Raw genomic sequence first — 72,089 nt, forward strand, 5'->3', positions numbered from 1 at the left:
AAAACGTAGATAAATGCTTTTCCCTTTCTTTAAGCATTAAACATGAGTTTTTTTATTGTTATTGAGTCCAAAAACATTGTACAAGAGGAAAGCAAGACAGCCAATTCAGGAAGAAAGAAAATATTGGATGGTGGCCCGTCCCCAATACGTTGATGAAAGAAGGTTGTATTCCATATGGGTTGTCTGAAGCTATAATGCAAATCTTCTGCCTTGCCCACTCTTGGTTATTAATTAAATTCTGCTAAGCAATATACATAACAAGTTTGGTAGACAGAGCTAATAAAAAGATTAGAGAAAAGGTCGGAACATACTAAGTAGGATCTCTCTTGTCCATTGCAAGTTATATATATATATTATATAACAAGATTGTATCGATGCTATACGTTTTATTTAGGATTTAAATTTAAAAATTAAGAGTTAGAATTTATAATTTCAGATTTTGAGTTATTCAACTATATTATATCACATTGTAATATATTATATATAATTTTTTTAATTAATACAAGTGTCACCTTTAATATTGTGTAACACCTAAAAAATTTATAAGAATTTTTTTTTGTAACTCTTGAATTTTTGTCCGGGTCTGCCCTTATTCCAAATACGTCAAACTTATAAATTTTTTCAAACAAACTGCAAATATATAAAGAGTTTAAGTTAAAGATAGGTTTCCAAACAGGATAGGCATCATTAAACAGAGCAAGTGTAACACGCAATAACACTACAAACAACAATAGTACGAATGGTAGAAGAAGATAAGCAGATTGAAGCTGCCAGCACTTCCATCGTGTCACAAAAGATGAGTCGGTCCACCCTCCCAATTATAATAAATAATATTGTTCATCTCAAAAGTAGTTCAATTAACAACGATGAATGACCAAAGCTTTGTCGGCACCAAACTGATAGACATGACGAATCATCCCACAGTCGCCAAACACTTGAATAACAAATAACTATGCCACGTAATTGATAATTTTGGGTAAATAATCCAAGTCATTGAGTTGGGGAACAATGCTTCAAATCATGCTTTTGGAGAATTCCCACTATGGATAAAATGCCAAAGAGCGTTGCTATAGATGGGTCTAATCCCTTCAACCACGTATGTACACCCTATTTAGGGAATCCACGTAAACACCAGAAATCAATCCAATCCAGATGTCACTTTCCATTAAAGAATTGATCATAGCTACTATACTTGATTTCCCCATCACAAATACCTTTTCTTTGTTTTCAAACCAACCCTTTCCACTAAATTGAATAACACTTTTACACGCTTCGAAAATCTATTATGACATGTGTAAACTTTTTTAATCATTTGAGATGTGGATTTTAGTGGGTGTCGGCTAATATTTAATATTATTATATATATATTTTTTATTCCAACTTTAGGTCTTGTTTAAATTAAAATCATTTAAATCGAGTAATTCGAAAGCTTTAGGGTATTAATTACTTTATAGTAGTATTCTTCACATTTATTTTTTGTTATGAACCTTTTTCATTATTGATTATTGAACAACTAGAGACAGAGAAAAGAGAGGTGAATTCCTGGCCAATAGACCTCTGCTAAGAATTCAGATCTGTATAAATTTTTATCCCTTAAAAAATCAGCCTGTTACTCTATTTAGGAGGTGTTTATGTGTTGAGACTACTATATTTAGGTCGGACCTATCTAATATTAACGTAATTCAATTGTATTTATGTTTGATCCATCTTAAAATATAAGTTTTAAGTTATAAATTTTTTTTATGAATATTTAACTCAGATCATGTTGTTTTAAGGGTAGAATAACCCAAATTATGTTTAAGTCTTCCCATTATTATTATTATTATTTAAAAATATTCTTTTTAGTTTAATATTTAATGATTTTGTATATTTTATTTAAAATTTTAAATATATACAGTTTAATATATATAATGTCATAAATTTATTTTTTAAATTATATAAATCATTTAATATATCCAAATAAAATACATAATACATTGTAATATTTAAACACAAGTTGTGTCTAACTTATATTCCACATATGATTTAATTAAGTTTAAAATTTTATTGAGGTATATATATTTTTTTAAAATTTAACATTGTTATTCAAACTTTTCTAAGTATTATATATTAATGTTTAAACTTAAATATTATATACTCATTCTCAATATGATATAAACCATATATAATTGAAAAATAATTCAATTGAACTAAGATCAAATGTTAAATATTAAAATCAAGACCCAAACCTATTTTAAAATAAATGCAACTATTTATCTACACCCAATTTCAAACCTAAGATTTAATATTAGTGCTTAAACTAAGAGCTTCACTCGCAAATAATCACACACTACACCTTTTAGCACAATTTTGTTTTTTTATTTTATGAAATGACCATCAGTTCAGTTGATAGAGCACAAAGTTATTAATTTTAAGATCGTGGGATCGAGTCTTACATAAATCATTTCATAATTCGAAGGTCTCTTACCGAAGTTACTCTCAACTTACGTTGGGACATCTTACCTCCCCCATTACATATGAGCATATGAGAATAATGGTAAGCTAACATTGTTGGGAAGTTCCATACCAACCTTCAACTTTAACAACTTGATAATTATTTCCTTTGTCTTGGGATCTCTTTCGTTCCGGATAATTCTCTTAGCAAATCGTTACCCCCTTAGCTGTTATACTCTGAACCTTCTTAATAAACCCAACTGGGTTTTAGGCTTTCCTTCTTCAAAGACGATCGTGTTAAAAAAAAACATGATTCAGGGGAGTTCTCGCATACGCAACCTGGTTCGGGCTGCTTCTTTTTCTCAATCCAAGGTATGTTATAATTTTATTCCCTTTTTATAATATATCTATGACGTTGTTTGTTGTTCTATTCATCAGCTTCTACTGTTTTTATTTGCATGAAAACGTCGCTCCTTTCATTTCCAGTTTTCTTCCAGAGTATCTGGTACTATGGTTCTTCTTTGTCCATCGCTGGATTTTTATGATTCAATATATTTTTCATGTTTAAGTCGTCGTTTTACGAAAAAAATTGTATTTGTTACTTGTCCATTTGCTATTAGTCACTTGGTCTATATTTTCCTGAAATTTAACATCTGAAAGACAAGGTTGAGTTAGCTTCAACTTATGTTTTGTATTCCTGGCTTTTGTGCAAGGTAACTAATATGTTGTTTTCCCCCCAAAGAAATCAGAGGATGTAAACGTTGAATTTAGGCTCAAAAGGTACAACTAATATGTTGTTTTATACATGTTTATAGCTTGCAAATTACCGCGGGTACACATCTCAGGCTGCTGCTTCTCTGCAAATGGCTAGTCAACCATATGCTTAGAGGTAATCCCAGAAAACAGGGGATCCGCCATTTTCCCTACAAAATTGAGCTAAAATGTGGTTTTAGCCCGATAAAGTTTTTTCAAATTTTCACGGCTGTCAATTTGGTGTGGGCGTGAGGCAGTGTTCGTTTTTAGCTACAAAATGCATGTGTGTGCCTGAAAGGATTAATCTTCGTTAATGGATATTAAGAAAATCTTTAGTCCATAAAAAAATAAAAGACCCGAAGGCATGGGAGTCATCTTCATGAATGTTTTGGATAAGGAATAAATTATTAAACTATTCAATACTATCATGGTGATTATTAATTTATTGTCGACCATGCTGAATATTTTATTCCATTTCCTAACTTCATTTTTTTTCTCTAAAAAACTAATTTGAAAATAGTGACGATGAGTACGCTGATGTGGATTGGGATAAACTTGGATTTGGTCTGACGCCTACTGAATACATGTACGTAATGAAATGTTCGAAAGACGAAAACTTTAAAGAAGGGCGACAATATTGAAATAAGCCCTTCCTCTGGCGTCTTAAATTATGGCCAGGCAGGCAAGCACCCCTTTTCCCTTTTCGCCTAATCAACAAATGTGAACAAAAAAGTGCAGCTGACGACCGAACTGAAGAAACTTATGTAGTATTTCTCTACTAGCTGCTGCAAGATTGAACTTTGAGTCAAGATTTGGATAAAGAAGTTGGATATGAACTGCAAAATTATACCGTCACTGACTGAAAATATAAACAGTAATTAAAAGAAATAAATTCGTAAATCGTGTCGTGATAAAAATCACTGTCTTAAAAATAAATTATATCTCTCGGTTTATTGCATCATTGTTCAGCTGTTATAATTTTCAAAATTATATTAATTGAAATTTTTCATATTTTTCCATTTATTTCTTTTAAAGAGAAATTTTTCTAAAAAGATAGTATCAGCAAGGACGTGTCAAAGACACGTACGACCACGAGCCAAGACGGACGACGGCGGTGCGCGAGAGTCCTCTTGTTCTCTATCACTCAACAAGAAAGTGAGAAAGTCAATCCTTAAATATCATTCCCAATAATATTTCCAATATTATATGGGATTAGCATTACCTACAGAAGTTTTTCTTAAAGTTACTATTATATTTTCCCATTAGATCAGAGTGATCTAATTGATAATTCAGCTTGGAAAACTCTATCCAGGGCATATATGAAGGCACGAAAGCTTACAGGGCAGAGGATGGACGAATTCTTCTGTCCCGTCCAGCACAAAACGCAACTCGAATGAAGCATGGGGCTGAAAGAATGTTGATGCCATCACCTTCCATTCAACAATTTGTCGATGCAGTGAAAAAAACTGTATTTGCTAACAAGCGTTGGGTAAATTTAACTAAACTGTGCTTCTTTGTATTCTTGTTTCCCCCCCCCCCCCACAAATATTACTCAATTTTCCTTACAAATTTATGAATTGATTCCGTGATTACGTGCAGATTCCTCCACCAGGAAAAGGGTCACTGTATGTTAAGCCTCTGCTTTTGGGGACTGGTCCTATTTTAGGTTTGGCACCTGCTCCGGAATATACATTTGTTGTTTATGCTTCCCCTGTCCGCAACTATTTCAAGGTGGGTTTCTTTATAATTCAACCTTTTTTCCCCCCCTCTTTTTCAACCCTTGGATTTCAAGAAGAAAGGCTTATTTATGTTGTGAATATCTGTAGTCAGGAGGGTACTTCACCTTTGAACTTATATATTGATGAAGAATTTGTTCGTGCTTCTCCTGGAGGAGCTGGAGGCGTCAAGTCAATCACAAATTATGCTCCAGTATGCAACATACTTGCATTTCAATGTTGGAATCTTGATTTTATTTTTTACTCTATTTTCTTCTAGTGTAAACTTATTATGCTATTGTTACAGGTTCTCAAAGCAATAGCCAGAGCAAAAGAAAGAGGATTTTCTGATGTCCTGTACCTTGATGCCATGAATAGGAAGTATCTGGAGGAAGTCTCATCCTGTAATATTTTCATTGTGAAGGTATTGATGGATTTTGAATGAAGACTAATTATTGGTTTCTCAGCGCTTCAACTAACAAACCTTAATGACCACCTTTATAGGGAAATCATATTTCGACTCCTTCTACAAATGGAACTATTCTTGCAGGGGTAACTCGAAAAAGCATCCTCGAATTTGCTAGGGATCAAGGCTACCAGGTGACTATTTGATATTTTTACAACTTCAAAGTTAAAAAAAAAACAAGGAGAGGATTTAATAAAAGACTAATGTGTTTAGGTTGAAGAACGGGCGATTCCAGTCGATGACGTGGTTGATGCTGATGAAGTTTTTTGCACGGGAACCGCAGTTGGAGTTGCTCCAGTAGGTAGCATCACACATCAGGACAGAAGGTAACCAATAGAATTTAGATAAGGAATTGAAAAGGATGTTAATAATCCATAGAAAACTGGAAGTGAGTGTACTTGTATTAATTCCCTGATTTATGTGAACTTATAATAAACCATGTGAATTTATGGATATTTGCAGAATTGAATTCAAAACAGAGGGAAACTTGGTTTGCAAAGAACTGTACTCGACTCTGGTGGGACTGCAAACTGGTCGCATTGAGGATAAAAAAGGATGGACGGTTGAGATCCATTAGCATCTGGAAGTCTTATATAACTTGTTTCATATATCAACAGTTTATCAATCCGTTTGCTATCCCAATTCCATTTACGGTGTACTTGAGTTGGAATTCGGTCTTCTTTTCTACTGGCAGTAGTTGCATACTGGTTTGGTTTCAATTCTATGTACTAAATTATCATAGTTGGAGTAAATTTAATTTCTAATTTTTTTCCCATTTATATAAATATGGTATCTATTTTTTCTCATAACTAATTTCAGAATTTCATACATAAATGTGATACTTTTTGTAAGCCCAATGCATTTCACAATTTTAACATGCCACAAAATATCACAATACCACATATTAAAATTATTAAATTAAGGCACGTATTAATATAATGCGATAATACCAGATAAACGTAGCGTTCCACTAATCAATGGCAATATGTACCCATAAAATATGAATATAATTACTGTTTGGAAATTGCAAAATAATAATAATAATAATAAATACCGAGAATACAAACTAGTTGAAAATTATTAATACTTGCCAAACTTTTAAATAGAGGAGATGGGAGGTTTTGGGATTAGATAAAGGGAGCATTAGCCCTCCTTTTATAATGAACATTAGGCATTTTTATATCACATAAATAAGTGATGTGTGATTAGAAATACATGCATCTTCTATTCAAAAAATATATATACATACATCTTATAAATATTCATTTATCTTCTCATAGGATTAAATATTGAGAACAATATTATTAAAAAGATAATTATAAAGTATAATGTTAATTGAATCTTAACTCGAATGATATAATTGTTATTGTAACATTTAAGAAAATATAAGTTTAAATATATCTAGATGTGTGCTATTTTTCGATTTATAATTGGTTTACTATAACCATATACAATACATATTATCTTTTATGTTTTTTCATATGTCAAATACATATAATATACAGAGTAGAAAAACTCGACTCAAACTTGAAAATTAATCCATTAATTATTAAAAAAATTGAATTATTTAAGTTACTATTCGAGTTACATTTTATAACTCAACTTAAATTTAAATTTTTTAATTGAGCTTATGAAATTATAACTTAAAGTCGTTTATTTTCAAGTCGAGTAATTTCGAGTCAAAAAGATCAATTTTTTAGTTTCATTTGATGAGACAAATCAATTATTCTTGTTATGGGTGTTAGTCCAAAAAGTAAACAACTGTATGATGAAATCAATTCTCTTTTTCAAAATTCACACTATTTACTTTTTCCGTTGAAACTGCAGAACGTGTATTATACGTATCAAACTGTACAATGTATGGAAAGGCCTTTGGTGTGGTCATATCTGTGTGGATCATAATGGGGAGGGAAATCATTTCTACAGCTATAATTGTAACCTACGTCACACCCCCACTATCTAATTTTGCACTGCCACCTATACATACGTTTCTAAAGTACCAGTTTCACTTCATCCAGCTATCACTGTAATTCAATATGATGAATCCCTGAAAAATTGAAAACCAATGAGATGACTAATGGATTCTGGAAAGAAGCAGCAAGAAGCGAGAGCATGCATACCTGATTTGGGTGAACTGTCATCTTTATCTTGGCAACTTTCATCATCTTTGCGCTGCCTGTTGGTTCCAACTCTGGAAAAATCCTCAGAAATGGTCAAATCCTTTGTAATGTACGCTAACTGACAATATGCCGATCGCAACTGATTGTAAAACCCTTCTTCCCTCCCCATTTGTTCATCTCGTCGATCCATCTCTATGAGAACCTGTTACAAAGAAACGGTTGGGGGAGTTGTCTTGAGAAAGAGAGTGGTAAGGTATTCCGATGCTTACCTGTGCGGGGCTCCTCTTGAAAACCTGGGAAAACCTCTTCCTGCAGTACTCATTGAAGAGGAGGGAGAAAACTATGAGAGGAATGGTGAAACCAGAAGCAATTGGTGCTTCTTTCAGGGCGAACACCGCAACTGCGATGACCTGTGTCAACACTAAAGAGAAGATTGTTGTGTTGTGGACAACAGGCCAGAACAGTCCCGCACTTTCATATTTTGTTACATATACATGGAGAATCTGAAAACAGAAAATGCATATATAAACAAAATATTCCTGTAACATCTTCATGCACATGAGAATGAATGGGGCAAAAACAAACCTGGTTTCGATAGACGAGGAACGCGAGAGCAAAGTAAATGAGCAAGAAGGGCAAGATTAAGGGTGCATGGATAGCAAAAGTGAAGCCCAGGAGTCCAAACAGAAGCATTCGTGGAATTTCAGTATGGTGCGGGAAGTTTAGAGCAATATTAGTTGGCTCTTCCTTACTTCTTAGAATGAATTTTCTGAAGAAATTCCAAGTAAGACTAAAAAGTTGTATTAATTCACTGGCCAAGCTTGCCCAACCTGATGACAGAACATAAGTCGTAAAGAAGGCAGCCTGCAGATAGAACAATAGGTACAGTTACAAGTTGAAGATCCATACAAAAGGCATCTTTTTTCCTACGTGAATGTGGTGATGAAAGAAAGGGTGTTAAGGCAACTATGAGGGAGTGATGGGAATTTACCTGGTCAGGCATTTGTTTGGCAAGTTGAAAAGGCAACTCTTGAAGTTTCGAGAAAACACTCATTTGCTGGATAAAGGATCCGGACAAAACGTTAACGAAGAAAACATTCCAGATTGTAAAGTTCAAAACTTTAATGCATGCACTCCTTTTCCTCTCGCTACGCGAAACATTTCCCTCCATTTTGGATAACATCATCATGATTGGTGGAACAGTATACATAAGCACTATCAGAATCACACTCGGCAGGTAACCTGTTACCACCCGGTTTACGAACTCGCTGCTCAACACCACAAACATGATAGGTTTACAAACAAATCAAAATATTGCAGGTCATCTACAATAATTGCATCAGGCATCAGCCTTGCACAAAGAAGTAGAGACTAACAAGCTAACACTGATTTTGCAATAGAGATATACAGACCCATACTCACTTTTCTAGAAGTCTTCTAAATTGTGGAAACCAACTTTTTAGTACATCTTCTTGTGTCAAGCCTTGCACAAAGGCAACTGGAAAACAAAACACGAACACAAGGGCCAAAGCACATAGAAGACTTGCTATTTTACGAACCCAGACTTGTTTGTATGGTATGCCGAGGTTTGACCAATAAACATCATGTGGCTCTGGAGCTAGTTGTGTCACCCATAACATGGGATTCCATGATTGAAGAACTTGTGCAGCAATAACAGCAGCATAACGATTCTTAAAGAAAACAAAAGCAGCTGGACATTCCTGCATCAAATGCCAAAATAACAGAGTATATCACAATGACATTGAAGATATCGTAAAGCTCACTGCTGAATCTCCATATCCTTTCAATAGTGAGAATCATCGGTTACAGTAAACTCTGGCCTTTATGTAAACAACAGAAAACCAGTTGCTCAAATGTAGAATCAAACGACATAAATTCCTGGGGCCTGGGGGTGGAAAAGAGCAGATCTATATCCCACTAAAGAGTTATTTGTTATCAGAGGCAAGCATAATTATGTCCTTTTTAGGCATACCAACTAGAAATGTGAAATCAACATTATTAGACTAAAAAATTCCAGGATTGTTAACCTTTTCTATTTGAGTTGGGTGCAAGTCATCAATTCTGGTTTGACTTCTATTGTTGTCTTTGTGAATCACCTTAAAGGTATGTGCAGATCCTCCACAAAGATAACATGGCTTATCATCCCGTACATACTCTGTCTCTGTGGGTCTTAGCATTAAGTACATCTTCTTGGCATCCTTCTGCAAAGACAACATTGTCATAGAATATGCATAGAACTTGTTACAGATTATGAACATTGTGTGGTAAGCAGTGAATGTTTAGAGAAGAATAAGCATATAAAACTTGAAATACCTTTAGTTTATGAAATGTACTAGGCCGATATACCATCTGGTGAGCCACATAGGTATCGGGATAATAAGTCGAAAAGAAACTTTCCACCGATTTACTATATGAATCATCCTGGGACCACGGAACGCCACGGACTAGAATTGTGAAATGACTTGGATTGAGATGAGATCCAGTAATATGTGCTAGCCTCATTTTAGTGATACTTTTATACTCCTACATAGAAGCAATAATCTTCAAATGAATGCAAGAAGGAACTTAAGAACGCATCAACAGAGGGAAAAACTATACGAGATTATTCGGAAATAATGCATTTTGGTTTGAGCATCCTTACTAAGTAAAGCAGAACAAATGCTGAGAAGGATATGACGTACATTGCAAAACAATGTGCCCAAAGCCTGAAAAAGAAAACATTAAATATATGGTGGGTTTCCCTTAATCAATAACAGAACAACCGTAATGGATCCAAAATAACATACATTTTTGAACCTTCTTCTACATTTCCAATAGTAAACACATCATATGGTTCTACACGGAAACTCTTGTGCTCCATGTCTCTTCCATAATAATTCACCGGAAGGACTAGACAAATGCAAACAACAGTAGCAATGATGAATATCCTAAGACTGTAAAGAACGGAGTCAGTGAACCGGCAAAAGCAAAATCAGACACAAACCAATGATAATTGAAATACCAAAGAAGTTTTAATGACCTGAAAACTACTATTCTCATGAAAACTACAGCATCAACACCACCAGCTTCTAATAATTCTTCATCGGTTGCTTGCCAGGCACGCATGAGCCATCCTGCCGAGGGCACGAATCTATGAAGGCCGAAAGGATCATCATGCTGGATCGGTTCTGAAATAAATCTTCGTGTGAAATACACACTTGCATTGCTTGGTTGTTTTCTTAGCACGGAATATAATGAAGAAAGCACAACACATATAGATATATTGATTCCGGCAGACGTTACAAGACCACCTATGTCCATCTCAATCCCCTAAATCCTTTTTCTCAAGCTTCAGAGAGTCAATTACTCAAGCACGGGGGCATGGAATTACACCATATCCCTTTCGTTTTGCTCCAAACACAGGAATGCCTTATTATGACAATGGTAATGCAGAAACAAGTAGCCTAAGCTAATATCTTGGCCAAAAAGAAACGCCAAAGAACTTTGAAAAGGTTCCCAAATGCAGAAGCGAAAATTATTCGCTTAAGAAGTTGGAAACCATCGGAAAAGGAACAACTTCAGAGCCTCTTTGTGAATTGAACGCCAAACGCTACGTTTGTGCTTCAAAAAACATTAAACAAAAAGGGAAAAAAGAAATTGAGAAGAAAAACAAAATTGACCAATTTTCAGAGAAATAAATCTTTTAAGGAATCTATCATCACGTCACCTTTTTGTTGTTGTTGTTGTTGTTGTTATTGAACGAGTGATTTAACAATAAACACGGAAAATAGGGAGAACGCTATAAAATTTCCTACCGCGCGACAACTAAGGGGGACAGTACAAAAGAAAAATATGAGATCCTGTCTGTCCTTATTCTCAACTAGACTAGTGCAACCGCAACTGTCTATCTTTGGTCAGTCTTTTCTTTACTCTTCCCCTACAGTTTTTATAGTTGCTGTATCGCCACATATTTTGTCAATGTCTTAAACACCGGATCACACTTCCCAATATTTGTAAACCAAAGTTCCTTTTTGCTTTGTTGCTTCAAGTTTTTCTTTTTCTTTTTCAGGGTCCTAAGCTCAAACAACAAAAACAAAACGACCAACATTAATCCAAGCAACTAACAAAACATAACTGGGCAATTGAAAACCCTAATTACAACAGAAACAACTGTCAGTCAAACGGTACAAGAGCTCGTCGCGATGCCAAGTGACAGGATCCTGATCACCGGCAGTTCGCCTTTGAAGACAAAGACACAAAAACTGGTTGAAGTTAGCCGTGGACCAGAGGTGGGGTTAGGACCTGCAACGTGCGTGACGGAACAGGGGTACGAAATAGTAAGGGCCCAAAAAATTAAATTTATTACTATTGTTATAATAAAAAAAACAAAATATTATAAATTAATGGTAAAATTTTTAATCCCAAAATCATAAAGTTTACGGTCGAATCTTGTAAAGATTTTCTAATTAATAAAGTTATCTTTAAAAAAAAAATTAAAGACCTCCTTTTAAAAATTTACACCTCTAACATCCTAACCCCTGTTTGTCGGGGACGAGGTCACAATGATCAAGCAACAGAACAATCCGCTTACAAACGTAAGAAACGAGGCTCCATGTGATTTCCCATACAACTGAAAACGGATGGAGGCAACACAACCAACGTTCATCCCTCCTTTAATCCTTTCACTATCCGAGCCCCGGTGAGAGGTGACCAAACCAGTAGCCGTGTTCCCATAGATGTCAGAGAAAAGAAACTCCAAACAAGCAAATCCATAAAGAGCGGCTTAAACACAACTAAGAGGCAAGTTCCAGTAATCAAAAAGCTTGGACGAGAGGAGAAGAAGCATAGGAAGGATAGCGGACTGGCGGTAGAAGAACCGAGCAAGGAAGAAAAGCAAGAAAGAGGAGAAAAAGAGGAAGGTCAGACATAATACATCATTTTAATATTTTTAATAAAAAAATCAATTAACCTTACGTTATACATTTGATGCATCCAAAAATCAACATTCACAACAATTTACATGATTTATTTATTTCTTAAACAGCTTTTCAGAGTGTAATCGGTTATTATTTAATCAAAACACATTTCTTTATCTTCCAATATTGTCATACCCTTATATTATACATCAGATTGTATTTCAATCCTTTATTTTAAAAATAAACAAAACATTTTTGTATATCAGAAAAATGAACAGGGTTATCCTTATCGTTAATTATTCATGCTAAGTTACTGATTTACATTTTAACAAATTAGGTAAATTTTAAACATGAGTTGGATTGAAGATGGTTTTGGGAGTTTTGTGTTGATTAAAATCTATCATTGTTAGTATATATATATATAAAACATTATCATAAAGTATGATATAAAATTAAGTGGTCAGTTATATTATATGTGTTATAGGTATTAAAGTATCATGGAATTAATTTATAATTTGATGAGGAGTAAAATTATAAATATTTTAAAGACATATATAACATTCAATCTATATAAAGAGGTAGTGATCCTCAATAAATAAGTTAACTTGTATTAATTTTATTTCTCTCATAGAGTTTTTACGGCAAGAGAATTAAAATTTATCATCTTGGAATATCATAAAAAAGACTCAAGATTTTAATCTATCAATTAATTTAGGTACGCTTCTACATCTAGTATTCTTAATGATTTAACATGATTGATCTTGAGTTATTGATTTTATATTTACTATGATTTGCTTCTAACATTTTGTTCATTTTTCATATAAAAAATTAAAACATAATTCAATATACAATAAGATGATACTTTTAATTTATCTTAACAACAACACTAATTATAAGCTAACGGCAAGTATAATGATCTCACAATAAAAAAAAAGACACACTAAGGTTTTATATAAAAAAAACTTGAAAATTTACGAACAAAGAAATAAATATTTTACTAATATCGAAAAATACAAAAATATAAGATAATTGTGTTTAACACAACTGCCAAATCTTGATCAATTAAAATTTAATGATGCTCTCTAACATCTATTTATGTGAATAATTATTTAGTTATAAAGAAAACTTACTTAATAAAAAAATCTATTCAAATTAATTTTTTACTTTTAATAAATGTTTGATAAAAATATAATCCTTGTATAAATTCAATATGCCACAAGGTACCATACCTGTGTATGATGCTATAATCTACCATATATCCTAATTTTTTCTTTTAATTTTATTTTTCATTAAATGAATTACTCTATAAATTTTTTAATTCAAAAACATATAAAATTTTAATTATAAATTTCTAACAAATTACGATAATATATTATTTTAAATGATAAAGAGTAATGTAAAAATAAAAGACATTCTAAACATTAGAATTTGATGGATTCGGAAAAACAATGCCGAATGACATACGGCAATGAAATCACAAATAGCTTTGTTCGTGGTCCGCGGAGCAGAGCTTATTTACAAAATAAATAAAAAAATATAATATGCATTTGACTAGATGAGTAGCTGACCGTGACATATACTATATAAATTTTAATAGATAAAAATATTATAACCTAACGCTCTTGCTCAGCACGATTAGCCGATGATAATTTGCGAACCCAGTTGCTTAGCAGTTTCCTGCTTAAAGTAAACACATTTTGCTGGTAACTCATCTTGATCCCACCGTTGAAGCTCAAACGTTCGACGAAATCCTTGATTCGTCGCATTGCAACTTGAATTGTTCTGTGAGACATGTTGGCAAAACAAACCCTGAACCACCCTGGTTCGAAGCAATGGAATGATGAACCACACGAAATATTCAATCTTGCATGGCTTATAATTTCGTCCCACGGCTTCGTTTCTGCCTCCAATGTGTTAGAAGATAAGAGATGTCTCATATCAACCCAGGAGAACAAGACTGCATTGCTTTTCAGACAGCCTATTCCCGACTTTTTAAGGCCCGAAACCAGCATCTCTTTCCTCTTCTTAAGCCTCTTTTGGTTCTCCTTCATGTATTTGCAGGTCATGAATTTCTTGTCGGCTAGCACGTTGGAGAGCAGGTACTGAGTTTGGGACGAAACGAGTCCGAAACTCGGCATTTTAGTTGCCGCACTAATAACTGTTTCGTTGTCGGAATAAATCATGCCAACACGAAACCCTAGTAAACCGTAAACCTAGATCCTTGGAAAGGCTGTTAACGATGTGAATGTTATTCCATATATCTGTGCTTTCGAGTTTAAGGTCCATTGCGGCCTCTATAATGCTTATGAAACCAGGAGAGTCGAATACGGTTCCTGAAAAAACTTCATTCGCTTATGATATGAATATTTTTTGCCATAGCAAATGCAATGAGGTCGTTAATCTCATCTTTAGTTATCGTTGTGCCGAGTGGGTTCTGTTAGGAAATAAACTAAGTACAAGTAATTTCCCTATAACCAGATTAGTGAGAATGCGAAATAAAAGCGGAAAAATAATGTCCGAAATTTGATAACGGAGTTCAGCCAATTTGTGCTTACGTCTCCGGACTGCTGCAGATCTTTTACTAAGAGAAAATTTACAGGTGTTTACACAACACACTTGAGAGAGAACTAGAAGATTTTAGGATGATTTTGAAGCTAAATGAGCTAGGGTATTTATAGTTGAAACTTAGGACTAAACTTGTAATTAACCCTATAAAAAAATACCCCTTAGCAGCCCCTTAGCAGCCCATGTTTTTTTTTTAATTAAGCAGCCGTCGGCTGCTAAATTTTCTTTGACCAACAATCTCCCACTTGAAGACTGATTTCAATCTGTCTTCACACCTCGATCAATGCAGCAGCATTTCTGGTCTTTTATTCTAGCATGCCAACTGAAGCTGAACACAACTTCAGTTTTTCTGTGGTCACCGTCTTTGTTAACATATCTGCCGGATTTTGAGCTCCACTGATCTTTTCAAGTTTCAAAATCCCATCTTCCAGAAGAGACCGGATAAAATGATATCGCAGTTGTATGTGCTTCGTCCTGGAATGAAAAGACGGATTCTTCGCTAGATGGATAGCACTTTGACTGTCGCAATACAAGACATTGTTTTCTTGTTTCTTGCCTAACTCTTCCAAGAAACTTTGGAGCCAGACCATCTCTTTGCTGGCTTCCGTAACAGCGACATATTCTGCTTCGGTTGTGGAGAGAGCAACTATCTTCTGTAGTTGAGAAACCCAACTCACTGCGGTTCCTCCTAGAGTATAGACATACCCTGTAGTGCTTCTTCTGATGTCAACATTTCCGGCTAAGCCAGCATCTACATAGCATGTCAGTATCGTATCTCCACCTTTGAAACAAAGTGCTTTGTTTGTGGTACCTCGCAGATATCTGAGGATCCATTTGACTGCTTCCCAGTGTATTTTGCCTGGATTATTCATGTACCTGCTAACAGCTCCCACTGCTTGAGCAATATCTGGTCTGGTACAAACCATGACATACATCATACTTCCAATTGCTGAGGCATACGCCACCTTCACCATGTGTGCACGTTCTTCCTCCGTCTTTGGTGACTGTTCTTTGGAGAGTCTGAAATGAACACCTAAAGGTGTACTTACTGGTTTAGCATCTTGCATGTTGAACCTGGAGAGTACTTTGTTGATGTACTCAGCCTGTGATAACATCAAAGTCCCCGACTTTGTGTCTCTCTTTATCCTCATCCCAAGAATCTGCTTTGCAGCGCCTAGATCCTTCATAGCAAACTACTTCGACAATTTTTGCTTTAAGTGTATAATCTCTTGCATGTCTGAGCCTGCAACGAGCATGTCATCAACGTACAATAATAAAATAATGAAACTGTTGTCGAACCTCTTGATGTAGCAACAATGATCTGCTTGGCATCTGGTAAAATCACTGCTACCCATGAAACTATCGAACTTCTTGTACCACTGTCTAGGAGCTTGTTTTAAACCATACAAGCTCTTCTTCAACCTGCATACCATGTTTTTCTTGCCTGCCTCTATGAAGCCTTCTGGCTGCCTCATATAGATTTCTTCCTCCAAATCACCATGAAGGAAAGCTGTCTTTACATCTAACTGCTCAAGATGTAAATTTTCTGCAGCTACAATTTTCAACACCAGTCTGATTGTAGACAGTTTCACGACTGGAGAGAAAATTTCATTGTAATCAATACCTTCTTTTTGCTGAAAGCCTTTGACAACCAATCTTGCTTTGTAGCGTTTGCTCCCATCGTGCTCTTCTTTGATCCTGTAAATCCACTTGTTGTGGAGCGCTCTCTTGCCTGGTGGTAATTCAGCTAATTCCCACGTCTGATTTGACATAAACGAGTCCATCTCATCTTTCATGGAAGACTCCCACTTGACTGAATCCTCCACTTGCATTGCTTCATCATAACACTCTGGTTCACCATTGTCAGTCAGCAACAAGTAGTGTAAAGAAGGCAAATACCGTTGGGTTGGTTTAGGAATTCTGGAGGAGCGTCTCAGTTCTGGTGTGCCTGGTTCTTCCTCTTGAACTGCTTCAGGACTGATCTGAACATCATTTCCAGAAATCTCCTCGAACTCAGCAAAATCCTTTGTTTCAGCCTCGGTATTACTTGATTCTACGGTTGACCTGTCTTTGTACATCACATTTTCATTGAAAATGACGTCTCTGCTTCTGATGATCTTTCGATTTTCTTAGTCCCAAAACCGGTAACCGAACTCATCACCGCCATAACCAAAAAAGGCACATTTTTTGGACTTAACATCAAGTTTACTTCTTTCAGCAGAGTCTATGTATACATAAGAAATACAACCAAACACTCTTAAGTGTGAAAGGTTTATTTCTTTCTTGCTTCAAGCTTCCTCTGGTATTCCGCCATCCAAAGGAACAGAGGGCCCATGGTTGATCAGGTAAGCTGCAGTGTTGATAGCTTCAGCCCATAGAAATTTGGGCAATCCGGCATGTATCCTCATGCTTCTAGCACGTTCATTCAGAGTTCTGTTCATGCGCTCTGCTATGCCATTCTGCTGCGGTGTTATGGGAACTGTTTTCTCCATCTTAATCCCATTGTTTGCGCAGAAATCTCTGAATATACTGTCTCTATACTCTCCTCCATTGTCAGACCTCAACCTCTTGACTTTCAAACCAGTCTCATTTTCCACCATGGCCTTCCATTTTCTGAAGGTATCAAAGACTTCTGATTTCTTCTTCAGAAAATAAACCCACACCTTCCTTGTTGAATCATCGATGAAGGTGACATAATATAGTGAGCCTGCAAGAGATGGAACTGGGGATGGTCCCCATACATCAGTATGAATCAATTCTAACCTTTCTGCCTTGGGTGCCTTGCCAATCTTTGCAAAATTGACTTTCTTTTGTTTGCCAAAGATGCAATCCTCGCATAGTCCGACATCCACATTCTTTAGATCCGGCAGCTTCCCTTTTGACAGAAGTATCTTCATTCCTTTCTCGCTCATATGGCCAAGCCTTTGGTGCCATAGGTTTGATTTTCCATCAGCATCTGCTACTGCAATGATATTCTCTAAATTTGAGGTTACATAGAGAGTACCAGTCTTCTTACCACGAGCAATGACGAGTGCTCCTTTGATAATCTTCCATTCACAACCTGAAAAGGTTGTACTATATCCTTCTCCATCAAGCTGTCCAACAGAAATCAGATTTCTTTTGAGGCCAGGAATATGTCTCACTCCTGTTAGCTTCCAGGTGGTCTGGTTTGGCAGCTTTAGTCGGATATCTCCTTTTCCGACGATCTTCAAGGTTTCATCATCAGCAAGATGAACCTTCCCAAAATCACCACTGATATAGTTCTCCATGATTTCTTGGCATGGGGTGGAGTGGAAAGATGCCCCTGAATCCAAGATCCATGATTCAATCGGACTGTTGACGCTTAGAATCATGGCATCACCTGTCTCCTCTGTCACGTTGGCAGATTCCTGTGCACCAGTATCTTTCTTCAGTGCTCGGCAATCTCTTTTAAAATGACATTTCTTGCCACAATTATAACAGGTAAAATCTTTCTTTCCCGTTCTGGATTTTTCCCGTCTGGATTTGGATCTGCCACGATTTGAATTTCTTTCTGAAGTTCTCCCTCTGGACTCCGTGTGCAATGCTGAGGAGGTTGATGCTTCACCCGATTCTCTCCGTCGAATTTCTTCGCTCAGTACCAGATCCCGAACATCGTCGAATTTCAATTTACTATTTCCCGACGAGCTGCTAACTGTTGTAACAGTAGCATTCCAACTGTCTGGTAGAGATGATAAGAGAATTAAAGCTCGAACTTCATCATCGAATTCAATTTCCACATAACTCAACTGGGTTGTGATTGTGTTGAGTTCATTCAGGTGTTGAGCCACTGATGCCCTTTCCGTCATCCGCAAATTGAATAATCGCCTCATCAAGTGAACTTTGTTTGAGGCCGATGGCTTCTCATACATACTGGAGAGAGCTGCCATAAGACCTGTCGTGGTCTTTTCCTTTGCTATGTTGAAAGCAACATTTCGGGACAACGTCAGTCGGATAACTCCGAGGGCTTGTCTGTCGAGAAGAGCCCAGTCTTCATTCTTCATGCCCTCTGGTTGCTTTCCTGAAAGAGGTTGATATAGATTTTTCTGGTACAGAAAATCTTCAATCTGCATCTTCCAAAAGCCAAAGTCCGTACCATCGAACTTTTCAATTTTCACCTTCCCTTCGTCTGCAGCCATCGCTCCCACTCGAATCTGGCTTCGTTTGGATCGTTTCTGACAATTTCTGCGAACCGCCGTGTATTAGAACACCTCCGTCGACAAACTCGTATCGCCGACCGAATTTCACTATTCACGAAATTCACTATTCACTTGAATAGTAATGAATAGTAACCTCGCAGAAAATTGACAAAATTCACAACCAAAAGCTCTGATTACCAGTTGTTAGGAAATAAACCAAGTACAAGTAATTTCCCTATAACCAGATTAGTGAGAATACGAAATAAAAGCGGAAAAATAATACCCGAAATTTGATAACGGAGTTCAGCCAATTTGTGCTTACGTCTCCGGACTGCTGCAGATCTTTTATTAAGAGAAAATTTACAGGTGTTTACACAACACACTTGAGAGAGAACTAGAAGATTTTGGGATGATTTTGAAGCTAAATGAGCTAGGGTATTTATAGTTGAAACTTAGGACTAAACTTGTAATTAACCCTATAAAAAATACCCCTTAGCAGCCCATGTTTTTTTTTTTTTTTTAATTAAGCAGCCGCCGGCTGCTAAATTTTCTTTGACCAACAGGTTCGAAGGGTTCGTTATGACGACGCATTTAACATTGAGGTTAAGCTTTTCAGCTCTTTGGTAGGCATCTTCAAGTGCAAACATGGTTATTCTGAACCCATCTGAGCTCGAGCAACGTACTGGAACAATTTCTACTCCAGTTCTCCATTTAAGATCCCTGTCAAACAAGGAACAAATTGTAAATAAATTATTACAATTTATCAACAATATTTTTAATTCAGTGCAGATATACGCACAGAAATATATATTTGAACTTACCCAGGGTAGTATGGTGTGGGAAGAAGGATAGCTTCACCAGGATCCGCGAGGCAAAAGATTAAAGTCTCGTTAGCTGAAGTTGCACCAGCGGCAAGCACCAGGTTGTTGGGATCGAACTTAACCCTGTTTCCTCTCATTTTCGCCATGTAGTCAACAAGTTTCTGTACAAGTAAGTTGACCATGTTGTCAATAGCTTGAGTTTGAAATGATTTCGGAATTAAGTATATATAGGAAGGATTAGTTTCATTATGTTTAGCAAAGGAGTATAATTACATTTTTGAAGGCAGGCAAGCCGTGATTTCTTGGAAGAGAGCTGCTTCCCTGAATAAAGATTCTCCATCCTTGTTCAGTTCCATGGGGTCCGGAATTTTTCTTAGCCATGATTCGACCAGGTCCAATGAAAGCTGATTATACAAACTATAAATTTAGTATATGCACTGTCCTAGTTTAAAAATGGAAATGCTTAAATGAATAAGAAAGGTTGTGGTTGGTCTTGAAAGGATAGGAAAAACGAAAGAAAATAAGTTTGATCAAAATTTCTTACGTACTTTGGGATTATCAGGAATTATCAGTGGAGTTAATCACCTGATTCTCAGCAAGCCCCATCTGAATGATTCCTGTTGGATTTTCAACCTGATCAAAGGGGCTTTTCTCATAAAATTGCCATCCATGGAAGTAGGCAGAATCTTGTCCAATAGAATTGTCGCTAGCCTTGCTAGACGTCATCGTTACAGCACCTTAAAATCAGCTTTTCTTGCTGGGTTTTGTTTAGTTTAGTTTTTGTGCGTGGGGGTGGAACAAAGTGGGAACTGCAGATCTTTGATGCTTTTGAGGTTTGCAAAGAGATCAATGATCAAAATGGGCATTTATAGGAATGAGAAGATTATGTTTTGGCCCCGACCAAAATGAGTATTTCTGAAATCGACGGTGCTGATTCTTTTGACCAACTATACTCACTCGATGGTACTGTTATTGTTGAGCAGCCACGTACACAGTTTCCTTCAATTCTGTTTGATTTTCCTTCTTTTTAATGATTTACCAAATTTTGTCTAATATCTCGTGTTATTGTTCAAAATTAAAAAGAAAACATTAATTAAATCATATGGAAATCGATAAGGAACATAATGTAATTCATGATCTTTAAGAAATAATTAACTAATAAATGGATACAAGTAAATTCCATTCGTTAATAGCAAATTTTATATTTGGTGAAAATACCTATAAGATCCTTCTATTTTAGTTCATTTATCATTAAATAAATCAATTTAACTTTTCTATTGTAGAGATTGATTCAGATTAATCTATCTACCTAGAAATCGGTTAAATTAATCCTCTTGTTATTAAATGAATCAATGTAATTATTGTACTAGTGAAAATAATGTAATAAGTCCAACTTTTCAAAACTAACGTTTACTATTTATAGCACGGACCAAGCAATCTCAGTAGTAAAAGAAGTGTTATTTTTTTAGATCTTAGATTCGAGCACCCTAAATACCAAAGGTTTTTTTAGAGTCTCTTTAAAATGATAGTCTTGTAATTATCTTAAATTAATAAAAAAACATTTATCATTTATAAAATACCAATTATTTTTTAAAAAGATTACTATGTTCAAAACTTTTATGGTTATGCAAAAAAAATCTTCACAAGCAAGTCATTGCTAACCTTAGTCATTTTTTTAATTAATCAATTGATATTTGATCTATTGACCGACTAATTTAGATCGGGTACTACAGAGACAAGGGTGACCCCCTCAATCTAGTTTAATTACTCTATTTGTAAACATCAAGATTCAAACCCTGACTTTACTTGAGAAATTTAGAGCCTCATCCCACTAGACTAAGTGGTTGTTGGTGCTAACCTCACTCATTTAATTACTCATAAATGATTTTAAGAATCCATCAAGTGCTCTCAATAAAAAACAGAACGTTATTTTCTTCATAAATTTTATGTTCGAGCAATTAAGTCTGCAAATGATGGGTAACGGCGTAAAACACATGAGATAACTCGTGAGTTATTCGAATTTAGTTCGATTACAATTTGATTAATATTTGAATTAAATGGACTTGACTTAACAAGTTGAAATGAGTTACTTAATACCCGACTTAAATCTAAATATTTTTAACCAAAACTTAAAACTATCAGCTGCACTATGTAACCGCAACATAGTGAAATAGAAATTACCATGTAAACAAATCAGCGGTATGACCTTAAGTGAAAAATTTGGCAATTCGGAGTATATGAGCTCTTTTCTGCGGCACTACTGAACTTCTTGGCCGCTGCTTCATTTTCTTCTAAGCTCGTCTGGACAAAGTATCGTGCCCACCATGTCGAGCTCCTCAGCTTAGCCTTCAAATATCAAGAATCACTTCAGCATGTCACATTTAGTTCAGCTATGTCAAAAATCACTTATAGATAAGGGGAAGAAAATTAAATCTCATAATTTAAGACAGGGTAACATCTTTCTTAGGCTTCACATTTTAGTTTATGACAAGCTCCAAGATTACAGAAATAGAACATCGAAGAACTGCTCAGCAAGAAAAGAAAACAAAGAAACTGAAAAACGAAATACCACTCTATCCGAGCGATGAACAAATCATGTCAGCCATCGGCCAAACATTTCTTTCCCTTAAAATATACTGGAATTTGGTCGACTGTTAACCTATTGACCAGATTTTCTAGTTGATTGAAGTGTGCATTCTAAGTCACTAAGTTTGCAAAATTACTACTGAATTTCCTACTTGAAGACATTCATTCAAGAGGCCTATCCAACAGTAACTGATTAAGATAGTAACAACCACTTACCGCCCTTCCATATTTGGACACATCTGCAGCTTTAGCTTTCCGCTGACCTGGAAAACCTACATTTGTAACAATCATAAAAGTTCTTGGTATGTCAAAAGGGCTCAGATTATATCTTTGTAATCAGCTATTACACGTTAGTCTAATGCATTTTTTTTTTCATAACACAAACAGGACAATGATCTATGAAAAGTGCAACATGGAGAAGAATCCGGTCATTATGACATAGATACATCTTAAAATGAAAGGAATGAGTAAAGATTGGCAGTAGATCTTAACAAAGAATCAATCATAAGTAGAAATAAAAAGCTAAATTTAACAAAGAGTAGGAAACCAAGTGGTTGAAACCATCAGCAACCAAAAAAGGATCATTATGAGAGAGGCAAGCACATATGACTTGCAAGTTTAGGGCCAAAATAAAACTTAAGCTTCTTTCACCTGTAAATACTACGACTCCATCAGCCGATACCCGTGCAAAATCTGGAAGTGTCTTGTTTAGATATCTTGGAGACAAGTAATCTAATGCATCTGAAACAATTACAAGAGGAAATGACTTTGGCCTGTATGGAAGAGGAAACTTGATGTCAGCTACACGCACAATGCCATTACGCACTAGCCTTTTGCAGTTAGCATCAGCATCCTCAATGTCATACGGTTCCACACCCCAAGCTTCAGTTTCCTCTTCTTTCAACAAATTCGCAATCACCGAACAAGAATCAGGACCAACATGCAAAACTTTATGTATGCCGCCACCATATGCTTTCTTCAGAACAGGTAGCGCCCGTAGAACCTCAAATGTGCAAGAAAAGTCACCTGCAAACGAAGATCAAATCCTATCTTATAACCGAAATTAGCTAATATAATAGCGCATCCAAAAGCACTAGTAAATGATGTCTCAGATGAAACATATCATTAAGATTCCACATCTATAAACAGATCCTCACGCAATTCACTGAAAATATGAAGCAATATCATATTTTTTAAATTACATTACTTTTTAAAAAAATAAGTTTTACCTTCCACTCGGGAAACAAGGTTCTTTAAGGCGGATCCTGAAAGGGAAAAAGTTATTACACGTCAGCTTCGAAACATTAAACATTAAGTACATATTATTATATTAAGTGACTAATCAATGCTTAATTAATGAACCTAATCAGAAAATCAAACCTGATCCGCTATGGAAATACGCAACAATTAGCAATACTCCCTGAAAATTATAATAATTAATGAAAAATACGAAACTTATAGAAAAATAAATTAAAAATATATATTTTAAGGGGAAAAATACCAGGATAGTGAGAATAATGGAGAGAAAAGGAGGAGAACGAGGCTTGGAAAGAGAAAAGAGAGCAGCTCCGCCGCCGGCGTCGCCATAACGTCTAGAGGGATTCACTGGCCTCCTCGACATACCTATTAATTTAGGTTATGATTTTGTGTGATTTTTTTCGTTCCTGCTTTAAAACTATTCTGATTAAAACCAATAAAATAAAGAAAATCAAATTGCAAAAAAGTTAAATGATTTCAGTATGGTTAATTAAATTAATTGCATTTTCTGAAGTGTAGATCCGAGAGATAAGAGACTGAAGGACACGTATATCTGTGCGGGAATAGCCAGACTCGGATCTCGGTAAAAGGCGCGTATGTATTGGCGCGTGATTTCCCAGTCCAACGGTCTTGATTCCTAAACGGGAAAACTAAGCATTGTAGTCGGGCCCAAATCAGCCTGATTTGGGCTCAACTCAACCCATTAGATGAATGACACGTGCACCTTGCCGCGAAGTTGATCGAGTTTCTGAACTCTTTATTGGGTATTAGAAACATAATCAAATACAAATTACAACGGCGGTGAAATGAAGGAAAAAAATATTTTTCTGCATAAAATTAAAAGAAAAATAAAATAGAGGAAAGGAGCGGAAGAAACCCTAACAATGCGATTAGGGTTTGGGTTTGGGATTAAAATTGAATTCAAGCGAAGCGGTTTTGAAAATTCGATCATTGGAATTGGGGAATCGATAACAATGGGAGGCGAAGACGCTGAGAGTGATAAGATTAAGCACTGTTCGTCTCAAAACAAAGCTTATAAAGAAAAAGGAGAAGACCCCAAACTTTGGGGAATTCTCCTCTTTGGTTTAATTGGCGCCACTGCCACTACTGTAGCTGTAAGTTCTTCTTTTAATGTTTCAACCTTTTAGTTAATCGATTTAGTATTTTATCGTATGGTAAAATAAGCTGAGGTTTTTGGATACCTTAAATTTAATTTAAGAAGAAAGGTTCCGTTTTATTTCTGGAGAATGGAAACAATTGATGCTGCTAAAGTTTCTCTTGGTCTGAGAAAGGTATTTGTTAGAATTTCCCTTTGATTGTAGTTGCAATTTGGCAGGTTAGTCAGCTGAGGAGGTCTGTTGATTGGGTATTTTCTCAGGTATACAAAAAAGTTCTTTCACAGTTCAGCTATAGAGGACTGCCTGCTACTATACCTTGATATGGTGGTCTTCTTGAGGGGAAATCTTGGCTTATAATACTTTGCTGTCAGTAACTTCATTGTTTTCTTAAAGGGAATGGTGGAAGGAAATCTTTTTTCTTGGAAAGTTTCAATTGTTTTCTACGAAAATTGCTTTTGTAAGTATAAATTGATTTAAAGACTAAGATTTAGTTCTATAGCTTATTTGAAACCAACATTATTGCTTTGATACTGTGACAGCTGCCATTGTGTTTGATTGCTGTATTGTTGAACTACTGTATGGATCTATCGTGTCTATCTTTATGCCTCAAAATAGTTGAGTATAGCATTTCTTATTTCTCGTTTCGTATTCACCAATCTGATCATGTGTGTGATTGCACCGTGAAAGTTAGCCAGGTCACAATCATCTCAGAGAGGAGGTTCTTTTCGAACATCCTTCCAGGAGGAATCACGGAGAAGGTATAATCGTCGAATGCAAGAAGAGTATGAGGAAGAAATGGAGAGAGTGGTAAGTTTTGGTTTAGTTGTAGGCGTAGCATTCTCTATATCTTACTACCATATTACTTCCAAGAGGTCTTGAGACATGGTTTCCAAAGCATTAGTTTAGGTTGTTTTAAACTTGTAATTGTTATAGGCACTTGTATACAAACTTTGAAGAGAGTGATAAGCTGTAACATTTAGCATTTGATGATGATGAAAACTTGTATCATGGGAAATTTTGAATCTATGGGTGATGTACCCAAGCTTCATGTGGGTATTTTGTGGCATGATTCTTAAGGAAGTTATCTATAATGTTTTTTCTCCTTTTTGTAAGTTTGTGTTTTGGTAAATTGGAATAGATACCTAGAGAGAATATAAGTTGGGTGGACTGCCAATCTTGTGTGTAAAAATCATTTGTCTTCTTTTAACACAGATAACCACATTTATTTAGGCCTTACTATTCCTAGTCCTTAATATTTTCTAACAATTTCAAAGCAAAACCACATTCTATTTATGCCTTACTATTCCTAGTCCTTAATATTTTATAACAATTTCAAAAACAAAACCAAATTCTATTTAGGCCTTACTATTCCTAGTCCTTAATATTTTGTAACAATTTCAAAAGCTGGGGTGCTGACCGTTTAGCCATGTTCATAGTGATTTCCTTTTTGGTATACCATTGGGATATAATCTTATTGTTAAGTAATTTCTGCTTCTCTTTGTAGGAGCGAATAAAGCGCATGCAAAGTGTGTTTAACAGGGAGCGAAATAAGTACAAAAGGAGCTATGAGAGCTGGAGGGAGTATGGTCCTGGTCCTTATCACCAGCACTCCCAGCGAGATGACTGGTATTGGAAGGCTTAAGCACAATATAGAGATGACTGGTATCGGAAGGCTGAAGGACAATATGGAGATCAAAGAACCAATTTCAGGCAACCCCAAAGATATAGTAGGAGCTATCAGTTATCACATCACTACTCAGTTTTAGGTCTTGACAGGTAATGCTCTGCTGTTACACAGGGTTTACAAATGGTCTTCCACCCTATCATTGTCAGGATCACCAAGAGCTCAATTGGGTATTCAGCAATAATATTTGACATTTCTGAACTTCCTTTTCTCCGCAGGTGCAGAACACAACCATATACAGAAGATGAAATTAAGGTATACTGAATTATATTTATAATACTTTTACGTTGCTGCTTTTGTTTTTATTTGAGGTATAATACATAATCTATTTCTCAAAACTGATAATTCAGTTTGATATAACAGTCATCGATTTTTATGCCGCGTGACATTTTCAATACATCTTTATCAAAAGTTGACGTGTTATAACTCTATCCAGTCTAATACCGCTCGTCTCAACCAGTTGATTCATAATCTTCTCAAGGTAGACTGATTGTTAGTCCATGTTAATGTCCATCGAATAACCATCTTAATTTATCAATTAACTATATTTTTTTAGACTAGGAAAACTGAAAGTCTAAACACGTGGATTCTTGTGTTTAAGCATAGTAATCACAAGATTGGACTGACTGCTTCATTGCACAGTTTGCTGGTCTCTGTCATTATCATCCATTTATAATTAGTTAGCTTATTCTTTTTGTTTTTTTTTTCAATCGAGTGATATCAGTCGACTTAATAGAAAAACCAAGATTATTATGATTTCTTGTCGTTGCTGGATTTCATACCATGCCCGTGAAGTTGCACTGAGATTTAAATTATGTGTCTGAAGGCCGCATTCAGGGCCAAAGCAAAACAATTCCACCCAGATCAGAACCAGGACAATAAAGGTGAGATGTGATGGACAGTTACTACTAAAAACTTGTAAAATTTGACAGCATTGATTTGGGGGTTTTAATTTTATTTAATGTTATATTCCCGGGACCTTGTGTTATATTTCAGAAGCTGCGGAGGCAAAATTCAAAGAAGTAATGACATCTTACGAAGCTATAAAGCTAGAAAGGAAGAACATGATGAGCGTATGAAAAAAACTGTTTGTTTCTCTGCAAGTGTTGGGAAATGAAGTTCAAGGATAGGGGAATGGGATGTACAAGATTCAAAACCCCATACTTGTACCTCGACTTCACAGTTGAAGAGTTCACAATCATCTGTCATCGATGCCGATCATTATTTTTTTCTCTTTGTTAATCTGAGTTTATACTGAGGTTGTATTTGTAGGTGGGCATTTAGTAAGAGATGAATAATTTGACTAAAAAACCCAAAATGTATACGAAGTAATCTTAAAGTTAATTTTATTTTCGTCAAGAAGTAGAATATATTTTCATTAAGCGCTGATCGATAGTATTATTGTAGTAAATTTTATGTGCTAAGCTTACGATTTTTTTTTCCTTCTTGTTTCTTCATTGAATGGGTTTTCAAAACACACGGTTCAGGAAATGAAACTCTTCCTAGTTCTAAATAGAAGTGGGAACTTGCCTGACAAAATTTTAAATATTAATATAATTAAATTATAATATATTAATTATTTAAAACAACTTTTTATATAACCGATTAATATTATATCATTTTGTACAAATAAGTAAATAAAAATAGGATAAATCATATGTTTAGTTCCTAAACTATTATTTTTGTTATGTTTTAGTAACTTCAATTTTTTTCAAAATAATACATAACGTTTACTTTAGATTTCATTTTAATACCCCACTGTTAAAAAACTTAACGGTGATGTTGACGTATCACTATCAGATCATGTCACGTCATCATTGGATAAAAAATTAAAAAATATCACGTTAGTAGTTCTGTTATTTTTTTATCGGTGGGGTATCAAATTGAAACTTAAACTAAACATTATGTATATTTTGAAGAAAAAAAATTATGTATTAAAATGGAACAAAAATAATAATTTAAGTACTAAAGGTATATTTTAGGTATAAAAATAACAAATAATGGTTTGAATAAAAGTATAATTGTAAATATCATGAATAAAATTATATTTCACCTCTGCTTCTAATAGAAAAGCATTGATCGATGTTTTTTTAAAAGAAAAGATAAAGTGTTGATCCATGGGGCAAATAATGCCAAATGTATGCTGACGTTGTATTGTATCAGGCAATCGGCCCAAATATAATGAGTAGAACAAAATTAAAGGATGCCATATGGAATCCGAATGTGCAGAGATAAGAGTAGTCAAATAAATACCTGAGATAGCTTCTGACCACATCTGTGCTGCTACGCCTACTATGATAAAACAAAATGGGGGAAGGATCTGCTATAACATGCCGTTTATCTGCTAATATGTGTTTATGGAGCTGCACAGTGCTTTGTAAAGTTGAATCTTAAAGCTATTGAATGATTTGAGTGTTGACATTTGGTTTTTTGGGCTTTTCAGTCTTTATCGATGTACGGGTCAATTTTGCCAAGTTTTCAAAAGGAAAACTGTTCGGTGATATGTCAAATCAAACATTTTTTTTAACAACAATTGTTTCAATCTTAATGATATGATACAATCTAATATTTGTTATAAAATTAATAGTATTATTAAAAATATAATATTTTAAACCATATCTAATCTAAAATACTATAATTTTTATAATATTTTTATCGTACTTATTTTCATATTTTTAATCTTAAAAGCGGACTATTATTTTTAGACTTTCACATTATATTTTGCTGTTAACAAGAGTACGAAATGAAGACTTCAACACAAATATTTGATAATTTTGTCCTCCATTATTTTTATTTTTCTAAATACATTTATGGGCAATATTTTTTTAAAGTAATATCATTTATCGAAATCATATCAATAACGTCTTGTTAATTACATATTGAACAAACACAGTCGACACTATCATAAAATCTTACAATGATCGTCTAGTGATAGTTTGATAAGCAAAAGTAAGAATAAATAAAGCAACGACGTATGTAAACTGATCCCACCAACCATAGAGGAAAAACTTGAAGAAAATCCAAAAACGACAAACATATAAGGCGATCTCCCTTGAAAGTCAATCATGACCATGGAAACATGTTGAAATAAAGACCAAGAAAAAAAAACCAATAAATAAACTTACACCGGAAGTTCATAAACACCAATTGTTAGGTATGGCTCATAAATGTACCATGTTTATATATTATAAATAGAGATGTAACTTAAACCTATGAGATATTAAATAAAACTTCTAGCGCCGCCTAGGCACTGAGAACGTAAACACATTGTTGAACCTTGTTAAAATTCTTGTGTTCTTTCATTTTTCTTTACCCGATTCTTCAACACTGATAATAGTGATACCCTTTACCATAAAAAACCAAGAGAAAACATTAATATTAAACTATGATAAAACTAAAATTGAAAATCGGTCAAAGTAAAATTAAACAGAGAAAAAGGTAAACAAAATGACATGGAAATGACCATAAACGTCCACCATCACTGCCCCAAAGATCTCGTAGATTTACTTGTAACTCCTGAACTGCCTAAGAGATTTATGGGCGATATTTGAATATGCTTAATATTAAAATTAAGTAAGCCAAAATAATGTATTAGTAAAATATTTAAGATTTAAATTATTCCTTATTAAGTGGTCTTAATGATTAAAAGAATCGTTAATTTTTCTTAAGATCACATATTTAAACAATTGTGTTTATAAAATATGTGTTGTTAATAATATAAAAATATCATGAATAGATATTATGTTGTAACCACTTGAAACTATTAAAAAAACAAAAATAAAGAAAGAAAGAACATAACTAATACAGATATTTAAATATTAATTTGTTGTAGGTAAAAGTAACTTACTCCGAATCATGGGTATGCAATTTCAAATATGTTTTTAAAAATTAAAGTGCATTTGGATAGTAAATATTCAATGGTTAATATTTATATATGTTACAAATAATAGTTTAAATATTTACATCGTATTAATAAAAAAATATTTAAATTAGAATTAGAATTAAATAAATGTCAAAAGTGTACATTATTTTTTGACAAAATGTATAATGTGAAGCATATTTTACTTTGGTGTAGTTATACACATAAAACTTTAATTTGTGATTTAATTGTACTTTTTAAAATATAAATTTATTTATTTATTTTCGTATTAAATACTATAACCATCCACGTATGTAATATGCAAATGTAAAAAAAATGTTATACAGAAATTTATTTTAATAAATTATAAAAACTAAATCAGATTAAAATTGTTTACATATAATCACACAAAATCGATATTTATATATCACATTCTACATTTCATCAAAACTCATATAGTTTTTTTATTTATCCCTTTTAGGAATAAAAAGAAAATATTAATATTTTGTGTATTATACAAATTTATCAACTAAACACTAAACTATTTATTCTTTATGTTTTTACAACTTATTTGAATCAAACAATATCAGTGATAAATGAATTATCATTATTTTTCACAGTTTCGGGTATACTGAAAAAAAGTAAATGGCACAAATCACAGTTACAAATTTTAATTTACAACTCAGACGTAAATTATAAAAATTCTCTTTAACCCTTAAATTACTTTATTATTTATTTCACATGCATACCACTAAAAAAGTAAATCGTATATAAGCAATAAGAGAGACGAAAGAATAATCAGAATATTTTAGAGAATAAATTTAAATAAAATGAAAAAGATAGATAACAGGAGCAAAACAAGGGGGCACACAAAGCTATAGAGTTTGCACGTTTTCATTAAATTATTGTTTTAATGACTAATTCAAACAATAAAATTAAAAAAATATTAAAAACCTAATAATCAATTCAACCGATCATCCTTGAATATTTAACAGATTTTTATTATTTTTAAAGTCTCGAGTACTACTATTATACAATGGTCGGTCAAGCCACGTAGGTAAAAAATCTAATAATTTGATTTAATGATTATAATATTATTTTAAAAATATAATTGTCGAAATATAAAATTATTTTATATCATTAAAAATAATATACTATTTGATTTGATTTATTTGATCAAAATATAAAATTATAATATTTAATTGATAAAATGTAAAATTATCTTTAAATGTATTTCATTAATTTATCTAAAATATATCTGCATATTATCTTCATGATAGATTTTCTAAAATAATATTAACCTTCAATTTTAATTTATAAGATAGTGGTATAAAAATTTATAAAAACTCATTTTATATAACTCTATTTAAATTTTATATTTTAACATAATAATACAATCAAAATATTAAATAATGTTAAAAAAATAAAAGTACATATTATTAGTACAATTAATATGTACATAGAATTATACACTAATGTATTATTTTATGTCACGCCTAATATTACTAAATTTACATATAAACAAATTAAATTGATAACTGTGAACAAATTGTTCTAACCAAATTAAAACAAGCATGGACGTTTATATAGGTATATGAACAATGTAATTTTAGGGTTTTGTTAGATTTTATATCTTTTATGTCAATAATATAATTTTGACCCTTGAATAAGAATACTAACCTTTTGAAAAAATTGATAATAATAATAATAATATAATTACAATTTATCTAATCTAAATCTAAGGAGTTTAGTAATTAAGGGATCTATTATTATCTCCTAAGGTTCTAGGTTTGAATGCCGCCAATACGAGAGTACGGGTGTTCATTATGGCTTAAAATTTTGAATAGATTATGATTTGTATTTATCTCTTGTTTCTAAAATTATACAATAACTATAATTAAATATTAATTTGTTTGTATATTAATGGAAACCTATTATGATTGCTAGGAATTCAGATTCTATTATTTAAAGAAATCCAACTCATTCAGTGCCTTTGAGTTATGGAACTTGTATATATATATATAATCTTAGATGATTATAAGATAATATATTTAATTTTTTTATTTTATTAATAATGGACCCATTTATTATACAAGCTTAATATGTTATATCAATAGTAAACACATACAATAATTTTGTGCGTTTATTTTTTCAGATTTGTTAATTAACACTATACAAAAATCATGGAATGAGGACGAATATGCCATATTCTAAATTTTTAATTATTGAAAGTTGACCCTTTTTAAATATATTTAGTCAGATCGAATATTCTTTTAATTGACGTGGTGTAATATGCATACGACAAATGTAACATTTTATTATGCGACTGCAGTTATTATATAGATAATATATATTTTTTCGAACTGCATCAACAATTAAATAATAAAAATATTGTTTTAAAGAATTTTAATTGACCTGCTATTTAATTGTTATTATGATTGTTTGAAGTGTCCCTTGCACTTACAAAACAAGTTGTTGTAACGTAAAAGCGTATTAAATGAAAGTCTTAAGGCATAAATTGATGTCTAAACTATTCTCAAAGTTAATTTTAGGTATTTAAAATATTTTTTTTTTAAATAAGTGTTCAACATTTTTTCATTATAATTTTAGGTGTCTAACATTTCTGACGATATATTTTTAGATGTCTGAACTGTAACGAATGTTAAGTGACACATGTCGATTTTATAGAATTTTATTTCAAAAAATAAATTAGAAATTTATTTTTAATTTTTTTATTGAAATTTTAAAGAAACCCAAACTTCCTTAAAAAATTAATTTCAATCCATTTGACACCTCCGAGTGTCGCCAATCGGTCAAAATTTCAACAGTGTGAGACCGACCAAACACCCAACATTTTAAACCCTTGTTCAAACTTCTAATTGCAGCGACCAATCGACGATTGGCAACGTGGATAACCCCTTTAGTCAATCACGAAATCTTGTTTTTACACTGTCATTTGGTGTTTGGCCGGTCACGAAAATAAGCGGTTTTGATAGTTGGGTGGTTTGTCGGTCGAACAACGTTGGGTATTTGGCCAATTGACGTCGTTGATGGCGGTCGGCGGTGCTAAGAGATCGAAATTAGGGTTTTTTCTCGAGTTTTTGAGTTTTTTAAAATAATTTTTAATTTAAATTGTTTTTTAAAAATAAATTTTTATATGAAACAAGGTAAGGGGGAGGTAGGATAGTAGGTTGCCCCCAACGCAGGTTGAGAGCAGCTTCCGTGGGAGACCTCCGACAGTCAGAATTATGAAATGACCCCGTGGGACTCGATCCCACGACCACAAGATTAAGAGTATTACGCTCTACCAACTGAGTTGGACGGGCAAGTTTAATAAATAATAACTATAATGAATTCAGGTACATAAAACTTTAATTTATTTCAATTTTGATAATTGATCCAATTTAATATCAATTTAGTTATATATTATTTATTAACCCATCAAATAACCTAAAAGGAAAAAAATAATAAAAGAGCTTATTTCATGTTACCTCATCAGGATGCGATGGCAAGGGACTAAACTACATCATAGGCTGGTTCAAATTGGACACAACAAAACAAAAGAAAAAAGGATTTTAAACAGAAAATAGAAAGACAAGGATTAATGTTGACAAATGGAATCCCAACCTCATCGAACGAATTGTGAGCGCGGTAAAGAAAACCCAGAGATATCCCTCACGTGTAAAAATCGTAAGCTCTTGTTATCCTCGGAAACTTTTGCATGTGGTTTAAAGGAAACAAAATATGTTATTCTGAAGAGAGAGAAAAGAGAGCAAGAAAATGGGTGATTTTACCCCACTGACACCGTTTGTTTTTATTTTTACTTTTCTAACACCGTTCGGCCAATATTTCCAAAACTAGCACCCTTTCTGCTGAGTTGGCAAAGGCGCGTCCCCGGGGGCGCGCTTTACCCGGTTTTTCGCTGAGTTGGATGCCACGTATGAAAGGCGCGTCCCCGGGGACGCGCCTTTGCCAACTCAGCAGACACGTATTTTGTTTTATAATAAATAGTTTATTTTATTATTATTATAAATTAATAATATATTATGTAAAATGTTTCGATTATATTATGTAAAATGTTTCGATTATAATGTAAAAATTATAACTAATAATATTAAATATTATTAAATAAATATATTAAATATATTTATGTATTTAAAAGTTAAAAAAAATTATTTAGGTGTACATACATTGACAAATTATATAAATGCAATAACATTAAATTATTAGAAATAAAAACATTCATTTAAAAACTTTAATTACATAAGAGTTAACGGTTATATGATGATAACAGAGCTGGACATTTTTTTCTATTGTGCCCGATGTTTCTACAATGCCCACATCGTTTTTGTTCTGTTGACTTCTCCCGAATATCCATATCACAATGTATTCTAGTAGATTTTGGACGACCTGAGTCCCTCAATAGCAATGGATCTGGGACAATTGTAAGCCAAGTTTGAATCTCATTTGGGTCTCTTTCGTTTCCTATGGGCGGAAACTCAAATTCATATACCTTGAAAACTTGTGAAAGTTGGTATACGGGATCAACATAATTTTTGTAGTCCAAATGCGAATGTGAGCAAGCAGCAATGACATGAGAGCATGGATATTTGAGTGCTTGAAAGAAACCACAATCGCACCACCTCTCTTGCAGATTAACTCTGAAAGAGTTAGCTTCAATCCCTTGCAGCGGACGTGGCATTTCGGTTACACGAAACAATTCACGGGTGCGAGAAAAATTTGTAACTAACATCCCATTTGATGTAGCCATTTTTTTCTGTAAATCGGCTACTAGTCTTGGGTGGTAAATATGTCCGTTTTGCATCCAAGTAAGAGCTTGTCCACCGAGTTTTGCAAAGAGTTGACCCAAACGAAAATAAGTCGTTTTGACCAACGCCGTGACTGGTAAATGACGCGCCCCCTTTAAGGTTGAATTTATTGCTTCAGCCAAGTTTGTTGTCATATGACCATAGCGATACCCCCCGTCATATGCATTGTCCACATTTCTTTGCTGATGTCCATAATGTACTCGCACCCCTTCTTATTTTTGCCAAACAGCTCTTGTAGCATCGACTCAAACCTTTGAGGTAAGAGTTCGTAACCTAAGTCATTAGGAATATGTAATAGTTAATATGAAGTATAAATAAGTAATAAGAAATTGATAGAAAAATTGGGAAAAAGTAACATACCCATCCGCACGACTAACTGACGTTCATCGTTCTTCTTGTATTTTCCGTAATAGTTTGCAGCAATATGACGGACACAATAACGATGTTGAACATGTGGAGGTCTATACATTGTACCCAAAGAGTCCATTGCTGCTTTTATCCCGGCTCCTCGGTCTGAAATAATGCATACTCGTTCCCTGGTGACAACATGTAAACGTAAATTTTTAAGGAAAAAAGCCCAAGACTCAGTGTCTTCTCCTTGAACGAGGGCAAACGCAACAGGAAGAATATTGCGGTTTCCATCTTGGACCACAGCCAATAATAAAACTTGCTTGTATTTCCATACAAGAAAGTACCATCAATTTGGACAATTGGTTTACAGTACTTGACTGCATTAATACACTGAGGGTAAGTCCAAAAGACTCGGTAAAATTGGCAGCGATCGCGAACCATTCGATCATTCACGTAATGATGTTGAGTTTCGAACTCAACAATTGTCCCGGGATTAAGTCTTTGCACAACATGAAACCAACTGGGCAGCTCGTTGTAAGAGGAATCCCATTCGCCATGAAGTTTGCAAATGGCATTCTGTTTGCCAACCACGCTTTTTTATATGAGACAGTGTACCCATATTGGGACTGTATAGCAGAAATCAACACTGCAACAGCTATATGAGAGCTTTGCTTCACAATGGGCATGATTGCTTGACAAATAATGTTGGAGTCCAAGTTGGGATGATCCTGGTTTATACCTGTTGCACAACATGTATGAGGACCGTTGTATCTGGTTAGTTCCCATAAGTTGTTCTTCCTCTTCCTCTTTGATACACGGACCATCCATTGACATCCGTTGTGACGTTGGACGCAGTAGCAGACATATTTCTCCGTGTTAGATCGATCAACTCGGGACTGAACTGAGTTACGAATATTGTAACTCTTTATTGCCATCATTGCTTCCTCCTTCGATGCGAACTCCATTCCAATATGTAAATTACCGTCATTGACTGATGATTGAAGTCCATAGTTTCCAACATCAGGAAGATCTGGAAATTCAGGCTCATACATTGCATCATAATCAGCCTCATACATATGTGCAGGAAGTTCGGCTAGTGTTGTATTTATCGGAACGTCATCCTCGTCATCATCAGAATGTACGTTAAACTGTGGTGAGTCAGGTTCAACGAATAATCTCGTTTCAGCACCATCTGCACCTGGCTCCCGAAGAGGTTCTTCTGGTGGAGATGAGGGTTCCTCCGATAATCCAATGTTGAGGTCAAATAAGTTCCCGCTTGCGTGTCCTCCCCTTGAACTTGAGGCCATTGTATCATGTGGGATGTGAATAGACTGTCGTCTCGTTGGCATTTCCATATGTAAGTCGAAAACATTGGCAGATGAATGTCTGCCCCTTGAAGTAGAAGAGATGTTGCCATATGGATTATTGGTGAAGCCACGTGGGTTGAGATCATAAGCAGTTGCAGATGAATGCCTTCCTATTGAACTTGATGGCATGGTATATGGCGTTGGATCCGCCATTAATGATGTGAAATCATTACAGATAAGTTGTGTCGGGCTATCAACTTGATCAGTTTGATATGCAATGCCAAAGTGAGAGGAATATGAGAGACCACGAGTTACACGAACCTCAATAAAAGTGGCATACATTTCAATAAGAGATTGTGAACTCCCCATATGAGCATCAACCATCATAGAAACATCATCATCGTTTGAAAGCTGAAATGATGTATACGTGAGCGGAAAAAGTTCAGTAGGAAATCTGTATTGAAGTGAAGATAGTCTTCTCTGGCCTGCTACACGAATCTTTAACGAAATTTTTGTGATTAACTCCTCAATTGTGATGTTTCTCTTCAAGGTTAAGGGGATATAATGATCTGACTCAAAAACAACCCCTCTTCAGCTTCCTTAATTTCTCCATCATACAAAACAACAGCAGAAAGACGACTCATTTTCAGAGAATTTGAGAATTTAGAGTTTGGGAATTTGAGAATTTGAAAGATTGTGAACTGAAGTTTGTTTTGAAAGTTTATAATACGTTGCATATAATAGTTTCTATAATCGGTTCACTATTCACGTGAAGGCGCGTTCCCGGGGGCGCGCCTTCCATTATTTCGTCAGAGAATATTATCATTGCCCTATTATGTCATTCATGTCCCTCGGGGACACTAGATATATCAATACCTATTATTTCACTATTCACGTGAAGGCGCGTTCCCGGGGGCGCGCCTTCCATTATTTCGTCAGAGAATATTATCATTGCCCTATTATGTCATTCATGTCCCTCGGGGACACTAGATATATCAATACCTATTATTTCACTATTCACGTGAAGGCGCGTTCCCGGGGGCGCGCCTTCCATTATTTCGTCAGAGAATATTATCATTGCCCTATTATGTCATTCATGTCCCTCGGGGACACTAGATATATCAGTACCTACTATTTCACTATTCACGTGAAGGCGCGTTCCCGGGGGCGCGCCTTCCATTATTTCGTCAGAGAATATTATCATTGCCCTATTATGTCATTCATGTCCCTCGGGGACACTAGATATATCAGTACCTACTATTTCACTATTCACGTGAAGGCGCGTTCCCGGGGGCGCGCCTTCCATTATTTCGTCAGAGAATATTATCATTGCCCTATTATGTCATTCATGTCCCTCGGGGACACTAGATATATCAGTACATACTATTTCACTATTCACGTGAAGGCGCGTTCCCGGGGGCGCGCCTTCCATTATTTCGTCAGAGAATATTATCATTGCCCTATTATGTCACTCATGTCCCTCGGGGAATAACTTAAATTTAACTTCTTTGAATGTTCAACAAGTTAAGAATAACTTAAATTAAAACGTTATGTGAAGTTTGAATAAATTAGATAAAATGTTATTGATAAATTGAATAAATGTGAAGTGATAAGTTGATTGTGACATTGAAATTGTATGGAATGAGCATTGAAATGTGACATTGAATAAATTGCCAATTCACCCCCCTCTTGGTTGATTACGTCGATCGATGAACTCAACATAAGTTGATTTTAATGTATACGTTTTAATATATATGTTAATGATAAAATCATATGTATGGAGTCCTTTAATTTCAATTTAAGTATTGTGAACTATAATTGGAATATAACTTTTAATTTCGAATACAATTGGAATATTAAGTTTAAATTTAATGTTAAATTTCGAATACTATAATTTATATTTTAAATTTAAATTTGAATAATATTATTTTTATTTTTATTTTAAATTTCGAATAATATAATTTGTATTTTAAAAACATTTATCAAACATTTAATGTTAAATGTGAATAAAAAATAACATAAAAAAATATGTATGTAACAACCATGAAACATTTAAATAACATAACCAAATTACATAAAATTCTGAAATTTAATTATTTAAATAACATTAAATATAACTGGATCACCGATGTCGTCGTCTCGAATGAGTTCCACATGGCGGTGGTTGCCTATTTCGTGGAGGATTTCTTCGTGGAACTTGTTCTTCAGTCTCCTCATCTTCACTATCATCATCAGCAGCATTTTCTTCATTTGGTGCAGATGACGCTGAAGGGGCTGAAGGGCCTGTATAAAATAACGACCCTGGAGGAGTGCTAGTAACAATCCCACCGCTCCCCGGGAACTGTGGAAACTGTGGAAACATTGGCATCGATGTATGTGATCCAGATGAAGATTGAGGTGTCTGCGGAGAAGCACCACCAGCCAAATAAGATGCATATGAAGCATATGCTGGATCATTAAACATAGTCGTATATGCACCTCCATATGGTATAAAACCCTGCGGGCTAGGCATGTAACCTGGCGGGCTAGGCATGTAACCTGGCGGGCTAGGAATGTAACCTGGCGGGCTAGGAATGTAACCATGCGGGCTCGGAATGTAATCCTGCGGAGATGGCATATAAACTGGTGGGCTTGGCATATGAAGTGGAGGGCTGGGCATGTACCCCTGCGGCATCGACGAATAAGGATGTTGTGGTGGGACTGATGCAGAACCGGTAGCGCCTTCTCTCCGTCCACGCGTCGGGGGACGATGATATTGAGACGGTTGACGTCTTTCTCGGCGCCTAGGAATGTTAACCCCTCGTGCTTCCGCCGAAAGTAGAAACGGCTTCCCATTTCATTAAACCAGTCCATATAGTTATCCGTAACCATATGACCAGTTTCAGCGTAATATTGTCGAGGGGCCAACATTGTATATCGGTTCTCCCAAAGCGCAATCCAATCTCTGTGTCTCACCACCCAGTTAACATCTTTCTTTCCCCGTCTATCTATGTTATGCACGTCGTCTAAATTTCTAGGAGCTCCAGGAATATATTGCGTACAACCATACTGACGGAGCACGCGATCAACTGGATGCCACTCAATAATAGCATAACATATAAGAGGTATAACCGATATCCATACCTCTAATGACCCTCTAAGGTGAGGTGGGATGCAAGCTTTCACTTCATCGCTCGCATAAGGTATCCACTGAAACTGAAATATAAATATACAATTCAAATAAATAAAATATTCTAATTATATCTAACATTTTAAATTAAAATATTAATAATTAAACAAATTTAAAAACATACCTCAGACCCAGCTTTCGTATCAATAAGTAAACGAATTTCCTCTAAAACAGTAGGTATACTTTTATGGTCCTTTCTTTTCATCGACCACCTATGAAATATAATATAAACTAAATATCACCCTATTTAATTGAAAATATTTAAATCAAAATTTAGTTCGAAAATTACCTCAACAATAAGGGGAATACGTATGGTTCATTCACGATCGGGCATAAGAAAGGCATGCGGAACCACGCCCATGATTGTAGAAGTAGAAGACATCCACCGATAGCAGTTTTCTTATAATTCGTCGCCCGACACATTTCTCTAAAGAGAAATGCCAAAACTGCAGCACCCCAACTATATCTTCCAGCTTCATCAAAATCAATCAGATGCCGCAACCACATACAATGCACCTGGTTGCGAGATTTGTCGGGCATCAATATTCCTCCAATTATTCGTAGAATATATGCCCGAGCACATGCCTTTGCTTGATCCTCTGAAGCATTTTCATTTAAAACCTCAAATTAGCTTTCAACCAAGATAAAGCTATTCTACCTCCATTAAACTCTGGCGGAGCAGCTCCAAGATAATCAATGCACATTGATTGCCAATCACCATCCGCCATACCACACATCATATTTCCGTCGACGGGAAGCCCCAGATGCATAGAGACATCCTCCAACGTAATTGTTGCCTCTCCACATGGAAGGTGAAAAGTGTGTGTCTCGGGCCTCCACCTCTCAATCAGTGCAGAAATTAGGACAGGTTCGAGTTTGCAACCGCCTATAATTGTTGCAATATACCCGAACCCAGCAGAAGCCAAATATGGCAAAATACGTTCCGGTGTCGGTATACGTGGATTTTTAATAAAAGTTTCTAAAATACGATCAGCATCCTAAATAATATATATTATAAAAAGTAAAAATTAATATAAATTCATAATAACTTTAAAATAAAATAAATTTAAATATTAACATTAATTATAAAAATATTACCATATCGCTAAAATGTCTGGAGATATGATCATTATCCAATCGCAACAGCATTTCGTTTTCCATTATAACTGTAGACAAAACAATATAATTAGCAAAAAAATTAATAATTCTAAATAAATAATAATTATATAAATATTATTTTAATAATAAAATAATATTTACATAAATATTAATATAAAAATAATAACTATTTAAAAAAATACTAACATAAAAATAAATTTCTTACCACTAATAACAAATTTAAAACTCAAATAGTTGGAGAATTTGAGTTATATAAGAGAGGAGAAGATGATTTTGGTGTGAAGAATGAGTGAGGGTTGAGGGGGTTTATATAGGGGAGGAGGAGGGGTAGTTAGGAAAAAACGGATGGGGGCATTAATGACATTTAATGGAAGGCGCGTCCCGGGGATGCGCCTTCCACACGTGTCTGCTGATATGGCAAAGGCGCGTCCCCGGGGACGCGCCTTTCACACGTGGCATCCAAATCAGCGAAAACACGGGTAAAGCGCGCCCCCGGGGACGCGCCTTTGCCAACTCAGCAGAAAGGGTGCTAGTTTTGGAAATATTGGTCGAACGGTGTTAGAAAAGTAAAAATAAAAATAAACGGTGTCAGTGGGGTAAAAAAGCCAAGAAAATGTATATCTACAAGTAAACGATTACACACGAAAACGTAGGGGAAGCTTCTTTGACCCCAAAAAAGTCATAGGTCCTCGAGCAAGTTCAAAAATGATCTTTGTAGTTCCTAGCAAACAAAATGTGCTCAAAATTCGTTCGATGAGGTTATGATTCCATTTGTCAACATTAATCCTTGTCTTTCTATTTTCTGTTTAAAATCCTTTTTTCTTTTGTTTTGTTGTGTCCAATTTGAACCAGTGATGTTGACAGACAACGTGCTGCCGTGTTTGTGTCTTAAAAAAATGAATTTCTTTTTCTTTTTTAAATCAAAATCAAAGACGTGTTGAGCTGTTACCATCTTTTTCCTGTCTCTGTTGAATTTTTTGGTTTTTTTTAAAGCCACCTCCTTTTGCAAGCTGTAAGCCTCTAATTGAGCGAGAACGAGCTTTTTGGAACTTCCTTAATTTCCCCCCTCCGCAGCTCTGAACTCAGAAGCACAAGCTTATCCTTCTTTGCTTTTAGCAAAATCCACGAACAAGTTTCGCCCTTCTATCATCTGATAATGTTGTTAAACTTTTAGCTGTTTCCCCCCCTCTCCCTCGTTTTTGAATTTGTGACCCCTCAAGATCAAACGAAACAGCAAAGTTAGGAAAACTCAACCATGGCGCCGTCCTTTGATTTATGGGCAAAAGGCAGCCATAAAGGAACCCCGGTGGTCGTCAAAATGAAAAACCCAAACTGGTCAATTGACGAGGTCGAGGGTCTATCGGACGACGATTTCCTCATCGACAACACCCCAACCGGTGCTCGAGAAAAAGCGCGCAACAAAAACGCCAAGCAACTCACTTGGGTTCTCCTCTTAAAAGCCCACCGCGCTGCTGGTTCCTTAACCTCCATTGCGTCCACATTCGTCGCTCTCGGTTCAGTCATCCGTGGCCGAGTCGCCTCCGGTCGAACCGACGCCGACAACAATTCCTCTAACGAAAACAAAACCGTTAAAACCAGGTTATATAACTGCATCAAAGTGTTCCTTTGGTTGTCTTTACTGTTACTCGGTTTCGAGATTGCCGCGTACTTTAAAGGCTGGCATTTTGGTGCCCCAAAGCTTCAATTGCAGTACGTTTTTACTTCGCCGTATGGTGTTAGAAACTTGTTCGATTTGTTGTACTCTCGCTGGGTTCTGATTCGGGTGGAGTATCTCGCTCCCCCTCTTCAGTTCCTAGCTAATGTCTGCATTGTGCTCTTCCTTATCCAAAGCTTGGATAGGTTAATCCTCTGTTTGGGTTGCTTTTGGATCCGTTTCAAAAAAATAAAGCCAATTCCCAAACAAGGCGCTCTTGCAGATCTTGAATCTGGGGAAAATGGTTTCTTCCCAATGGTTCTCGTTCAGATCCCTATGTGTAACGAAAGAGAGGTAAAACAAAAAAGAACATTTTCATCATTTTAAAAGAAAACCCATTTTGTAATTATGGTTTAATTTTAACATTTTTTTATTTGCAGGTTTACCAACAATCGATTGCTGCAGTTTGTAATTTGGAGTGGCCGAAATCGAAAATTTTGATTCAAGTTTTGGATGATTCCGACGATCCAACAACTCAGCTACTTATTAAAGACGAGGTGCATAAATGGCAACAAGAAGGTGCCAACATTGTATATCGGCACCGAATAATCAGAGATGGTTATAAAGCTGGTAATCTTAAGTCCGCCATGGGTTGTAGTTATGTTAAAGACTGTGAATTTGTTGCCATTTTCGATGCTGATTTCCAGCCTACCCCTGATTTTCTCATACGAACCGTTCCCCACTTTAAGGTAACTAAATTTACTTGTCATGTTTTGAGTTGGGTTCAATTTTGTGCATTCAAGCTCGATTTAGCATGTTTAGGATTAGTTCAACTGAAATTCTGTTTTGCTTTTTTTTTTTACAGGATAATGAGGATGTAGGATTGGTTCAGGCAAGGTGGTCATTTGTGAATAAGGATGAAAATTTACTAACAAGATTGCAAAATATAAATTTAGCCTTTCACTTTGAGGTAGAGCAACAAGTGAATGGTGTTTTCATTAATTTCTTCGGGTTTAATGGGACTGCCGGAGTTTGGAGGATTAAGGCTTTGGAGGATTCCGGTGGGTGGTTGGAAAGGACAACAGTCGAGGACATGGATATAGCTGTCCGAGCTCATCTTCATGGATGGAAATTCGTTTTTCTCAATGATGTGGAGGTATGGCTTAATCTTAATCTGTAATATTGCTAGTTGGATTTAGCAGCCATTCACTTTCATGGAACTTAATTTTTGTTGGTTTATATTATCTTTTTAACAGTGTCAGTGTGAGCTTCCTGAATCCTATGAAGCTTATAGAAAACAACAGCACAGATGGCATTCTGGACCTATGCAGTTATTTCGGCTCTGTTTGCCGGATATTATCCGTGCTAAGGTGAATACGTTTTTTTCAAAGCTCAGTTTGGTTAATCATTAATTGTTCTATTTTGTTGAATTCTGATTCCTATGTTTGTTCTTTTCTGTAATTTCATTGATGCAGATTAGTGTATGGAAGAAATTCAACTTGATCTTTCTGTTCTTTCTGCTTCGAAAACTGGTGCTACCGTTTTATTCGTTCACTCTATTCTGCATAATTCTCCCAATGACCATGTTTGTCCCAGAGGCTGAGCTTCCAGCATGGGTTGTCTGTTACATCCCTGCTACAATGTCGTTCCTCAACATCCTTCCGGCACCGAAATCCTTCCCATTCATTGTTCCTTACCTTCTTTTCGAGAATACCATGTCAGTGACGAAGTTCAATGCTATGATATCCGGTCTTTTCCAACTTGGCAGTGCATATGAGTGGGTTGTTACAAAAAAATCGGGCCGATCATCGGAGGGTGATCTTGTTTCCTTGGTCGAGAAAAAGCCAAAACACGATCGTGTTGGATCAGAACCCAATCTCGAGGAAATGAAAGCTGATCTGGAGCAAGAAAAAGAACAAAAGGCCAAGAAAAAGAAGCATAATAGGATATATAGGAAGGAACTGGCTCTCGCATTCCTTCTTCTAACAGCTTCAGCTAGGAGCCTCCTGTCTGCACAGGGTATCCATTTCTATTTCTTGCTGTTTCAAGGGATATCCTTCCTTCTGGTCGGTCTAGACTTGATTGGTGAGCAGATTATGTGAAGGACAGATTAGGGGCTTCTGTAGCAAGTCATGGATGATAAAAATCCGGGCAAAGCCGGTGGATATCGAATCCACTTATGACTGCAAAATGATCTTCTACTCTCTACATTCCGACCACAATTCCACCCACAGTATAAAGATAAAATGGTGTTTGCATGGACACCAGAATAGCCTCCGTTTTGAACATAGGCATACTTGAAATTTGTGATACTGTTCAGTGTATGTAGCAAGGTTTTCCCTCTCTTTTTTATTCTTTTGGTTTTATGCCGATTCTTTTGTAAGGAGAAAAAATTGTTGCTCAAACTTCAAAAAGGAATTTAATAAGTTACAGTTTCAATTCGATCCCTTTGATCAGAGCTTTTGTTTCTCCAAATCCAGAAAAAGTGAAAGGGGAATCTTGGTGATATCTCTATCATTATAGTTTGCCTTTGATGTTTGTACAGCTATCCCCTCTACAAAAATCTTCTCCTACCAACCCTGATTTCATGAAACAAAAACCACCTCTCTAAGTATGCATGGACAAGAAACCTTAAATCGTTTCATGCCATATCTTAGTACCATGCCAAGTATTTGTCACCTAGTTTAGAAAGATGCCTTTTTCGTTTTCTCGGTACTTTACAGGGCTACAAATGGCAGTGTACTAATGTAATTTGTTTTATTTTCCTTCGTTTTGAGCTTGACAGTTCCAAATGTAGGTAGAAAACATTGTCTAGGAATTGATGATATTGTATATCAACATGCGAGATCATCGAAATAATTAAAAATCTAAATTCAAACCCGACAACCGAGTAATTTAGAAAAATGTTAAATTTTTAAACTAAAAATTGCTTTTACCTCGATTATACATTAAAAAGTAGATGGGGCACAACACATGGGGTTTCTCTATTCCATTCTTTGAGCAAATGGGTCATTTGGCCTATCATTAAAGCTGGCTCACCCAATTTATGATTGTGAAGCAGCTGGACCACACTAGTATAATTTGCATTAGGATATTGAACCCCCCTTATCAGCGGCATATAATTATCCCAACGCGTAAATTTTCACGAGAAAATGATGTAATAGAAACATGTGTGATGGATTGATGGGAGATTTGCGGTAGTCAAGAAACGCCTGTTTATTTTTGAGAATGGCTTTTTATCTTAATTTTTTTGCGTTGTCAGAGAGGAAAGGTAGTTGATATTCCATGATCCCTGCTGCAACGCCTGTGAATTTGATGGATGCCATAAAAAAAACATGTGAATTTGACACATGGGGGTTCTCTCTCTCTCTCTCTCTCTCTCTCTTTTATTTTTTTATACATAATCTAAAAAAAATCAAAAAGATATATGTTATATCATATTGCTCAATTAATTTTTTTCGTTCTTTTTATTATTCTCTTGAAATATGTGAAAATTGTTGTAGAAAAATTATTTGATTTTGATTTAAATATAAATACTCGTTAAAGAACAATAATATCAGCACTTGAAAGTAAACAAGATACAGCAAAAGGACGACCACTAAAGGAATGCCGAGCTGCTAAACAATCAATTTCAGTAGCCTCTAAATCGACACTTGGTAGTGCTTTTGTTTATTCAAATATTTCTCCCATGGAAAACAATTACAAAACTGACGATACAGTAAAAGATGGGAAAATAGAAATTGGTTAATACATCAAAACCCAATGTTTGGGGTGGGCCTAAAGATGAAATAAATCCAGAATACACTTAAAAACAAAGTATACCCAACAAAAGATTGGGCCCAGAATAACCTAATGGCTGAGGAATTCGGTGTTGGAATCCACTGGGGGGTTCCAAACGTTGTGTGTGATTTTATCTAGTACGGACCTCCAACTGGAAGGATTTCATTGCATAGAAGTAAAGTCCAAGGAAAAGACGAAATGGCAGTTTTCGCCGGTGCAGTGACAGAGACGGCGTTGCAAACCTACTTGCCTTCAGAGCTAGTACAAACCCACTACCCCGATCACGAGGAAGAGAGAGAAAACAAAAAAGAATATTGTTATACTACCAAAGATCCTCGGTTTAAATTTGCGACAGTTCAAAACCTTAATTCCCTTAATAAAATAAGAATTAATAAAACAGCATATATTTGCGTTGGGAACTGATGTAGTATAGAATTATCAGCAACTGTGCTGCCGGGATATACTGCAGCCCTAATGCCTGCCTACCTGAACATTCCGTCACCTAAAATCTTGTCCCATTGGACGCATTTATTCACTGTGTTTTATATTGAAATCTCTGTTTGATGTTGGGTCTCGAGCGAATGGGTTGAATATGGGGGTTTTTACATAACTCCCATGTTTTTAATTTTATTTTTTTAACATCGTTTGATCAATATTTCCAGAACTAGCACCCTTTCTGCTGAGTTGGTAAATGCGCGTCCCCGGGAGTGCGCTTTACCCGTGTTGTTCGCTGAGTTGGATGCCACGTGTGAAAGGCGCGTCCCCGGGGACGCGCCTTTGCCAACTCAGCAGACACATATTTTGTTTTATAATAAATAGTTTATTTTTATTATTATTATAAATTAATAATATATTATGTAAAATGTTTCGATTATAATGTAAGAATTATCAAGTTTCGAGTATTTTTTATTTTGATTATCGATCTATTAATTTTATCAGTTAATTATTTAAATGTTATCAATCTAGTCATCTCATATCAATATTTAACGAAAATATTGATGCATAAGTTAATAAATTAGTATAATTACATATTTAATCTTCAAGACTTACATATTTTATAAAATTAGTCTTATTGAAAATTTAATTTAATAAATTTAATCCTCCAATCAGAACATGAAATGTGTCATCGTATACATAAATTTTTTAATAACTTTTAATTTGTTTAATTTAATATTTTTCTCTACTTAGAAGGTGGAATTATTATTATATTTTAAAAAAAATTATAACTAATAATATTAAATATTATATTAAATAAATATATTAAATATATTTATGTATTTAAAAGTTAAAAAAAATTATTTAGGTGTACATACATTGACAAATTATATAAATGCAATAACATTAAATTATTAGAAATAAAAACATTCATTTAAAAACATTAATTACATAAGAGTTCACGGTTATATGATGATAACAGAGCTTGACATTTTTTTCTATTGTGCCCGATGTTTCTACAATGCCCACATCGTTTTTGTTCTGTTGACTTCTCCCGAATATCCATATCACAATGTATTCTAGTAGATTTTGGACGACCTGAGTCCCTCAATAGCAATGGATCTGGTACAATTGTAAGCCAAGTTTGAATCTCATTTGGGTCTCTTTCGTTTCCTATGGGCGGAAACTCAAATTCATATACCTTGAAAACTTGTGAAAGTTGGTATACGGGATCAACATAATTTTTGTAGTCCAAATGCGAATGTGAGCAAGCAGCAATGACATGAGAGCATGGATATTTGAGTGCTTGAAAGAAACCACAATCGCACCACCTCTCTTGCAGATTAACTCTGAAAGAGTTAGCTTCAATCCCTTGCAGCGGACGTGGCATTTCGGTTACACGAAACAATTCACGGGCGCGCCTTCCATTATTTCGTCAGAGAATATGTTATCATTGCCCTATTATGTCATTCATGTCCCTCGGGGACACTAGATATATCAGTACCTATTATTTCACTATTCACATGAAGGCGCGTTCCCGGGGGCGCGCCTTCCATTATTTCGTCAGAGAATATGTTATCATTGCCCTATTATGTCATTAATGTCCCTCGGGGACACTAGATATATCAGTACCTATTATTTCACTATTCACATGAAGGCGCGTTCCCGTGGGCGCGCCTTCCATTATTTCGTCAGAGAATATGTTATCATTGCCCTATTATGTCATTCATATCCCTCGGGGACACTAGATATATCAGTACCTATTATTTCACTATTCACATGAAGGCGCGTTCCCGGGGGCGCGCCTTCCATTATTTCGTTAGAGAATATGTTATCATTGCCCTATTATGTCATTCATGTCCCTCGGGGACACTAGATATATCAGTACCTATTATTTCACTATTCACATGAAGGCGCGTTCCCGGGGGCGCGCCTTCCATTATTTTCAGAGAATATGTTATCATTGCCCTATTATGTCACTCATGTCCCTCGGGGAATAACTTAAATTTAACTTCTTTTGAAAGTTCAACAAGTTAAGAATAACTTAAATTAAAACGTTATGTGAAGTTTGAATAAATTAGATAAAATGTTATGGATAAATTGAATAAATGTGAAGTGATAAGTTGATTGTGACATTGAAATTGTATGGAATGAGCATTGAAATGTGACATTGAATAAATTGCCAATTCACCCCCCTCTTGGTTGATTCCGTCGATCGATGAACTCAATATAAGTTGATTTTAATGTATACGTTTTAATATATATGTTAATGATAAAATCATATGTATGGATAAATTTAATTTCAATTTAAGTATTGTGAACTATAATTGGAATATAACTTTTAATTTCGAATACAATTGGAATATTAAGTTGAAATTTAATGTTAAATTTCGAATACTATAATTTATATTTTAAATTTAAATTTGAATAATATTATTTTTATTTTTATTTTAAATTTCGAATAATATAATTTGTATTTTAAAAACATTTATCAAACATTTAATGTTAAATGTGAATAAAAAATAACTAGATCACCGATGTCGTCTTCTCGAATGAGTTCCACATGGCGGTGGTTGCCTATTTCGTGGAGGATTTCTTCGTGGAACTTGTTCTTCAGTCTCCTCATCTTCACTATCATCATCAGCAGCATTTTCTTCATTTGGTGTAGATGACGCTGAAGGGGCTGAAGGGCCTGTATAAAATAACGACCCTGGAGGAGTGCTAGTAACAATCCCACCGCTCCCCGGGAATTATGGAAACTATGGAAACATTGGCATCGATGTATGTGATCCAGATGAAGATTGAGGTGTCTGCGGAGAAGCACCACCAGCCAAATAAGATGCATATGAAGCATATGCTGGATCATTAAACATAGTCGTATATGCACCTCCATATGGTATAAAACCCTGCGGGCTAGGCATGTAACCTGGCGGGCTAGGCATGTAACCTGGCGGGCTAGGAAGGTAACCATGCGGGCTCGGAATGTAACCCTGCGGAGATGGCATATAAACTGGTGGGCTTGGCATATGAAGTGGAGGGCTGGGCATGTACCCCTGTGGCATCGACGAATAAGGATGTTGTGGTGGGACTGATGCAGAACCGGTAGCGCCTTCTCTCCGTCCACGCGTCGGGGGACGATGATATTGAGACGGTTGACGTCTTTCTCGGCGCCTAGGAATGTTAACCCCTCGTGCTTCCGCCGAAAGTAGAAACGGCTTCCCATTTTCATTAAACCAGTCCATATAGTTATCCGTAACCATATGACCAATTTCAGCGTAATATTGTCGAGGGGCCAACAGTGTATATCGGTTCTCCCAAAGCGCAATCCAATCTCTGTGTCTCACCACCCAGTTAACATCTTTCTTTCCCCGTCTATCTATGTTATGCACGTCGTCTAAATTTCTAGGAGCTCCAGGAATATATTGCGTACAACCATACTGACGGAGCACGCGATCAACTGGATGCCACTCAATAATAGCATAACATATAAGAGGTATAACCGATATCCATACCTCTAATGACCCACTAAGGTGGGGTGGGATGCAAGATTTCACTTCATCGCTCGCATAAGGTATCCACTGAAACTGAAATATAAATATACAATTCAAATAAATAAAATATTCTAATTATATCTAACATTTTAAATTAAAATATTAATAATTAAACAAATTTAAAAACATACCTCACACCCAACTTTCGTATCAATAAGTAAATGAATTTCCTCTAACCCAGTAGGTATACTTTTATGGTCATTTCTTTTCATCGACCACCTATGAAATATAATATAAACTAAATATCACCCTATTTAATTGAAAATATTTAAATCAAAATTTAGTTCGAAAATTACCTCAACAATAAGGGGAATACGTATGGTTCATTCACGATCGAGCATAAGAAAGGCATGCGGAACCACGCCCATGATTGTAGAAGCAGAAGACATCCACCGATAGCAGTTTTCTTATAATTCGTCGCCCGACACATTTCTCTAAAGAGAAATGCCAAAACTGCAGCACCCCAACTATATCTTCCAGCTTCATCAAAATCGATCAGATGCCGCAACCACATACAATGCACCTGGTTGCGAGATTTGTCGGGCATCAATATTCCTCCAATTATTCGTAGAATATATGCCCGAGCACATGCCTTTGCGTGATCCTCTGAAGCATTTTCATTTAAAACCTCAAAATTAACTTTCAACCAAGATAAAGCTATTCTACCTCCATTAAACTCTGGCGGAGCAGCTCCAAGATAATCAATGCACATTGATTGCCAATCACCATCCGCCATACCACACATCATATTTCCGTCGACGGGAAGCCCCAGATGCATAGAGACATCCTCCAATGTAATTGTTGCCTCTCCACATGGAAGGTGAAAAGTGTGTGTCTCGGGCCTCCACCTCTCAATCAATGCAGAAATTAGGACAGGTTCGAGTTTGCAACCGCCTATAATTGTTGCAATATACCCGAACCCAGCATAAGCCAAATATGGCAAAATACGTTCCGGTGTCGGTATACGTGGATTTTTAATAAAAGTTTATAAAATACGATCAGCATCCTAAATAATATATATTATAAAAAGCAAAAATTAATATAAATTCATAATAACTTTAAAATAAAAATAAATTTAAATATTAACATTAATTATAAAAATATTACCATATCGCTAAAATGTCTGGAGATATGATCAATATCCAATCGCAACAGCATTTCGTTTTCCATTATAACTGTAGACAAAACAATATAATTAGCAAAAAAAATTAATAATTCTAAATAAATAATAATTATATAAATATTATTTTAATAAAAAATAATATTTACATAAATATATTAATATAAAAATAATAACTATTTAAAAAAATACTAATATAAAAATAAATTTCTTACCACTAATAACAAATTTAAAACTCAAATAGTTGGAGAATTTGAGTTATAAGAGAGGAGAAGATGATTTTGGTGTGAAGAATGAGTGAGGGTTGAGGGGGTTTATATAGGGGAGGAGGAGGGGTAGTTAGGAAAAACGGATGGGGACATTTATGACATTTAATGGAAGGCGCGTCCCCGGGGATGCGCCTTCCACACGTGTCTGCTGCGTTGGCAAAGGCGCGTCCGCGCCTTTCACACGTGGCATCCAACTCAGCGAAAACACGGGTAAAGCGCGTCCCCGGGGATGCGCCTTTGCCAACTCAGCAGAAAGGGTGCTAATTTTGGAAATATTGGTCAAACGGTGTTAGAAAAGTAAAATTAAAAACATGAGGGTGTCAGTTATGTAATTTAGCCGAATATGGTGTTATTTTTTACTGCCTCAGCTGCCATCGTTGAAAAAGGGGTTTGTGTACGGGAGCAGAGCCTGGTGATCTTAACTTGCATGCATTGTATGCTGAAGAGATAGGGAGGACAGTGAAGCAAGAGACAAAAATTTTGTCTGGTGCACCAAAACCATAGACAAGTGATTGAAATGAATGAATGAGGCTGAGCAGGATGGGTAGCAGATGTAGCAGTAAATGCTCAAGTTGTGAGAAGGAACCATGCCTGGTAAACTGGGCCCTAGCCCTATTTCTACCTTATCCGTTTACCGTTTTGCCATGCAATTTAAACATATTTCCAAACTCGAAATAAAACAAACAAATGCTCATGCTTGGGGTCGACCAAAAATTGGTGCATTAACCAATGACCCCTTCTGTTCAAGTATTGCCTGGAAATGTAGGAGAAGTCCTAATCAGAGGCAGGCGGAAGGGTAGAGAATGAACCTCTAGTTTTCAAGGTCTCCCCAGAGGAAACAAGACTCCTCCTCACAGGACATCACCTATCCCTTCCCTTTCAAAGTATTGGAAACATCCTTAATATTTACACTGTTATTTTGATTATTAATGTCTTGGCTACATCAACGTCACTTATATTACGGGTGTAGTTTTCTACCAATGAATTATATAATTATTTGACAAATTACAACATTATTAATTATAACTTCATTTATATATAACTCACATCGCATCCGAAATTAAAAGAAAAAAAACTGTTGTTTTAATTTTTCAACAAGTAGTTGGACAGTTATAAATGAAATTATAATTTATAATGCTGTAATTTGTCAAATAATTATATAAATCGTTGGTAGAAAACTACACCCGTAATATAAGTAGGCGCCTTACAAAATTTGGGATCATTACTCGTCAAAAAATATCCATCTTATTATATATAATAAAATTAAAAAAATATTCTAAAAAAGAGAGAGTTTGGACCATTCAGAATTATTTGTATGGTCCAAATAGGTGACAATGTGATACTGCAATTGTCCTTTCCTTGAATGCCAATTACTAAGGGACAGGTTCAAAAAGTTAGGTAGAAAGATTATAAAAACATGTTTATAACCCAAATATATTTGTGCCTTGATCTGCTACTTTTAGTCCTCAAAATTCTACCACTCCACCAGCAAACTCGGTACTGGTTTCAGCTTGTGAATTAATTAGAATGTATGATCCAGTTCGTGCGCAACTAAGATTATTAACCAATGTTTACTTTTCATAATACGTTCCAATCTGGCATGTAATCATATTTGTTGACTAAACTCAAAGCAGGGACCTCAACTCTGAAGAAATTCATATCCACTGTTTTTCTTTTCTTTCTTTTTTTGATTTTCAATTTTTTGTCCGTAAATAACGGGAGTCTCACGTGAGACAGTCTTAATATACGGCTAAATAAATATGCTACCAATTTTTTATTTTTTTTAATAAAATTGGTAAAAAAAATTACCAGAAATATTATTATTTCTACCGGTTTTGTTATTATTAAACACTTTATCAGTTTTGTTAACATATCCGATAAAACGCTACTAATTTTATTTTATTAAACACTTTACTGAAAATATTAAAAATATTAATATTTTAAATAAAAATAATAATATTTTAAATAAAATTTTACTAATTTATTAAAAAAATATAACAAAATCTGTATTATTTTTCCTTAAATATATATTAAAGCTGCAGCACATCTTTATACGTGCTTCCTTTTTACTAATTTCTTAATATATTTTCCTTTGTCTAATGAAATTTTGATTTCATTCCTGCTGGCATTTTATGACACCTTTTTCTTCAAAAAGCAATGGGATTTTATTCGTGTAGGGCTAAACCCGAAATGCAACCACGAGATTTACAGTAACATCATTAACCAACGATTCTTTATGTTTCAGTCATCGGTTTTATTGTTTTTAATTCGATATTGTTGAAACGGTTTTTTCATTATCATTTTCATATAAAGTTATTTTGAAATGTGTATTTTCATATATATCAAATAATTATCTTCCACAAATAAAAAATATTACGTAAATAATTTTATTAATTTTTTAATATAAGATGATTAAAATAAAATTGAAATATAATATTACATATAATTTTAAAAATATAATAGTTAGATAATCAAAACGTAATAAAAGAATTGGGTACTAAACATGTTTATCCTAATATATAATGGGAACATACATGATGAAGTGTGGAGAGTTGTGAATTAAATAAAGGGAACATAGTAGTAATGCAGGCCCCAGGTTGTTGCGGGACATATTCCTTATCACTGAATCCCCCCTCCAGCAACTTGATCGTTAAGATTGCAATCCAACCTGTCCCCATACGAATCACTGATTCATCGCCACTGCAGTGTTCATATACAACAGAGAGAGAGAAAGATACCAATTTTGTCAATAATCCATCTTTAAACCTCCACACTCCCACATGCCCTCGCTTGTTATCATCTTTGATTTTACACATTACATCATGGAATTAAGAATAGTAAAAAAAGACGAAGGAAGTTCGACAATAATGTCTTCAGTTCTTCACAAAGATGATATATTGTAGCAGACAAAGACTTCTCCTTTGGGGATTTTTTTTTCCATTTTGGAACTCTGAAGTGGGAATGTTTTTTTTTCCCTTTAAGGAAAGCTGAAAATAAATCAATAAAATAAGCCACGGAATTGTAATGATGGTTTGAGGATAAAGTTGAGGGTTTGAGGATAAACTTTGCTCTTCATTCATCTGACAGTAATCTGCTTGGCCCCCATCTCTTCTTCAATTGTGATGCTACCAAGGGACACCGATAGTTAAACTAATTATTTGGTCACCTATTTATTATTTAAATTATATTTTGATAATTTAATTATTTTTTAAAATCATGTATACTTTTATATTTTAATTATGTTTTGATCACTTATTATTAAAAAATTAAAAAATCATGTTAATATGATATTTTTTTAATTATTTTTAATCTTGACATGACATTATTTTATGATAACACATCAAAATCACCACTAAATTTTTAAAAACGAATGACCAAAATGTAATATTAAATGTGATTTTAAAAAATAATAGTTGTATAATCAAAATAAAAAATAAATAATAAGTATGTGACTAAATAAGTAACTTTCTCCTTTTGAGTATGAGTGGGCTATGACCTAGGTAGGCCTAGGCCTACAAACATCCCTTAAAACATGAAGGTTATAACAAATGAACGTCTTTTTATCAGCCGCATCGACGTCTAATCTAACTCTAAAAATATTAAATTACATAAATAACTAAAAGATTGAAGAAAAATGTAACAAAACATACCATAAATATAGATAAAATATTTTTTTTTCATTTTTTCTTTATTTTATTATCTCTCATCTTTATTTGAGTATCTATACTAAAATAATAAAATTTTAAATTCACACATGCTTTTAATTAATTCTTCTTTTGTTGTCGTAACTTAAAATTAATTCTTAAACTATTATAATTTTATTAATCTAATGTGCCATGCACAAGAGACAAATGTGTTCAATCTGCGTTATATTTTTGTTGTTGATTAATTTTTAAAATAACATTTTTTACTAATCGGAAATAACATATATCCCAAATACATATATATTAAATGGACAAGTCTATAGTGCACATCTATAATGTAATGTATCACAAGTAAATTTGTCATTATTATATAAATATTAAAAAGTATAAGAATTTATTTAAAATTAATCATTTTTTAAAAATTAATTATAATTTTAATTGAATTATACTTAAATTATATTTGTTATTAAAAATAATAATTAAAGTAAGTAATTTAATTTATTTAGAATTAAGATTGTTAAGTTATATGAGTTATAATCGGCCATCATCATTAGTCACCGTCGACGATCACCTTAACTCGCCTGAAAATCAACTGCTACAATATCCAAAGCTTTCGTTTGTCGTTGCCCAATAATTGATTATCTCGATGGATAAGCTATGCCTTTTACGTCGGTCGCCTTTTGTTTGTTTTTCCTTCTTCTTTTTTTACGCATAGTGACCTTCAAAAGAATCATCCCTGACCATAATCCATCCCATCCAAACCGACCACAATTGTCAATTTTCAATCGTTCGCAACCACCGTCTCGTGTAAGTTCATCACACTTAACTCTTTAGTCATCTTTTCCATTAGTTTTTTCTAATGATAAAATTACATTCCAACCCCCTTATTTGTGTTTTATTTAAAATTGTTAAATTCATGAAAATCCCTCAATAGTTTCTCCCATTTATATTTTAGACTAATAGTATGTTTCTATTTTAAACATGGCTAAATTACATTACTCCACCTCCTTGTTTTTTAATTTAAATGGTCAAACTACATGCAAACTCTAACACTTTTCCCTATTTAGATTTTAAATGTTTTATAATTTTCACTTTATTTTTATTTTGATAATTAATTTTGAATTTATTATTTGATTTTAATGAGCAATAATATTAATACTTTATTTTATTCATTAATTTCATATCATTTGATATTGATTGTTATCATTAATCTTAACAATTTGATATATAATTTTACATGATATTAATTGTGATTATTTGAATAATGATAATATTAATTTTGATACGCAAATTTTAATATTGATCGTTAATTTTAATTTTGATGCTTATTTTAATTTGATATTTATTTTTATTATTGCTTTTGATTTATTATTGATTTTGCTCAAATAAAATTTAACTTGAATTTTATAACAAAAACACACGTTGGTATAAAATATAAACGGGAGAAACTATTGGGGGTTCATGCAATTTAACCATTTGAAATACAACAAAAATTAGGGGTTGGAATGTAACTTTACCATAAAAAAACTAACCTAATCATGCAAATGGTAAAGATAACCATAGGGTTAAGCACGATGGATTTAAACATGACGGCGGTTGTGGACGAATGATAATCGACAATCATGGTTGGCCTGGATGGGATGGGCAACGGTCGGGGATGATTTTTCAAAGGTCACTGTGCATAAAAAAAAAAAAAATGGAAGACACAAACAATAAAGCTTCTCCTTCAGGAAGACCGAATGTTGGGTGACTGCGAATTGGGTGACGAGAAACAGAAGTGTTGGATGTTGTAATAATTGGTTTTCCGACGAGTTAAGGTGATCTCTGGCAATGACTGATACTGTTAGCCGGTTCTAACGTATATTGTAATACCCCAAATTTGGACTAGTGACTAAAATATAAGTTTAGAAAATTTAGTGGCTAAAGTATAAACTTTGAAAAGTTTAGGACCCAAAATTTATAATTTTTAAAAGTTATATATATTTTATGCCTGTAAACGAAAAGTTTGGATTAAAACATAGATTTTAGTGGGGATCATATTTTTTGTACGGGAATTGTGATAAAAGCTATAAAGCAGTAAAGTTCGGTATTAAAATCGGATCGAGTCGAAATTTTACGAAAATTTGAAGGATGTTAGAAAATGGTTGGAAATATTATTTTATATTTTATATCAGAGAAATTTGGCTCAGAGCAGTGCAATTTTTTCAGATTTGTCCGAACTGTGGAATTTAGGGACTAAATTGTAAATTTTGTGAAATTTCAAGGACAAAATTGGAAGATGAGAAATTGTTGTGCAGTGATGATGTAAGGAATGATTAAAGCATGGTAATTTAGAAATTATCATGAAATTCAAGGGTAAATTAGTAAAGATATGTTATGTTAAGGGTAAATTGATAATTTTGCATTAAATGAATTAAAAATTTATTTATTTAATAATGAAAGATGGAGAAGAATCAGGAGATTTCTTCATCTTTTCCAAGTTTTGCCGTGAGATATAGCCAAAAAGGTAAGAATAGCATATCTTCTTATGGCAAAGTTAGATTTATATTTTAGGCATGAAATTGCATATTAAAATATGTTTTCATTTGAATTTCGATGGGTGGTACTTCTTTCTAGTACTGCTTAAATTTTATGGGATTCATGGATTCTTGCTCGTCTAAAATTTCAGATAAGATATTACAGACTATTTTTGCTTTATTTTCAATTCTTAGAAATGAAATGATAGAAAACTGCACCAGTAGCTATGTTATAAAACTTATCCTTTTATCAATTAGAAAACATTGTTCTTGTCTGGTGGTTGACGTTGGGCAGAAACTAAACCCAGCTTTGATGACATTTTGAGTTTTCATTATGGTGAATTAAATTTGAATGGTATGAGTTCATTTGATAAGTTAATAAAAATTAGTGAATAAGCTAAGAATTATAAATTAGTAAAATCTGTTTAAATTGGTAATTCAAACAGTAAGTTTAAAAATTCACCATAAATTGTACAGATTGAATTAGAAGGAGTTCTTTATATGGATAGATTCGTATTCGAGTCTAGTTTTTAATGGAAGAAACGGAATAAAATTCCAGTGAGTGTATCAATACAGAATATTGATTCTTTAAAGGTAGTGCAAGTTGTCTTAATATGGAAACTTTAGAATTTAAGTTGGAATGGATTAGAAAATGAAGAGTAATTTTTAAATGTAAAAGTATCATTTGGGTGTGTTAGAATAATTCTGGAAATTCTGGAAAGTGTGCTGATTTTGGAGTTTAAGTATTGAGTTGCGATTGAATTTCAAGTTTATCAAGTTGTAAGGTTGAAATTGAAAAAAAAATCTAAGAAAGTAGGATGAAATTGTAAGCTTTTGAGTGTTGAAGTATTGATTTGAACTTTTATTTTAGTTGCTGGAAATTTTATATATTTAATGGGAAATGATTATAATAGTGAAGAGCTATTATGAAATTAAAGGAAAAGTTGCATTTAATTCTAAAAAAAATTTAAAATATGTGGTTTGATTTTATAATTGGTAAAAGCTGAAGATCATGTTGGGAATAATTATTTGTGGAATTAAATAAGTTTTTGAGAAATTTGAAGTTATAATGGAGTTATGAGTTAGGTTGATATCGATTTAGTTATCAATTTTATTTTATAGATTTTCAAATGTAAAAAATAAGCTTATGTTAGAACGATACTAATATGTAGTTTAAACATTTTGTGTTATAATTAGGTATTGTCAGATTACAATAAAACTAGCAATCCAAACAATCTGAAAAGAAAGGATAAAGTTTCTGACTAGTATTATCGTATACAAGTTCTGTAGTGAGGCAAAGGTGAATGCAGTTTATTTATTTAATTATTTTGATCGATGATGACTTGCGATAAGTCAACCTCACATTAGTTATTTCAAATATATGAATTATGTTTTAACTATGGAAGTATATCCGTAATATTGTTAATAAGTTTTATGAATGATTTTGGACATGAACTGTCCATGTCACATTTTACGAATGTGAATTAAATATATTTTCGACTCTGATATGATGTTTATCAAATGGTTAAGAAATGAACTAAAAGCCCATTGTATGTTACATTGAGAGTCAAAGATACAATTGGCATGCCATGAGGTGGAGTGATTATCTGTTATGATTTTGATATATTGTGGTGTACCAGAGTGTACACTAGTATATATATATATATTCTGATATGAATGCACTTGGTGTGCATATTGCTATTTCCGATGTGATAGCACTGTGTGTGCTTATCTGTTCCGACTGATGATCTGATATTTGTATTGCGCACACTCGTATATTTTTTTCTTGTTTAAAACTTCCTTTATTGCATTGTATATATATATATATATATATAAATACAGTTGTTCAAATTCAAAATCTTTAATGAAAATAATTTAGGATGACGCTCGATGAGCACCGTTAATTATGAGCACCATTAAACTAATTTATAAAACTTTCAATTATATAGTATTAAATATGTAATTATAAATTAATTAAAAAAATAAATGGAATTTAATTAAAATACAATATTTATAAAACATTAGTTTTTATGATAAATTATACCATTTACCACTTAATTATTTACCCTTTTTACTTTAACCAGTGATTTTTTTTTAATTTTAACTATTTAATTTTTTTCAATAGATAATAGATTAATCATTTATGATATAATTAAAATTTGAAAATAAAATATTCTTGATGTTTACATTTTATTTAATATAAAGAATCATTAACGAACAAGTCATAAATCTGACTGTCGAAGGTCTCCCACGGAAGTTGCTCTCAACCTGGCGTTGGGGGTAGCCTACTATCATACCTCCCCTTATCCCATTATATATGAGAATAGAGTCAGATAATTTTTTAACGAACAATAACAATAAAACGAGACAAATATCTTCTAAAATTATGTTATTAAAGCATCAATTTGACCACGCCCTGTGTTACAAATGTTTTTCTAAAATTTAATGTTACAAATCAATTTAACCATTTAACATAAAATAATTACGGATTCAATTAATTTGTTGGGCCAGTAATTCTGTTAAATGGTGAAGCTTGCTATCAAGTTTGGAAAAATCTTCTTGTTTTTTTTTCTTCAAATGCTTATATTTAACGGGCTTAAGACCCAAGTTTTAATGAATCAGAAATGTTGGCTTTGACCCTAATCTCTTTCGTTTTGTGCCCGACAGATAACCCTAGAAGGATTATTCCCATCATCTCTGATTCTTTAGACTGTCATTATCAATATCAAACGAAATATACATTATGAATAATATAGGGTGATTACAAGATAGTATATTTTAAGAATTATTTTTGCGTATGATAACATATATCTTATACACACAACTATTTAAACCAGTTTTATTTCATTATCTTTAAACAAGCTTAATAATAATCCCAATTTAAATGAAAAATAGACCAATCACAATGTCTAAATATAAAAGTGCGATTTGTTGAACTCAGAATCAAGAGACAGCATCATAACAACTGTATTTTATTTTTATGAAACGGACAAATTTTACCATTTTAAGGAAAAAGTAGATAATACTTGAGAGGAGTTTAACGTGGAAATAATCTTTTTTTTTTATTATTCTTGGGAATTTCTAAAACATTGTATTACAGGATATAATCAAGTATTAACTTACCCTTTGATTTAGAAAAGCATATGTTTTCCCTGCGACAAGAATGATTATGAAATACCCAGAGAGCTGTAAGTTTTGTATAATTTCCTGGGGAAGTAAGATCGGATCAAAGAGGGAAAATGAAAAGAAAATGAAAGTTGCAAAGCTTGTGCCAATCCCAAGATTTCCTCACATGCAGAGTGTGCAACTCAATTCCTAAAACCAAATAAATTGATCCATTATTTTAATCAACCATCTTATGCGTGCGAATATTCGATAATGGCGCCCCACCCGATTATTATTATTTTCAATTAAGTAATATGTAACACAAGAAGAATCCTTATTAATCATTCATCTAATGCAATTTACTGTTATTTGCAATAATCTTTGAATGATCTTCACGTAAAAATGTGTGATCACGCATTAATAATTGTCAAACTTAGCTTGGGTTAATCCTAAACAAATTCGAAATTAGGGTTTGGACCATCTTTTAAGGTGCCCTACCCTAATAGAGAACTTGGAAGTAATTAAACCAGTCAAAGATGATGCAAGTGAGAAGCATCTCTAGGTGTTATTGAATTAATTTTTTCCTAGGGTTTACCATTCTCGTTGCATTCTTTAATCTTTTGTCATCTTCTCGTTACTAAAAAACTTCAAATGCTCTTTCTCCATAAAAATATACAATGCTTTTTCTTGGGGACTTTGAGTATTTCATTAACGTGAATGCCATGAGTAGAGCCCAAACTCCAATTAATTTAAAGTGTTGTATCTATATATATTTTATTAGTTGTATGCTTGGAGTTTAACGAAGGTATTGAGCTTATTCCTCCTATAAATTGCCTTTGTTCATCCTTCATGCTTGCACTTTTCGTGCGAAGCCTAGTCAACCACGTGTCGATCATGAGCCATGTTGGAATATGTTAACGCTGATCAAGATATACTTAGAAAAACGGTCAAACATTTCGTTCAATTATTGATAAAAAAGCAACTATCACATAAACAAATCACATCGATGAGCATCAGTCACTGGGAATAGAAATTGGTGCGTTAAACCTGCAACGACGATATTATGCTTCTCGGAAAATCTGAAAAACCTCAGCTGGCCTTTCACCGAAGCCAACGCCGGCAGCAGTAACGGTTTAATTTTGATCAATGGGAGACAATCTAATGTTCACATAAATGAGTAAGGAGTTGGGAATATTAGTAACAAAGTGGATTTGAAGTTGATAAAATATATTATATGTCAAGTTGGTATTGTTTAAAGCATTTCAAAACTAGAACACAGCATGCTTCAGTGGCACATGCAAATCAAATTTATACGATAAATCAGGAGTAGTATTAGGACACGAAACCGACACTAAGGTTTATTGAAAGATGATAAGCACTTTGTCTGGTCATGATGTTGTCCAGAAAAGAGTGGCCGAGTGCGAGAGTAGATTAGCAAGTAGCTAGGGATTTCATTTAAATTGAAAATTATGGCAGAACAGCAACATTTATGGTTTATCCATTTCAATTTAAGTGAAGCAATCTTCGAAGAAGGTAACAATAAGATGGTAGTTCCAATCTTTTATTTTTCATAAACACATTAAATGGCAAAATAAAGAAAGAGAATCAAGGGAGGGCAAATACCCTTATTGGAAAAAATGAAAAATTTCTTAGACAAACCCTTGAAAACGTCGGAGTTTAGGGTTTTATTTATTTATTTGATTTGGGGTTTGTTTTTTTAAAACAAAGGGACACCAAACCCAAGTTGATGCACCTAGTTAGGACGAGAACAAGGCAAAGACAGGCATGGTTTGGTCCTCTTGAAGATTTCAATTCTAGGTTATTATGAACAAGAAAACAAATGACGATAAGACATGCCTTTGGGATTACACACTTCTTTGGACTTTCAAAACCCTAGAAAAAGATAAAATATTAAAACTATGGTGTTGTTTCCCATGCTCCTTCGATTTTGATACCTCTAGGTGTTATTGTTCATATTCATTGTCCATTTAACAAACCAAAAAAATAATGTTGGTCTTTTCCCCAGAACGCACCCCTGTACTTCCCAACGCAAATTGTTTCTCTATGTCACTGCCATGGAAACTCGCAGAAAGTTTCTGCCTAAAACTCTGGGGGGCCAACTTTATGGTTTTTTCAGCAAGAACAAGCGACGATCTTTTGCTTGGAGGACTGGTAATTTGAGCCGACAAAACTCACCAACGTATTGAGAGTAAACTTTTAAAATTTAAGGAGATGTAAGCTTATAATATTTTAAATAAACGAAATTATATTATTAATAAAAAATTAAAATATATACTAATTTAAAATTTTCAGAAATTTTTTATCTATATAACAATGCGTATATTAAATACATAAATGCTATCTATATACCTAGAGTGGCCGAACTCTTGTGAGTTCTCTCTGCTCTCTACTTGCTAAAGCTAAAGAATAAAAGGCGAAAAAAATACTGAAAAGGTTGGGAAGCTACAAAGCTAGTCACGTGAGCAACTTGACCTCAACTGGGGTCAATCGATTATATGTTTCATCTCCTGTAATTATTACATGTTTGGTTAGGTTATAGCCTTTCTCGAATGGACTGATTTGGTTACACTTTCCCCCACTTTTCATTTAATGTGTATCAATACTACTTAATTATTTTTAATTATCTATAACTTAAAAAACAAGCGTATTTAAGTATTAAATTTGGAAAAGATAATCAGTCAAAGATATTGGGTTTGGCTTGATTTTTCTTTTTTGGTTTAGGCTAGTCCATCCCATTTCATCCAAGTGGTGCTATTGGTTCATAGTAGTAATTAGTAATAAATCTGTGTCTGACTCTGCTTGGCTGGATTATTGTTGGTCATAGGACTCTGTGTCCGATCACTTAATTTTGTTTATGTTTATATTTTCATAATTTAATTTTAATAAATTTGATTTCCTCATTGAATTAATAAAAGAGTATGAACATATTTTTTTATGTTTCTTTCATAAACGAACTCAAACAAAAGTTGTATCCGGTTTATTTATGTTCATTTATAAGCTAATTTATTGACTCGTTTATAAGTTCGTTCATCGATTTGTTTATAAGATGGTCTACTCGATTTTTTTAATTACATTTTAAATATCGGTGAAGATAGTGACTAAATTGAATATCAAGTGACTTTGGAGTTCAAATTGTGAATCTTAAGGAATTTAAGGACTTGTATACTTTTGTTGTTTTTCTTTGATTTGCAAATAAAAATACAATATGCTATTGTTCATTGTCAATTATTAAACGAACATGTTCGCAAAAGTTAAATGAATATATTTATGAATATTAAAAAAATGTATTTAAAAATAAATAAATAAACATGAATATAATGTTTAAATTTTTAGTAAACATAAATATCTTTAAAAATAAAAAATAAACATAAATAGAATTTTATTTATTTAAGCTCCTTTCATCTATAGCTCACTAGTTCCGTAATGGTAAAGACTGGTTACAAGAAGCAAAATCTTGGGAATATTTTTACGGAACTAAAGAACAAAATAACAACTGTAAAAAAATAGATTATACTGTACAGCTAAATTCCATTAGGCAACGATGGTAACCTATAAACGAAATATATCCACCCATTAGTTTATATATTTTACTATAAAATTTTAAAATATATATTAACAATTATTTTAAATTTAATTCAATTAATCGTATTATTGATACAACACATACAAAGATAAAAGATTAAATAAATTTAAATATTCAACGTCTCTTTAATTTAATGTTGTGGAAATATAAAAATAATGTCAAAATTATATAAAAATATGTATATTAATAATTTTATATTTAAAAGGCACACACAGAAATGCAGTGTTTCCTAGTTTCAGTTCTTTCCCTCTGGTTTTGGGGAAAAATCTAAGAAATGATAATTTAATTTAAGAGTAACAAATAATTGAAATAGACGTAATTGAAAATATGATAAAAATATAATGTCTTAGATAAAGTACAATTTAAAATGTTAATTTTTTTTATTGACAATTAAAAATATTATATTCTTCGTAATATTTTCGCTTCAACCGAATTTATTAAGAAAAAAATAATATTTTAAATTACGTTTAACCTAAAATATTACATTATTTATTATATTTTCAATTACATACATTTCTATTATTTTTTAATCTTAAATTTGAATATTATCCTTGATTTCGAGAATAGAACGTCAACAGCAACCCATAACTTTCTTTCCCTTTCGCTCCAAATTTGAAAAATAAAATATCAGTGTTTGTGGGGTCCATATTTTCCCTTGCTTTCAAATTGGTACGAAAATATTGCAAAGCAAGTGGGCCAAAATCAAAACTCATAATTATTAAAAACAAATATTAAAAAAATATTTTTTAAAAAATTAGGGAAGTAAGGTGGAGGGTGCCCAGTAAAAGCGATGTCGGCATAGGGGAAGCGAACCTCTATGAACTCCAGAGCATCACGACATGGTACCCATTCCCCATCCCTTCATGGATGGGATAAATCACATATTAAAAAGGCTACATATAAAAGTAATTTAAAAAATATTTTAATTTGATGAAATATTTGCTAGTGATATTATTTTTCTGTTTGGCACATAATATGAATGAAAAACATTATATATGATAAATATTTTAAAATTTTATTCATAATATTAACAAGTGAAGTGATAAAGAATTATATATATTATTAAATATTATTTATCTTTTACGTGGTTTTATTTTATTTTATTTTAAATATTATTAAAGAAAATAGATGTTGAGATTATTGTTAATTCATGTTTTCCAAGATCGAATGTTATTTAGGTTTATTGCTAACTTTAATTGAACTTATATGACTCAAGAACCAAAAATAATGGTTATAGTTTATCATTTATTATCTATAACAATAAAAATAATAAGATTATTTTAAATTATAAATATTTTTTAATTTAAAAAATTAAATTTAAAATTTAAATGATAATATGTAATTAATTCATTATTCAACTAGGGAATAGTAATAAGGATTCCTTATTTGATAATGACTATTATTTAAATCTTAATCATTCATTTGTTAGATTATTAAACTCACAAATTATAACCATTTCATTTAAAATTTATATAAAATATAAAAATACATCATAATGGAGTTAAATTTTTTATTATTAAAAAAATATGTTTAGAATTATTTTTAGAGTACGATTAATTGGTTGAAAATGAAACGTGAAAGAAAAAGCACAATGGTCATGTCCTGAGGGCCCACGTGGCATTATCTAGAGCACTGTCGTTCCGATTGGTCAACGTCATTGTACCCAGAGTTTTCTCTTGAATAAAAAAGAAAAAGAAAAGATGGGTGAGGAATCCAAGATAACATTGCTATCGCCTCTCATCCTTTATTTGTCTGTTTGTTTCTTTTAGCTGTCATCCTCTCCTCATGTATTGCAATCATCGAATTGTCTTCTCCAACCTAAAATCTCCTTTTCCGTTTTTGCTCCTACACTCGCTTCCCTTGTCCCCTACCACCCGTCTAAACTTATTCATCGCTTTCATTTCTCATATCTCGCCAATAAGCAATTGCTAATTAAAAATATTCTAAATTTATATTTATATTTATCGGTAGAGTATTGTGATTCAATAGATGAAGAAAAAAAATTCAATTAGAAAATATGTACTAGGGTTTTAATTAATCTCATCTTATAGTTTTATAATTTAATTTTACTACAGTGAATTTTTTTGTTTATAATTTTTAAAGAATATTATTGAAGATTTTTAAGTTTAATGAAAAAAGAAAACTCTTTAAATAAGGTTTTGAGTGTGTGTGTTTTTTTTTTGGGGGGAAAGAGGTTTTTTTCCCCTGGGTGTTTGGGGACCATTTTAACGTGGGATGAAAAGTGAAAGTGGCAAAAACTTGTGTTCCAAAATTGTATGGGAAAATGGGTGATGCATAGTAGTAGTAGTAGCTTTTATTTGTAAAGAAGAAGAATAAGAAATAAGAGAATAATTGTATCAGATGCATGCCTCAACTTGTTCTCCTAGTTTCAACCTTGATAAAGATGCTTCGAAAGCATGCATGTATGCCCCTCTTCAAACCCATCGTTTTCTCTCCTTTTTACCCCCTTCTTAATTGATAATAATTGATGCTTTATTTACCATTCATTGTTTTAAGAAATGGAGAAATTAGTAATTCTCAGGGTTCATAACGCATGATGAAATTGGTGTACGTACATGGATTTATTGGAACGTGAAAGCAATGGAAAAATTGCAGGATTTTTACACAGACAATGAACAACACTCTACGATTTTTAATTTTTAACTGCAACCGAAAGAGGCAAAAGTTATGCGCAACCTGAGCTAACATGGCCCCACTATATTTCAACTTTCTCAAATTTCCATTAAGCATGATAGTTCACTTTTCCAATAAATTCAAATTGTTTGTGTGATATACATATCTACTGTGAATTTAGATAATTCGAAATTGAATTTTCATATTGAAATAATACAAACATTTTATTCGATGGAGCAATTTACCATTTATGGACAAATCAAATCAAATCAAACCAAACCAAATCATCTTCAAATTAGATTAATTTTTGTTGGCATAATTTATGAAATAGATGACTTTGAGAAGTTTTACATTTGGTGCAGATTCAGTTGGTGTTAGAATTGAACTATGTCTTAAATTTTGCACGAAAGAGAACATTTTAGAAATTTATGACGTGCAGAGAGTATGAAGAGAGAAGGATGGTGAAGATGAGAGTTGAAAGATAATTTGTTTTCTTATGTTATTCGTTGTGCCGACCGTCACATGACATTACATATTTAGTGAATGTCCACCATATATTGCCCTTTTAATTGTAACTTTAAGATCGAAGAGAAGGCATAAAAAAAAAGTAGCCAACATTGCAAGCCAATTATATTTATTTCCTCATTCACAAACTACATTCTTCCCTAACATATTTGTGTTTAGCAACTATGTACATTAAATTGAAATTGAAATTTGTTTTTAAAAGTAGTTTTTATTTAAAACTTATTGGTGTTTTTACCGAAATATCACTCATACACCTAAAAATTACATGTCAGACTCCTTTTCTCATAATATTACCGATCTAGCACTCTTTCTGACAAAGCGCGAATCGTCATCTGCGCCTTCGCGGGGTTTTGTCCGAGCTAGCTCCACGTCAAGAAAGGCGCGGATTACCATCCGTGCCTTCGCTGGATTTCTGACATGTACGTAAGGAGCGAATCATTATATGCACCTTTCCTTTAATACCCCAATCGTCCGCCTATCACATTTATGGGAACCCGTCTACCCCTCCCCTCTTGTTAAAAATACTATACCCAAATACAACCTCGAAACCACATTCAAATATCAATTTCTCTCATTCTTTTGAGTATCAATCTTTCTATTAAGAAGGTAAAATATTTTTATTGTATTATAATAAATCAATAATTTATTATTTATTAATTTTTATTATACTAATTTTTTTTATTAATTTTTACAGTTATAAAATGGAAGGTGGTTTGCTACGTTTAGATGAGAATAATATCTCGAGGCACTTTCCTGATACAGTAACAATTTTAAATTTTGTTGTAATTTTAATTATTGTTAATATTTTATTTGTTTAATTTTTTAGTATTAGTTTATATTTAATTTCTATAATATTTATTAAATTAGGAGAGATACCATATATTATATCAATTCATTCGTAACCTTAAGTTACAAATACCTACATGTGTATGGCCTGTTTAGTCGAGGCTTGATTCAGTTACATAGCAAAATATTAAGGGCAATGTAACCTTGAATCCAACCTTATTTATGCATTGAGTGAGAGGTGGAGACCAAACACACACACATTCCATCTTCCGTGTGGAGAGTGCACAATTACGCTGAAGAATGTTTCCATGCATTTGGGGCTTCTGGAATATGAGAATGTGATTTTTGGGGTGTCAGATCATGACTGACATTCCTTGTGCGATGGGTATCTTGGAGGTGTCCCGCCTAATTTCAACGGTGGTCGAATACCGTTAAATTAGTTGGATACAACTTTCCAACATTTGAGTCGCGACGTCACAGAGGAGGAGGTTAAAATGTATGCACGAGCTTGCATATTACAGCTCATAGGAGGGATCCTGATGCCCGACAAATTGGGTAACCAAGTTCATTGTATATGGTTGTGTCACATCGCGAATTTTCATTATATTGGCACAATCAGTTGAGGCTCCGCAGTTTTGACATTTATATATATGGAAATGTGTCGAGCTACTGACTATAAAAAATACTATTGGCAGATGTCTCCTTCTTCTCCAGCCTTGTACGTGTTATCGTATGCCCTTTTCATGTCGGTGGTGAAAACCTGTTGGTCTTCCCGCTATTATTGATGTAATTTCAATAATAATTTCGTATATAAATAATTTTTTTGAGTATATAATGAAAATTATTTCATTAAATAGTTGGCCATGATGGCTGAAATCAGTATCGCAATAGCTATATGAGAGCTTGCTTTTACCATGGGCGTGATAGATTGACAGAAAATGTCGGAGTCCAAGTTGGGGTTATCTTGGTTGATCCCTTCCGCACTACATGTGTTAAGACCGTTGTATACTGTTATTTCCCATATATTATTTTCCTCTTCTTTTTCGATACATGAACCATGTAATTGCATCCGTTATCACGTTTGACACAGTGAGCCATACTTTTCTGTAGTGGAACGGTCGACTCTGGAATTAACAGAATTACGAATGTAATTCTTAATTGTCATCATCACTTCTTCTTTGTATGGAAACTTCATTCCTTTATATAACTCACCATTATTGCCCGATGTGTTAAATTCGTAGTAACCGAAATTAGGCATATCCACAAATTATGGCTCATACATTGCACCATAATCAGTTTCATACATGTGTGCTGGAGGTTTAGTGTGTACAATATTTGTGAAAAATTCATCTACATTATCATCATTGGAGTCCATGTTGAACTGTGGTGATTATGGCTGAACGAATAGTCTAGTCTCAGCAGCATCTACACATGACTTACGAATAGGTTCTTCTGGTGGAGATGAGGGTTCCTCCATGATGTCAACATTTAGGTCGACCAAGCTGGTAGTTTAATGCCTTCCCCTTGAACTTGAAGGCATATTGACATTGAGGTAGAAGAAGCTCACAATTGAATGTTTGTCCCTAGAACTTGAAGGCATCGTGCCAAATGGGTACCGCACAGATTTCTGCGTTGAGGGCATCAATCTCCATATTCAAGTCAAATAAATTGGCAGATGAATGTATTCCCCTTGAACTGGATGCGATGTTGCCATACAGATTGTTTGTGGACCGATCTCGGTACAGATTGTAACAAGTTACCAATGGATATATCCCCATTAAACTTGATAGGATCGCACCATGATGTGGATTTCCAATTAGCAAGTTTAAATCATTACACATTACTTGAGTTGGGCTGTCAACTTGATCAGCTTGTTTAGCCAACCCATAATGAGAGCATAATGACATACCACGAACAACACCCACTTCAAAAAATGTTGCATACATCTATGTATCGGCATATGATTATTGATTTTGAGAATCAACTATCATAGCAACATCGTCATCGTTGAATAGTTCGAACGCTGTATAAGTTAACGAAAATACTATGGTTGGAAATCTGTACTGAAGTGAGGACAATCTTTTAGTACTTCCAACATGAACATTCCTTGAAATTTTCGTTATCAGCTCCTCAAGATTGATGTTTCTCTTAAAGGATATTTTGACATAATGATTTGATGCGAAAACGACGTCAGTTTCATCTTCTCAAATTTCTCCATCATAGTAAACAATAGCTGAAATACGCGTCATTTTGAGAGTTTGAAAGATCGATAGTCTTATATATGTAAAAACAATAGTTGAAATACGCTTAATTAAATAAATACTATATGAATTAAAATATAAACTAATCGATTTTTTTAAAAAATCACAATAATTTAAATAACATAATTTATATTGTTACCATATCGGCAAAAATATCTCGAAGTATGATTCTACTTTCCAATTTTACAACTGTAAAAAATAATATAAAATAATTAGTTTATTCAAATAATCATATGTAAAATAAATATAATATAATAAAAAATAGTTTTACCTTACAACAAAAATATAATAAATTAATAAAAACAAAAATAATCAAGTAATTTTGGTGTGGTGATGTTTGCATTCAGAGCGAATTCTTATTTATAGTGGAGTTTAAAAGCTGAGATGCTCAGGTACTAATAATGGAAGGCGAATATAATGATTTGCGCCTTACGTATATGTCAGAAATCTCGCGAAGACGCGGATGACGATTTGCGTTTTATTATAAAGAATGTTAAATCGATAATATTATAAAAAATGATGATTGACTGATAATTATTATGTGTACGAGTGATATTTTGGTAAAACCGTAAAAGTTATTATCATGATTTAACTCAAAGGAAGTAAGAAGAGATAAATCAAAAGAGACGGGTCAAAGTTTTGCACATGGATGATTCGAAATTACGGATAAACCCTTCTATATCTGTGTATAAAACTTTACCGTCCCAAGTAAATTTGGTTGCTTTTCAAGGAGGTTTTTGTAAATCTAGTAAACTCCAGGCGAGAAATATATTAAGCTAACTTATCGTGCCAGACTTTAGAATTAAATATTTACGATGGAAATACATCTTTTGCTTAAACACCAAGAGTAGGTTTTCTTATCGGTATTTTTAGATAAAGGTAGATCTTTTTTTTCTTTCCGTGTCTAAGATATGTAGTGATAGACACTGGTATTTAGGGATGTTTAGATTAAGTAATGTGAGATTCTAATACGAAAAGAA

General features: G+C 33.7%; 4 protein-coding genes and 2 pseudogenes across 4 annotated transcripts; 3 read left to right on the forward strand and 3 right to left on the reverse strand.

Moving 5' to 3' along the window:
- Nucleotides 1-2,622: 2,622 nt before the first annotated feature.
- LOC120165749 lies at nt 2,623-6,142 on the forward strand (annotated as a pseudogene).
- Nucleotides 6,143-7,244: 1,102 nt separating this feature from the next.
- On the reverse strand, nt 7,245-11,116 carry LOC120165747 (CSC1-like protein RXW8). The gene is made up of 11 exons (XM_039175199.1): nt 10,528-11,116; nt 10,295-10,441; nt 10,150-10,213; nt 9,822-10,031; nt 9,536-9,709; nt 8,910-9,208; nt 8,479-8,755; nt 8,073-8,351; nt 7,757-7,990; nt 7,488-7,689; nt 7,245-7,414 (listed from the first exon to the last, which is right to left on the reverse strand). The coding sequence occupies exons 1-11, from the start codon at nt 10,806-10,808 to the stop codon at nt 7,389-7,391; spliced, it is 2,193 nt and encodes a 730-aa protein (XP_039031130.1). The 5' UTR covers nt 10,809-11,116; the 3' UTR covers nt 7,245-7,388.
- A 2,900-nt stretch (nt 11,117-14,016) lies between these two features.
- Nucleotides 14,017-20,723, reverse strand: LOC120165748 (annotated as a pseudogene).
- Nucleotides 20,724-22,036: 1,313 nt separating this feature from the next.
- LOC120165741 (probable pectin methylesterase CGR2) lies at nt 22,037-24,212 on the reverse strand. Its single transcript, XM_039175194.1, has 6 exons — nt 24,034-24,212; nt 23,913-23,952; nt 23,762-23,797; nt 23,184-23,558; nt 22,749-22,804; nt 22,037-22,292 (listed from the first exon to the last, which is right to left on the reverse strand). The coding sequence occupies exons 1-6, from the start codon at nt 24,151-24,153 to the stop codon at nt 22,140-22,142; spliced, it is 780 nt and encodes a 259-aa protein (XP_039031125.1). The 5' UTR covers nt 24,154-24,212; the 3' UTR covers nt 22,037-22,139.
- Nucleotides 24,213-24,620: 408 nt separating this feature from the next.
- On the forward strand, nt 24,621-27,674 carry LOC120165744. Its single transcript, XM_039175196.1, has 8 exons — nt 24,621-24,904; nt 25,126-25,167; nt 25,595-25,714; nt 26,412-26,543; nt 26,580-26,683; nt 26,810-26,846; nt 27,418-27,475; nt 27,588-27,674. The coding sequence occupies exons 1-8, from the start codon at nt 24,674-24,676 to the stop codon at nt 27,668-27,670; spliced, it is 807 nt and encodes a 268-aa protein (XP_039031127.1). The 5' UTR covers nt 24,621-24,673; the 3' UTR covers nt 27,671-27,674.
- A 14,495-nt stretch (nt 27,675-42,169) lies between these two features.
- LOC120165746 (probable xyloglucan glycosyltransferase 12) lies at nt 42,170-45,321 on the forward strand. The gene is made up of 5 exons (XM_039175197.1): nt 42,170-43,233; nt 43,320-43,628; nt 43,745-44,035; nt 44,136-44,249; nt 44,355-45,321. The coding sequence occupies exons 1-5, from the start codon at nt 42,481-42,483 to the stop codon at nt 44,979-44,981; spliced, it is 2,094 nt and encodes a 697-aa protein (XP_039031128.1). The 5' UTR covers nt 42,170-42,480; the 3' UTR covers nt 44,982-45,321.
- Nucleotides 45,322-72,089: the final 26,768 nt, after the last annotated feature.

The sequence above is a fragment of the Hibiscus syriacus genome, unplaced genomic scaffold, assembly GCF_006381635.1.
Source record: "Hibiscus syriacus cultivar Baekdansim isolate YM2019G1 unplaced genomic scaffold, ASM638163v2 tig00111610_pilon, whole genome shotgun sequence".
Classification (NCBI taxonomy): Eukaryota; Viridiplantae; Streptophyta; class Magnoliopsida; order Malvales; family Malvaceae; genus Hibiscus; species Hibiscus syriacus.

Coding starts and splice junctions, on each gene's coding strand:
- LOC120165744 (XM_039175196.1), top strand. CDS start 24,674: ATGCGATTAGGGTTTGGGTTTGGGATTAAAATTGAATTCAAGCGAAGC. Junction 26,544..26,579: donor GAGATGACTGGTATTGGAAG/GCTTAAGCACAA, acceptor TGGTATCGGAAG/GCTGAAGGACAATATGGAGA. Junction 27,476..27,587: donor TCAGAACCAGGACAATAAAG/GTGAGATGTGAT, acceptor GTTATATTTCAG/AAGCTGCGGAGGCAAAATTC.
- LOC120165741 (XM_039175194.1), bottom strand. CDS start 24,153: ATGTCGAGGAGGCCAGTGAATCCCTCTAGACGTTATGGCGACGCCGGC. Junction 23,953..24,033: donor CCATTATTCTCACTATCCTG/GTATTTTTCCCC, acceptor TATAATTTTCAG/GGAGTATTGCTAATTGTTGC. Junction 22,293..22,748: donor TGTCCAAATATGGAAGGGCG/GTAAGTGGTTGT, acceptor TGATATTTGAAG/GCTAAGCTGAGGAGCTCGAC.
- LOC120165746 (XM_039175197.1), top strand. CDS start 42,481: ATGGCGCCGTCCTTTGATTTATGGGCAAAAGGCAGCCATAAAGGAACC. Junction 43,234..43,319: donor CTATGTGTAACGAAAGAGAG/GTAAAACAAAAA, acceptor TTTTATTTGCAG/GTTTACCAACAATCGATTGC. Junction 43,629..43,744: donor GAACCGTTCCCCACTTTAAG/GTAACTAAATTT, acceptor TTTTTTTTACAG/GATAATGAGGATGTAGGATT.
- LOC120165747 (XM_039175199.1), bottom strand. CDS start 10,808: ATGGACATAGGTGGTCTTGTAACGTCTGCCGGAATCAATATATCTATA. Junction 10,214..10,294: donor GTAGAAGAAGGTTCAAAAAT/GTATGTTATTTT, acceptor TTTCTTTTTCAG/GCTTTGGGCACATTGTTTTG. Junction 8,756..8,909: donor TTTAGAAGACTTCTAGAAAA/GTGAGTATGGGT, acceptor GGTGTTGAGCAG/CGAGTTCGTAAACCGGGTGG.